The sequence below is a fragment of the Pinus tabuliformis genome, chromosome 3_2 (assembly GCF_031772625.1).
Source record: "Pinus tabuliformis cultivar Carrire ecotype Pingquan chromosome 3_2, CPIR1, whole genome shotgun sequence".
In the NCBI taxonomy this organism is placed as follows: domain Eukaryota; kingdom Viridiplantae; phylum Streptophyta; class Pinopsida; order Pinales; family Pinaceae; genus Pinus; species Pinus tabuliformis.
The window spans coordinates 1000721469-1000793557 of record NC_142302.1 but is presented as its reverse complement, the minus strand read 5'-3'; positions in this window follow the sequence as shown (position 1 = coordinate 1000793557).

The window sequence follows — 72089 nt, the reverse complement described above, 5'->3', positions numbered from 1 at the left end:
ACCTGCTTCAAGTATCTTGTCCAGATACAAGGGGGCCTTTTCCTTGTATTTGGGATTAAGGCAATATGGCCTCTGCTTAACAGGCTTCGCGTCCGGTTTTAGAGTTATTCTCATCACTCCCAAATCTCTTTATGATGCCTTTCATGTCCGAAAATTTCGTAGGGAACAAATCCTGATATTCGTGGAGAAACTCAGCGACTTTATCTACTGTAGCATCATCCCAGTAATCCCCAATATTCGCAAACTTTGGCTCTGCCTCTGTGCCAATGTTTACTTCCTTAGTTTTCAATGGCGCGGTGATGTCTGGATTCTCTATTTGCGTTCCCTCTACCTCACGGTGGAGTTCTGTTTCTGGAATGTTAATATTCCTTAGATCCTCATCATCTCCTTCAACAGTCACATTATAGCATTCCAGCACATGGCGCAACTGGGTGCTCCAATATGGTTGAATCAATTCCAAGGGATCCTATGGGATTCAAAATATCGTTGCTTTAACCTCCTACAACGCCTCATCAATACTTTCGAACCCATCTTCAAAACTAAAGGTCCTCACAAATCCTTCTCTCAAAACATCCCACTCAGTGGTGCTGTGGTAGAGCTCCGTTTCCAAATACTAGTTCATAGAGATTATGTCGAGAATGTGACAAAATAAATGCACCCATTCTGACTGCGGCTCTATTCCATAAACCTTAGTCCATTTCACCAATTGATCACGTGGATCATTCCTTCCATCATACTTCTCTGTTAGCCGAACTTTCGGGTGACCAAACCATAATCTCATCATGCTTCGGTACTCACGCCATTCTTTAAAACTGTCCTTATGCATACCCCACCACCAAGAGGGCATAGTGCACAATGCCTAGTCCAATGTATAAAAGCGGTGATCCTCTAGAACTTCTCTTTCAAAAGCATCCAAAACTTTATTCACATCAGTTAAACCATCATAATAAGGCAAATCTCTTACCTTTGACAATACAAAGTGCAACGATTTGGTCATCATGTTGCAGTGCAGTGTAGATACTTCATGCAACCTGTTCTGCCAATGCTCCAACTCTTCATCTGAATCTGATGTACAAGAACTCCCGTGGTCCCATGTAATTCATCCATCAGCTGTCGGATTAACCCAATCTTGGTCTCGTGCTGTTATTTTATAGATTTGATCCAAATCATCGTCACTTTCCTCATAGTCGCAGACTAGTTCAGTATAGTGTGGTCCTTCTGTAGGGTCTAGTGGGACTACCACACAAAGTGATTTCCTTTCAAATGGCACTGTTCGCTTCTTCAAATTGATTACCCCATTCATTTTGATAGCCCAATCGATTCCCAGGAGCGCTGGATATGGATTGATGTCATAAATAATCTCTATCACTTCAAAATCAACCAGCGTGCTCGCTCCTTCTATATCTAAGGTCACTCCATGTAATCACCCCATAGGGATAATATTCTGTTGATTTTCCATCCTCAATTGAATTGGGGACCACTGCAGTGCAAGTCTCCCCATTCTTTCTCATGTTTGTTTAGGAAAAACATTCACATCCGACCCCAGATCCAAAATAACTTGGTCCATCTCATAGTCTCCTATTTGCGCGGTGAGCCTCATCTCGCGCCCTGTTCTCATCTTGTGTTTTCCTATCTTTCTGACTACGTGGTGTCCTTCAAGAGCACCTTCCTTACTAGCACACTTATTTATCATCTCTTGTAGCTCTTTCAAAGCCTTGCTATCATGCAACAACTTCATATAAGTCTCTAAGAAGGTAGTAAGCATGGAGGGGTCAACCTCTTTAGATAGCTTGTCCTGACTTCCTGAGGTAGAGGCCTCATCGAAGCTTTTCTTTACTTCCATGAACGTTTTCTTCATGGGCTCCAGGTCAAACTCAACTTATTTTTCTGGAGCGTTGCAGGCCCATTCACTCTCTTCAGGTTGTTTCCCGTTATCATCACCAGTCATCATTACACTTCTTAGCATAATATTCACTTTGGGATCCTATTCGCGGGGTTCAGCCCTCATCATTTGTAAATTCTGGGTAAGTCGTTGAGGCTATGTCTTCTTCTCCTACATCTTGGCTATCAATATAGGGCATTCTTCTATCATGTGGTCACACTAAGTACAATACCAGCATGACAGGCTTGTCTAGCTCGTACACTCCAACGCATAGTCTCCTGGCACTCCACAATTATAGAAAATAACTTGTTCCCAACCTTTACAAGGTCCTCCTCCTCCTTGGCCTCTTCCATGCCCCTGATATCCTCCACGCGCTCCCCCAACACCTTGATCCAAAGGCTGAGTTTCTGTTTGCATTCGATACGTGGGTGTCCTTTCCATCATCAATTCATAGCAACGATAGTTATGCTCATCATGGTCCACCGATTTATAGAAATTACAGAATAATTGTTGCGTTGTCTATACAAACTTTTGTAGAAAATGAAAATTATCTATAACATGTTTTCTAGCCACCTGACAAATAGTGCACCATAGCGTGGGCCCTGTACTTGGTCCTGCTAAATCTTCCTCCCTTAGAGGCATTGGCCCCCCTCCTGTAATATATTTCCCGAAGATAGGGTAGTGATCTTTATCATGCCCATGGCTTTTACATTTGAGGCACCAAACTTCTTCGCACACCTCCAACCAAGCTACCTTTTCCTTTTTCAAGCTCTGTAATTCCAAGCAAAGACTCCGCAATTCCACGTGAATCTACTTAACTCCCAAAGCAACGTCCTGAAAAGGCATTTCATGCAATCTCATCGCAATTTCCATGGCTTCCGCCTGGGTCCCTATATTTTTCTGTGATAAAGCAACCCTTAGGTGGGGTAGGAGTGACGCTAAAAAACATTCGCTATGTTGACTATCCATGAGATTCAGCTTCATGGATCTAGCACTTCAATCCTTGATCTAATTCCCAGGGTGTTTTAGCGGGCCTCATCATGATTTCCTTGAATCCAATGACTGATTGCGATTCAGACTTGGGCTTACCAAATTCTTTGTTTAGAGCAGTCTGAGTGTCTGCTAATGATGCAAGTGGGTTATCGACGTAGTACTTAATGTACCATGTCAGCGTGCGATCCTGCAGAGCGATAACCAACTGAGCCTTCTTTATCTGATGATTTGTAATATTTTATGCCATCCATACGGGCTTCGCAAAAAACCAAAGCTGATTTGGGTCCTCACCTCCCAAGCCCTTGAAAATGGGTAACTTCATGATATTCGACATGTTTAACAGTGGCGGAGGTGGTGGTGGTGTGGGTGAAGGTGTATGTTGTGGAGGTGAGGTGGAGGTGGTGTGGGCAGATGAGGTATTCGCAGAAAACGATGCTTTATCAACTATACAGTGCTTCACGATGAGGCTTGTACTGCTCGCTTGTCATCACTCGAAGAAGGTTCTATCAATGGGTCGCATTCAGGACCTTATCTCTCCTAATTTCTAAAGATCCTTCCACTTCGCATAGATCCAAACATCAAGGCAGTGGCATAACTCGCTTTTCACACAAGAGAATTCTAATCCAAGTATTCAAAAATCTCAAATACTTACCTCGTGGTCACTTAAAAAAGCATCTCTCTGCCTCACTGTAGCTGACTGAGGTATCGACCCTGAATTATATCCCAAATCCTCCTATGACTTGATCAAGCTGGTGGTCAACAGTGCATGCAATCTTATCTTCAGAAGCTTCCAACCTTTGCACTAGCTCCGGGGTCCATACTATTCGACCATCAAGCCTCCACCTTCCTTGACCGTCTGCTAATTTAGCGATCCACTCGTACAGTTCGATCGGGAAGGTGCAGAAGAAAATTTCATGTATCTCTATGTACAGATATCTGTCCAACCACTGTTCTTTTTTAGGCATGGATTTCTGTTCTCTTGCGTCATGAATTCGTGGATCTTTCTATCCAACCACTTCTCAATTTCTTTCTTTTTCAGATTCAAGTGATGCGACATCAAACATTTCTTTGTGCAGATCCCGGTCCCGGCAATGAGACCATTTGCTAGTTTAGTGGGTCCTGACCCAAGTTCAGAGTTAGTTGCGCCAAACAAATCCCTACACTACTGACCCTTTCGGCATCAATCCGCGGAGCACGGACTAAAGTCTCTCCCGATGTAGTATGGGGGGATTGTGGAACCATGTTTCCGCACCCAGAGATCAGCGAGATGTCATTTTGTGCCCTAAATATTCCTTTCCGTAGATCGATAAGACTTTATGGCTTATGATGTAACTTCCTTTAGTCAGTCTCTAAACCTCCGTGAAGTTCTACGACTGGCTTTCACAAACCATGAATAGGTAAATTAACTATTTACGCACATTAAAGATTACTCTTAACCCAGTATTTACTCAGATCTGCTTAAGTGTTTGATAACTTTAACATACAACGATATAATCTTCACATAAACCCTTAATGTCAATTGCATTCACATAACAATATAGATCTAGTAGAGTCAGGCATCAATACAACATTTTTTCATAAACCCATCATTCATCACAGCATAAGCACATTCATACATAACATAAGTAAATAGATGAACCACATGAATTTCTGTAACAATCTTCTTTATTGATATTCAGTTAATGCTTACAAACTCAAGACTTCCTCGCACACTCAAATGTAGGGCTCCACGCACTCAGCTGTGGACTCTACTCTAGGCCTCTGTGCACACAGTTGTAGAGCTTTCCTTTTTTCTCTCTGCACAAATTCTCTAGACTCCTTCCATAGACCAAAATCATTACCTACCTTAGACATACCTAAGACACACCTATTTATACAATCCCATGGTCCCTGGACCATGGGTAAATCTTCAAAAGCCGACCTAACTTACATAAATAAGGGTAAAACCCTTTTTGACTCTTTGACTATCTATGCACTCTGCGACCACAATTTGTGGAGACTCTATTTTCCCTTACATAAAAATTTGGGCTTTTTCCCCAAAATTGACCTAGGGGATGCCATCCCAACACCTATATATTTGGGGCCATTTGTTCAAAAGAAATAGTCAATGCAAATTGTGCAACCAAGGAACACATGGAGGAAGGAGAACTAGCTAGGAAGATGTGGCAGTGCACTTTGTTCTCGTGACGTTGTTTCCATGTGGTATATTGATAGTGGATTCTCACACCATATGTTAGGAGATAGGAGAAAATTAAATTTTCTCAACAAAACCAAGGATGGTTGTGTTGTGATTGAAATTAGTGAAACAACTAGAGTGTTGGTAAGTGGGAAAGCCAATCTTGGTGAGAAGAGGACAAATGTCGAAGATGTTTGTCTCATTGAAGGCCTAAAGCATAATACCTTGAGTGTGAGCCAAATGTTTAATGGAGGAAAGGAAGTGATTTTCAACTCCAAAGGTTACACCATCTAGAAATAAGGATCAAAGGGAGTGATTTCAAGAGGAATCAAGACCCCAAATAATGTGTATGTGTTCAAGGGAAGAGTTAAAAGTAAGAAGAGACCAAGAGAATACGCTTCCTCATCATATTCAGAGTAGATGAGATTAATCCCTACTGTAGTCCATTCTTGCATGTTAGATCTAGTTGACTGCAACAATATGCATGAGACTAGCATGGTCTCAAGGGGAGTGTTGGTAGCTTGATTCAGTTCCTTCATGCACTTTCATATCAGATGGATCACTTCATATGAGGTATATCAAGCTCAGGGGGAGATATGTTTTTCAAGGCTTAATTATTTATGTTTATCTCTTTTCACTCATTATTTTTGAATCTAATGTATTTATTGTATATGAGTGGAAAAGACATGTCTATGAGCCTTGTTGCAACATTCATTGATTATCTTTCAGCTATATTGTTGTTAGGACTCCAAATTGACCATTTTTGACCTTGTATTTTTGCTATAATATTACCCTTTTTCAGTTCATAAGTTGAAAGCTTTGATTACATAATGACCTAATCATCCCAAGGTATGAAGTAACTCTCCGCATGACTATGTGTTTAATTATTCATTACATATTCATGTTATCTTTATATTTATCTTTGGAAAAGTTAACCAAGTTGCTAAGTAACCGTTGAACTGTCTAAGGTCTACAGAAATTATAATTCATAGTTGCTGTAACACCAGAAACAACAACTACGCAGTTGCTGCAACACCAGAAACAGCAACTACGCAGTTGCTACAGCACCAGCAACAACAACTATCTAAAGCAAGGAAATGTTATTTTGCAACAACTGGAATACCGGAAATAACAAATGACAACTATCAGAAGATCGCCAGAAGTTCCATGCTGACACAACACGATCAACAACTGTCCAAAAAGGGCAAAACACGGTTACAGTTGCTAAAAACATCAGAAACAGCATGAGTTTACTAAACAAGCAACAATGGGGAAGCGGCAAAGGATAGTGCGAGGATTCCAAGAAGACGGTTGAAGTTCGGTTACCAGCTATGTAACAGTAAGAGACCCAAGAAAGAATACACTGTCACACTGTTGTAACAGCATCCTGTAACAAGGATGGATTTCTTATTTTTGACAGAAAGGTTTAACTGAATGAACTATGACAGTCTATTGTAATAGATGTCTCCTCTATAAAGAGGAGACATCTACATTAGAGAAGGGGGGGGGGAGAAAACAGTTTGTAAGGGAAATTTTGAAAGACAACAGCAAAGTCTGAACTTTTATTGTAACTGGATCTTTTGGTAGATGAATAGAAAATTGTTCTGAGCACCTAATCCAGCATTTGTGTTCTGGGGAATCTTGTGAGAGGGACAGGGCCCACCTTCCTCACAAGATTCACCCATTTATTTTCTGTCAAGTGTGTAAGTGTGTTTGGTAATTTCTTTTTCTTGGTACTCTGTTTGGATTCTTTAGCATTAGCTATGATAATTTCCTTTTTGCTGGTACTCTGTTTTGTTAATCGTTTGAAGCTGTAAAAGAATACTTCACTGGTGAATTAGAATTGCAGTGTGTATTAGCAATCTGGTTACAGGGGCAGATGCTGAATGTCCTTACTTGGAGGATAGGGTCCTGATCCTCTGCTAACAGAGCATCCATCACTTCTCTTTTCAGAATTCTTAGTTAACTGCTTTCCTTTTATCTTTGCAATGCACTGTTATAACATAGAGTGAGGAGTTTTGACATAAACAGAATCGTGTACACTATATCTTTTTAATGCTTTTAGAATTAAGTACATACAGTACACGGTAGCCTTTGAAATAAAAGACTTTCCCAGGTTGACAAATTAATGTGGCACTTGACTGTTTAATCAATAAACAATTCAACTAGCCAACATTTTGGCGTCGTTGCCGGGGAAGGCGACTAGAGATTTCTAAAAGCATTAATGATTTCTTTTTAAGAATAACAGGTGTATGAGAGGATGCAGGAAACCTAATTTCACAGGCGGCAAAGGCGGAGGAGGAAGAAAAACCTTTATTGACGAAATTATCTCAAGGGTCGAGACATCACAGAGGACAAGTTCCTGGAGACCTCAGATTCAGTATTCCTCACAAACAGATCGACAGACGGAGGAAGTACAAGGACCTGAAGGGAAGATGGAAGTACCAGAATACACTGAGGAACTGGTAGAAGAAATTGAAGAGACTGAAGATACAGAAGATAAAGTAAATGATTCAGGAAAAAGACCAATGGATGATAACAGAGCAGAAGGAAGGGGGGAAAACTCACTCTCTACTTTGGAGTTCCCTATTGGGGAGCTCCTGAGAGGAGCGACCCCTATGAAGAACATTCCACTCTCAGCATTACTTTCATGGGTTATCCTCTGAAGACCCAGATGAATTCCTCTTTGAATTCGATATACTATGTAGGAGTTATGATTATCTGAGCCCTAATCAGAAACTAAAGCTGTTTCCAGCAACACTGAAAGGGAATGCGTTAAGGTGGTTTATGAGCTTAGGAGCTCAGGCAATCACTACCCAGGATCAGATGAAAGAAAGCTTTCTGGCCATATATCAAGATTACTACCGGACAAGAGAAAGGAAGGAAGAATTATTTAAAATGGTTCGGAAGGAGGACGAGAATCTGGAAGACTTTGTGGAAAGACTGCAGTATAATCTGCAGCGGTCTGACCACCCTAACATGAGTAAAGATATTCTGAAAACAACATTGCTGAAAGGGGTATGAGATGACTTCTTGGACATGTTGAATATGTTGGGAAAAGGGGACATTTCCAAGGAACCATTTGATGAAATTATCAACCTCTGCATGAGATGTTCAAGAGGAGCAGTAAGCAGATCAAAAAGCAGGGACAATGTATATTCAAGAGTTCAGAAGTCAGCAAGTGGAGGAGCAACAAGGGCTGAAATAGGTAATTTGTTGGAAGACTTTAAAACTGAGATGTTAAGCTCTTTTGCTTCACAAATTGATGTTCTGCAGGTAAAGAAGAAATAGGCAGAAGCAGAAGCTGCCCTAGCTATTTTTTGTTCCAAATGCAAAGAAAAACACCCACTCAGGGAATGCCCACTAGATAAGGTACCAATCTGCACGATCTGCGAAAAGGACCATGAGACCCAACAATGCCCCTCTCTGCCTGGAATTAAAGCAGCATTACAGTCAACTGAAGAAGAGGCTAAAGCAGTGTACCTGATGACACAGAGGAGGCAATGGCCACAAAGACAAGGTATGAATTCTAACACAACGTTTAGTCGTTGGAATAATCATTCTCCTTTTCAAACAAATTACCCACCCATGAACCAAATGCAGTACCCACCCTTTAACACAATGAATTTTCTACCTATGCAGCAACCAAATCTTCCTTTTCCTGATCCTACCATATGGAATCCTTGGGCTCCCCAGCAACCGTATTTCAATCAATGGAATCTGAACTGGGCAGGCCAACAGATGCCATTTCCTCAGCATCAATAGTCTCTTTCCTTACCATTCAATACTCCTCCAAATAACCAAGCAATTAGACCGCAGCTGCCTGTGCAACCCAACCCCAACCCAAATAATAATAAAGCCCTGCAAGTAATTGATATTCAAAATCATCCTGTCTCCCCCATGCAATGTAACGATATCCATCTTCGCTCAGGGAGAATTGTTGAACCCATCATTGATGACACTACTGACTCTGATAAAGAGGAAGTTACAAAAGAAAAACCAGCTAACAATAATGTTGAAACAGTCGAATCAGCATCTAACAACAATGATCAAACAGCAGATCCGCCATTCCCTGAACGTCTGGCTCTCACTAAAACACTTAAGCAACATGCTTTTAACCTTTTAGGCGAACTACAGAATTTATATGTTAAAATCCCATTGTTGCAAGCACTAAGAGATGTTCCCATTTATGCTAGGACTGTTAGAGATATCTGCATAAAAAAACCTGGAAGAAAAGCTAAGGACCCCCTCACAGTTCATGTGATGGGAGAACTGACTGCTTTAATGACAGAAAAAGATCCTCCTATGAAATATGGTGACCCTGGTCACCCTACAGTAACAGTTCAGGTTGGAAAAACCTTTGTCTCTAAAGTTCTAGTAGATTTAGGTGCTGCAATAAATATTATGACACTTGAAACAACACAATTGCTTCAGTTAAAAAACTTTATTAGGGAAACTCCAACCATCCTAGAGTTGGCTGATCTCTCTACAATTAAACCTGAAGGGGTCATTGAAGATCTAATAATTTCTGTAGAATCCTGGAATTACCCAGCTGACTTTGTGGTGTTACAAACTAAAACAAAGTTGGGGGGTCATCCGTTGATTCTAGGAAGACCTTGGCTGGCTACAGCAGATGCTTTCATCAGCTGTAGATCAGGATCAATGACCATCTCTAATGGGCAGGAAACCAAACAGCTTACCCTTTATCCTCATGCTACACCCATGATTAATAATGACAATTCTATATGGGTAGATTATGAGGATGAAGAAACCCAACCTAACTTGACTATCGGAAAAGATTTAACTTTCAAAGACTCTACCGAAGATGAATTAATCAGCAGCTTCATTTCTGAACCTTCTTCGGTCAGCCCAGAAACGTATAATCACCTCACTGCAATCTTGGAATCTGAATCTCAGCAGAACCTGAAAGATAAAAATTTATTTCAGACAACAGTAGGCAGCCCCTCCAAAAGTACAACAATAGAAATTGAGCCTGGCAAAACATTAAATATAAATCCTAACTTAACTGATAATGAAAAACAGCAGTTAATAAAGTTACTCCGGGAAAATAAAGAAGCATTTGCATGGGACTATACAGACATGAAGGGGATCTCTCCTGAGCTATGCACTCACCGTATTTATATTAAAGAAGGATCCCGCCCAGTCTGTCAACCCCAGTGGTGGATGAATCCCAATCTAAGGGAAATTGTGAAGGAGGAACTTCAAAAAATCTTGAATGCAGGATTTATATACCCTATATCTGATAGTGAGTGGGTTTCCCCACTTGTAATTGTACCCAAGAAAAATGGCAAATGGAGAGTATGTGTGGATTACAGAGCTCTGAATAAAGCCACCCAGAAAGACCATTTCCCTTTACCATTCATTTATCAGGTATTAGATAATTTGGCAGGTAAGAAATTCTTTTCATTTTTGGATGGGTTTAGTGGATATAATCAGATTAAGATTTCACCCCAAGACCAGGACAAGACCACGTTTACTAGCCCATGGGGGACCTTTGCTTACAGGGTACTTCCATTTGGGCTATGTAATGCTCCAGCAACATTTCAAAGAGCAGTGATAGGGATTTTTTCTGATATGCTAAATGATTCATTAGAAATATTTATGGATGACTTTACTCTTTATGGAGTGACTTTTGAAGATGCACTGCAGAATCTTGAAAAAGTACTTAAGCGATGTATAGAAGCACACCTTGCCTTAAGCACTGAAAAATGTCATATGATGATGAATCAAGGTATTGTATTGGGTCACTTAATCTCATTCCTAGGAATTCAAGTCGATCCAGCCAAAATACAGGAAATTCAGACCCTCCCTATCCCCAAAACACAAACTGATGTAAGAAGCTTTTTAGGACATGTTGGATACTATAGAAGATTTATTAAGAATTTTTCCAAAATAGCTTCTCCTCTATTTGTGTTATTAACAAAAAATGCCGAATTTAAGTGGACTGATGATTGTGAAAAAGCATTTAGTGAACTTAAACATCAGTTGTCTACAGCTCCCATTCTGAGAGGACCTGATTGGGCACTACCCTTTCATATATCCTTTGATGCCTCAGATACCTGCAATTGGAGCTGTCTTGGGTCAGGAAGAAAATAGTCTTCCCTATGCCATTTATTTTATCAGTAAGAATATGACATCAGCTGAATTGAATTATACAGTCACTGAGAAGGAATTCCTAGCAGTCATTTATGCTATCAATAAATTTCGACATTATATTACTGGCTACACTACTTTTGTGCATACTAATCACTCGGCCATTAAATATTTGATGAATAAATCAGTTACAAATGCCCGAGTCACCAGATGGTTATTATTATTACAAGAATTTGACATCACAATTGTAGATAGGCCAGGAAAAGAAAATGTAGTTGCTGATTTCCTTTCTCGATTAAAAACTGATGAAAATATTCCAGTAGATGATTCTTTTCCTGACGAATATTTATTTGCAGTATCTGCTCACTCACCTTGGTATGCAGACATTGCCAATTATTTAGTTGCAGGAAAATTACCGTCGCACCTATCACACAGGGAAAGAAGAAAGATCATCCAGCAAAGTGCTAGGTACAGCTGGATAAGCGGGTGTCTTTTCCATACAGGAATCGATCAGGAAATACGGAGGTGCATTGGTGAAGATGAAATTTATGATGTACTAAAAGCTTGTCACGATGGCCCTTGTGGAGGACATTTTGCAGATAAAAGAACAACACACAAGGTACTCAGAATGGGTTATTATTGGCCGTCATTCTTCAAAGATGCAAGGAAATATGTGAAGGCCTATGATAACTGTCAAAGAATGGGCCAGCCTAATCACAGGGATGAAATTCCACTCAATCCCCAGGTAATTCTTGAACCTTTTGAGAAATGGGTATTAGATTTTATAGGTCCCATTAATCCCCCATCCAATCAAAGAGTGTACATATTAGTATGCACAGATTATATGACTAAATGGGTAGAAGCTAAGGCACTCCTTAAAGCTAATGAAGAAGCAGTACTAACATTTTTATTTGAAGAAATCTTTGTTAGATTTGGATTGCCCAGAGAATTAGTCATGGATGGAGGACCTCCTTTCAACTCTCATGGCTTCAAAAATACGCTTCAGAAATATCATATTAAGCACAAAATGACTACACCTTATCACCCCCAAGCAAATGGGCAGGTAGAAAGCACCAATAAAGTCATAGAAGCCATCCTAACAAAAACAATAAAGGAGAATAGAAAGGACTGGTTTCAAAGGTTGCCCGAGGCATTATGGGCCTATAGAACTACTTGGAGGAATACTACGAGCTTTTCACCTTATGAATTAGTTTTTGGAAAGAACGCTATCTTCCCTGTAGAGTTTGAAATCAAAACTTTAAGAACTGCTTTAGCTGTTAACCTTGACTTGACTGATGCACAGACAGCCAGGTTGCAGCAACTTCAAGAATTGGACGAGAAAAGACTGGATGCCATCCATCAAACAACCATGATACAGCAACAAAGAAGCAGGTGGCATGACAGAACCATCAAGCAAAATCAGTTCCAGAAAGGTAACTGGGCTCTATTCTATGATTCCCATTTCGAGAATTTCCAAAGTAAGTTAAGAATGAGGTGGTTAGGGCCTTATGAAGTGGATGTTGTTTTTCCAAATGGGACAGTCAGACTTTTAACAATTGATGACAGCAGAACACCTCTACTAGTGAATGGGTATCGACTCCGTTTATATCACCGGCCTGTTTCTAAAGAAGATTTTAAAGCCACTTGCATGGCAATTAAACATTATGCTTTCCTAGGGGAACTTGCTTTCCCTCAAGGCACTTAAATTTCTATTCATTTATGCATTTTTAGATTAGATATTATTTTCAACTAATAATCCATGCCAAGGTTTGCCATATTACATTTCAGTATTTTGCAGATTTTAGCTTTGGAAAATAGCTGAGAACAAAAGCTTCAAAGGAATCACTTTGCGGACTTGGGAGCCCTATTGCTGCAACACCATTTCTCGTTGTTGCAACACCAATTCCTGTTGCTGCAACACAAATTCCTGTTGCTGCAACACCACTTTCCCGTTGCTGCAACACCACTTCCTGTTGCTGCAACATCTTTTCCCGTTGATGTAACATCACTTCCAGTGGCTGCAACACCAATCCCCGTTGCTGCAACACCACTTCCCGATCCCGTAATACCTTTTTCAGCATTTCTCTCATTTATAAAAGCACCAGTCTCTCCACTTCAGCCCCCAAAGAAACGAATTTTTATAAAATAAACCATTTCCTATGATGATTACAATACTCCACTATTACTTCCCGTCATTATTATTAAAAATTGTTGGTATTCTCATACTCTTAGACCCGCTTTAATCATTATGGATCCAGCAAAAGATAAGACAAGACTTTTCGACGCAGCAACCAAAAAGGTAAAACATAAAGGTACGCATGATTATGTATGGACATTAAATAATAGTTAATGTGGAGATGCTGATAGGACTACCGAATAATTGTACTTCCAATCATATCACTTACGCATAGCTTTTGGGGGGGATTACCAAAGCGCTCTCATAATTGCATAGTACGCCAACTGCCGTCACCCTTAACTCTCCCGGTAATATGTAAAAGTCATCCCATCACGGCATGTTACCATTTGCAACGGTTTACTCTGAACTGAACTCGGAAGCTCGGCTCTGAACTGAGAATTTTCACTGAAACAGCAGCTATGGGAGGAAATCTCATCACATACGAACCTGGCACAACAGCACTTCTTGAGCTCTATCCTGAGGTTTATCAAATCTTTCTGCAAGCGGGATGGCTAGATTATTTTAGGAGACTTCCAGACTTTGACGCACAGCAAGTCCTCGAGTTTGCATGCAATTTAACAGATGGATTTTCTGTCGTTCAGGGAGTTCAAATCCCAGTCACGGAGGAAGTCATAGCCCAAGTCACCGGGCTACCAGCTAATGGCACACGGTGGTTCAGTAGGAAGCACTTGATCCTTAATGCGCAGCAGGATTTTCTTCAACCAGGCGAGCAGGTGGAACCCAAGGGCAGAGGCGTAGCACTTCAGTCGTTACCTCAACCGTGGCCGAACGTTACTGAATTCGTGAAGCAATACCTGACGTGCGAAGGCCGGTACTAGGTAATTTACTAGCACGATTTCGTCTTGTTGAATCATTTGAGGAATGGTCAGTTGATAAATATGCCATATTATCTATTGGAATGTCTTAAAAATATGTCACGTTACACTGTCAACGCAAAGCCTCCGCTTCTTTCCTTGAAACACCACCGTCTAGCTCAATTGTTGATAAATAGAGGCCTCGCCTTAAATAACCCCCCACCCCCCATTAATCCCCATCAAGAGGCAGAAATCCCTTAGCCAGAACAGGAAATTCCTCATCAGGAAGAGGAAATTCTTCACCAAGCTGAGGACATACCTCTGCAGGATGAAGAAATCCCTCAGCAAATAGAGGACATTCCAGAGAAAATACCCGAAGAAATTCGTCAGCAAACAGAGGACATTCCAGAGCAAATACCCGAAGAAATCCCTCAGCAAACAGATAATATTCCAGAACAAATGCCCGAAGAAGTCCTCCAGCAAACACCCCCACAAGTTGCTGAAAATGTACAATCAGCAGTAGAAATACCCACGGAAACAACTCCATCCCCCAATAGAACCAATCCATCCATTCCCATACTTGGTATTTCTACCGATGACTCTGATGATAACATCCCTATTACCCTTCTCAAACGAAAAATGCAGCAGAAAAATGAAACCCCACCAAAAAGAAGAAGAACTAGGGCTTCAGCTAAGGCAGCTGCTATTTCTGCCACTGTCCCTATTTTAAAGAAAGCCAGCCTAAAAAGAAAAATTTCTGAATTCCCTGCTTCTCTACCCAAGCAAAGGACTCGGTCGTCTGTAATAGCTGAATCTCCTGGCCGCACCCTCCCCAGCTCACCACCCATCACGTTAAAAACCCGCATTCCCACCAGCCCTGGAAACTCCTCTCCCTCACCCTCGGAAGCTGAGATGCAGAGTGTTCACAGTGTCGCGACATCATCTTTTAAGGCAGCTGTCACACAAGAACCAGCTGCCGACACCCAAGGTAATATTGGCCAAGCAGCTGCAACACAAGAAACAGCCACTACCCCAGGTGACACATAAGAACCACCTGTTGGGGGTATAAGTGATCAAATCAATGATGAAGCACAACCTCTGCCTCCATTGGAACCTGCCACTCCACAAGCTCAGCCTACCATATCTGCCCTGCAGGAAGAAATTGAATTTCTGAAGTCCCAAATTCAGGATTACCAGGAGGAAATAATAAGGGTCAAGGAAGCCTATCAAAATGAATTTAGCCTGCACATTTTAGCACGAGTAGCATCTGCAGCAGAGAAGAGTAAAGAGAGCGAATACATGTGCGCCAACTGTGGTGAGACATACACTCAAGCAGGATACAAGATAGTTGCAGAACCAATGACTGAAGTTTCTGCTGTTGTGGTTGAAACAAAAAAACCTGTTGTTACACAAACTGCAGAAGCAAAAACAGAAACACCACAACCCTCTACTGAAATAGAAGAACTTGCTGTCACACAAGAACCAACAGGCTCTCCAGAAAAGGTGCAGGAGCAGACAAAAGAACCTGCTGTCACACAAGAACCAGCAGGCTCTCTAGAAAAGGTGCAGGAGGAGACAGAAGAACCTGCTGTCACACAAGAACCAGGAGATTCTCTAGAAACTGCACAGGAGCAAACAGAAGAACTTGTTGAAACACAAGAACCAGCAAGTTCTCCAAAAACTATACAGGTGAAAACAGAACAACCTGCTGTAACACAAGAACCAGCAGGATCTCTAAAAAGTGTGAAGAAATAACTAGAAGGATTTGTTGTAACACGGGAATCAGCAGGAAATGAAGAAGATATAAAGTCACCACGGCCTACCCAAAATGTTATGAAAAAAGAAAAAGAAGTATTGGTTGTAACACAGGAATCAGGAGGAAATGGCGAAGAAGACATAAAGTTACCCCGATTTACCCAAGCTGAACAAGAAGAAGAAACATTGACTGGGAATGGAGAAGAAGACATAAATTCACCCCGGCCTACCCAAATGGAACAAGAAGAAGTAGTTACGCAGGAATCATTACAGAATGAAGAAAACGTAAAATCACCCCGGCCTACCCAAACTATTATAGAACAAGAAGAAGAAACAGTAGCTGGAAATGGAAAGGAAGACATCGGATCATCCCGACCTACTCCAATTATCACAGAGCAGAAAATCCTTGTTGATGCCTTTACACAAACAGAACCTCCCTCTGTTAGTGATGCATGCACAGAGACCGCTAGTTTTCAAGAATTAAAAGGAAAATGGTGGAGAGAATATGAGCTGTCACAAGGCAAAGCATTCCAACAGCAAAAGGGGATCTGGTTCAATTATGCATATAAGAACTCGGAAGCACTTGAGCAGTCTAGAGCTCAGTACAAAGAAATTAAGGAACTAAAAGCTAGATTGTCCCAGATGTTTGAGTTGTTCCAAAGAATACTTTCCACAAGGAAACCCTCTTTCAACTATGCAACATTTTTGAGGGAACGACTGACATTCTTACAGATAAAGTCAGTTAGAGAAGGTAGACCTCATCAGGTGCTTACATCAGAACAATTTATTCAAACCTTTGCAGAGGCACCCAAAAATGATCAGAATTTGTTGTGCGAGCTGTATCTCCACAATGAAGCCATGTCCGAAGAGAGAAACATGAATATACTCCCTCTTGTTGGCGACATACAGCTCAGAGCTTTCATTTCCCTTTTAGCCAACCAACTCACGTGGCAAAACGCCTTTATCTCAGCACAACATAATGAACAGAACTGCCTTCTTTGGATCAGGGCTGAACCTCAAAATGCAGCCACTTTCATTGCACAACACCATAGAATGTTAAGTGAGCCTGCAATGAAGGATCACATCAGGCAACTACAAGCAGTGGTCCTGTGAGATTGCCAACACTATGTGAGAACCAAGGCGCCCTTGGCTATTAAGGCTAACAACCTATTTTGGGGAAACTGTCCCAAGGAAAGGCAAGAGTATTATCCTTATAATCCACCCAATTTACAAGCAGCAATTTCAAGGGTACCTTACTATGTTAAATGTATGGAACAATGTGATGAAAAGTGGATTGGCTACAGATTTAAATTTCCACTTCTATGGTTATCTGGTCAACAATACAAGGGTTTGTTTGGATTATCAAAGAAAGAAGAGGCGGCAGCATGGAGGCAAATACAGACTGTCTGTGGGTTCATAGACAAGTTTGATGCCACTTTCTATAGCTACTGTCTCAGTAATTTACACTATTCATCCCAGTACTCCGACTCAGATTCAGAGTAAGCATTGCATGAGGACATACAATCCCTTCAGTTGGGGGGGATGTTAGGACTCCAAATTGACCATTTTTGACCTTGTATTTTTGCTATAATATTACCCTTTTTCAATTCATAAGTTGAAAGCTTTGATTACATAATGACCTAATCATCCCAAGGTATGAAGTAACTCTCCGCATGACTATGTGTTTAATTATTCATTACATATTCATGTTATCTTTATATTTATCTTTGGAAAAGTTAACCAAGTTGCTAAGTAACCATTGAACTGTCTAAAGTCTGCAGAAATTATAATTCATAGTTGCTGTAACACCAGAAACAACAACTACGCAGTTGCTGCAACACCAGAAATAGCAACTACGCAGTTGCTACAGCACCGGCAACAGCAACTATCTAAAGCAGGGAAATGTTAAATTGCAACAACTGGAATACCGTAAATAACAAATGACAACTATCAGAAGATCACCAGAAGTTCCATGCTGACACAACACGATCAGAAACTGTCCAAAAAGGGCAAAACACTGTTACAGTTGCTAAAAACATCAGAAACAACATGAGTTTACTAAACAAGCAACAATGGGGAAGCGACAAAGGATAGTGTGAGGATTCCAAGACGGTTGAAGTTCGGTTACCAGCTATGTAACAGTAAGAGACCCAAGAAAGAATACACTGTCACACTGTTGTAACAGCATCCTGTAACAAGGATGGATTTCTTATGTTTGACAGAAAGGTTTAACTGAATGAACTATGACAGTCTATTGTAATAGATGTCTCCTCTATAAAGAGGAGACATCTACATTAGAGAAGGGGGGGGGGAGAAAACAGTTTGTAAGGGAAATTTTGAAAGACAACAGCAAAGTCTGAACTTTTATTGTAACTGGATCTTTTGGCAGATGAATAGAAAATTGTTCTGACCACCTAATCCAACATTTGTGTTCTGGGGAATCTTGTGAGAGGGACAGGGCCCACCTTCCTCACAAGATTCACCCATTTATTTTTTGTCAAGTGTGTAAGTGTGTTTGGTTATTTCTTTTTGCTATTACTCTGTTTGGATTCTTTAGCATTACCTCTGATAATTTCCTTTTTGCTGGTACTCTGTTTTGTTAATCGTTTGAAGCTGTAAAAGAATACTTCACCGGTGAATTAGAATTGCAGTGTGTATTAGCAATATGGTTACAGGGCAGGTGCTGAACGTCCTTACATGGAGGATAGGGTCCTGATCCTCTCCTAACAGAGCATCCATCACTTCTCTTTTCAGAATTCTTAGTTAACTGTTTTCATTTTATCTTTGCAATGCACTGTTATAACATAGAGTGAGGAGTTTTGACAAAAACAGAATCGTGTATACTACAACTTTTTAATGCTTTTAGAATTAAGTACATACAGTACGCAGTAGCCTTTGAAATAAAAGACTTTCCCAGGTTGACAAATTAATGTGGTACTTGACTATTTAATCAATAAACAATTCAACTAGCCAACAATTGTTACTCACAGTTTTTGGAGCAATTGCATGGTTGTTTATTGTGATGATATTAGAGGTATGACAACCACATGGTTGTCTTATGCACATGGTTTAGGTGTGATGGAGGACCACACATTAAGGGGGATCATATCTACTTCCTAATCGATTTACAGAATGTTAGCATTGTTTTATGTAGGATAAATTTTATTATTGTTGTCACATTTTTCTAGTTGGATCATCTAGAATTTGTGTACCTCATTGATTATGTTTTTTCTTCTAGATGAATCATGTATGTTTCTGATATATTTTAGATGGTTGAATATGACATGTTGGAAATTTGTTTGGTTGAGTCATGTTGATTCATATGGCTGATTCTGTATGGAGAGATTGTTGTTGCTCATCATGAGGATATGTGCTTATTGACTCTCCTATATTGATGAGCCTCATGGATTCTTTCTGATGATAATGATGCATTTGTTGCTACTACTATTGTTATATTGATTCTATTAGTTGATATTGGTTGCTAGTGGTTATCATGATTTTGCTACGAGATCTTTATTGATGGGATGGTGATGGCCAAGGTGTTGAGTGGCCATGCATTACGATATGTTGTGGCTAGTTCTTCTATTGATATCATATACCATTGCTCATTGATGCCATGTAGTCATGTCATCTCATGTTTTGGGCATGTATATATGAGATAAAATGTATGTGCAAATGTAAAAGATATGTATTATCATTGTGTCATCTTTTGGGTGTATTTCTCATGGAGATACCCATGGTGTCTAGTATGTCTTGTCATTAGCTATGTATGGGTCAATGATGTCCAAGTAATGTTATTTTTTTTATATCATTGATGTAGCCCCACAAAATTGGGTGCATGATGAAAACTTGGGTCCACAGTGGCATTGGTTGGGGATAGGATAATTTAGAGAGGAGTCATATGTCAATCTTATGTGTTTGTATTTGCTGCATGAAGCATTGTATATGTAACTCATTGAATATATTTTCCAAAGTCATTTGGAGTCATGCTTCATGAGTAGTAGTCTCTTGCACTTGGAAAGGATGTTTATTGCAGCAAAAAAACGTGTTTCTTCAAAAACAAAGAGAGTGTGTGCAACTCAATTACATGTTTAGGGGAAGCATGTTCAGTTTCAAATTTGGCATGGCATTGGGAGAGACATGATTGGAATCTGGGCTCCTTGATTCACATTCTTATCTTGCAGGAGAGACATATTTGAGTTGCATCTGTTTGGTGTTGTGTATGATAGGGGGAGCACTTGTCCCATCCAACACATTATTGGCATTGTCTTTAGTTTTGGTATGGACCTTTTCCATTGATGTCCAAGGGGGAGATAATTTGGATTGATGGATACCACCTTCAAAATTGTAGCTTCATTTTTGTAGAGTGTATGGAGATCGGCCTCACATGTTATTGAGGTTGACATCAATGTCAAAGGGGGAGTTTATTGGCATTGCAGTCAACATGTTCTTGGTATTTCTCTTCATGTGCATGTGTGATGGATATTTGGCTTGATGGTCTTGTTAGTTGGCATTGATGTCAACATACTTATGACTAGACCTAGTGGAGATGATGTTGTGGATACTGAGTAGAGATGGATTTCACATGTGATGATTGGATTGAGGTTGGCATGTTCTTGTTAGTTGGAGATGTTGCTACTGCAGGTGTTTGGAGTGCTTCTATAGGTGTTTCTTATGTCTCTATATTTCTTGGAGACATTGGGTATGTTGCTACATGTGTTGATATGTGGCTTCTTATGTTGGAGGTGCCTCTATTAGTGTCAGAGAAAGTTGGATGACTTGATACTACTACTGCAGAAGTTGGATATTTTCCTATAGGTGCACGAGGTGTTTAGAGATGGTGTGGTTTTTGTTTGAGGAGATTGAGGTGTTGTTATTGGTGTTGAGGTTGGCAAACTAGACCTTGCATGTCACTAACTTGTTCCAGAGGTTCTTGGCCTATGTAATCAGTTGCAGAATTTTCATAGAGGCTTAGATGAGTGTGACAATGTTGAAGATGGTGTTCCATCTACTGACAGAGGTTTTAGACTAAATTTCCATGGTTTTTATTCATCCTTAACTCCAATCGCATGGAGCCAAGCCTATCGGAGTGGATGAAAAGCTCCAGTCGTTGGTAGACAAGCCTATGGGAGTGACTATGATGTCCCAGTCACATGGAGTTAGTGTCATGCATGCGACCAAGTACTTGCGAGAGTTTTTCTCCATATTTATTGTGCTAGTTAGCTAATTTTTGTGTTGCGACGACATTCTTATTTAGAACCTTTTGGTTTATGGTCGAAAAAATTCATGGGATATCCAGAAGTTACTTAAAGTTGAGGATATAAAAAGGCAAGAGGATTTAGTGGTTTGATAAAGTCAATGAGCTCAACCCAAATCAATTCAAGCATATGAATAGAGTTGTGAAGCCCAGTAATTCTTGGCAATTATTTAGTTGAGCATATTAATTCATCTATATATTGGAGGAAGATCAACACTAGTATGGTTGAGTCTTTTGTGTGTCGAGTGAGTGTGTGTGTGGATGATTGTGTGTAAGCTACATGAAAATTCAAGTGCAGAATTTTCTGAAGTAGTTTGTAGTTGTAGCAGTCGTGAGCTAAAGAATGTTTCACACATTATATTTATGCAGTGAGTAAGGTGCTAAAGTGTGGATGGAAGTAGTAATTTGACATTGTATTTCAATTTTTGGAGCATTTGGAGTTTAGATTTTTTTTTATTCATATTTTGTGAGCTTTGATGATACATTGTAGCAATTCGCATGTTGATAAGTTCTCAGTTCCATTCTAAAGCATTTTTAAATGATAACCACATAGAGGAGAAGAGTTTAGGATGCGGGTGAGATCAACGTATGTGAGCAGTTTCCTCAAATCCAATTGTGGTTGGATAGTTCGGTAGAAACTTTGCGAGGCTTGGTGGTCATGGTAGATTCCAATAGATCGTACTCTATAGAGTTGATTAATAATTCAGGAGTAATTGGGCGAGGATCGTTGAGCGTGGTGGCCTTCAATGAATGGTAGTCCATAGGTTTTCATGAGAAACCATCTCCATTTGATAGTAGCCATATTTGTATCTCTATGTAAATAATTGTTTGATATAAGAACATTTGAGGAGTGCAACAACAATGGGTGGTTTTTTGCCTCATAGAGGATTTTCCACTAGACATACTTGTGTCCATCGTGTTGATTAATCTTATGGTTGCATGTCTATATTTTATGCTATGATATATGCTTGTGTTTCATATTGTGCATGGTTAACGAATAATTAATTGGAGAAAACTTTATAAGTGTCTTCACTACTCATTCATCCCCCTCACTCTCACTAGTGCTCTAGCTTCCAACAATTGGTATTAGAGCAAGGCTCTTGAGTGCAGCTTGATCACTGGAGAGTGGATATTGGAGATTTTGATAAAAATTTTCATTTTTTTTTTCAAAATAAGTTCTGCAAAGAAATTGGTTCTTACTGCAGAAATTTTCAATGTATGGAAAGAAAATGTGAAAATTAAATTATTTCTTTATGGCTCTAACATTTGGAGATTGGTTTGTGAAGGACATGATGGAGATTTTCCAACACCTAAAGTACGGAAGAAAAATTCTCAAGCAAGGTAAATTATTTTCGAAAATATCCATAATGTAGATTTAGACAAAAGTGGAGATTTAAATCTCCCAAGGAAATTTCGCATAGATTGCATATGCCATATGGAGCCATCAACAACAACAATGATGAAGAGATTGAGAAGACGACACAAAGAGAAGAAAGAAGCTCCTCTTGAAACAACTGTGAAAAAGGACAATAAATATGAAGGTAAAAGCCACAATGATATAATGGTAATGAAAATGATTCAGATTTAATTAGTGAAAGGGATGATGATCACAATTATATGCTCCTAAAAGGCTCAATCTGAATCCTCCATGGTTGTGATTGAATAATTTTCCAGTGAAATTGGTAGACTAATAAATGTATGCAAGGATAAGAAGAAGAAATTGTAGGATTGTGATCAAAAGGAGAAAAATATCAAGGAAGACATTAAGAGCTTGAGAAAGCAGCTGGTAGAATCAAAAAGATTAGAAGAGGTCAATTGTAGCAAGAAAAAAGATAGGAAGCATTATGTTGAAGCGCTTGAAGATGTGACTAAAAAATTGAGAAAGGAGCTTGAGGAAAAGAAACAACAGTTGGAGAAAGTGAAGAGCACCATAGCAGTAAGAAAACATGGAAACAATATTAAAAAGTGTGAGACAAACATCCGTGAAAGAAATAATAATTGAAAAGAACCAAAGGATCCTGCAACAAAGAATGTGACCAACAACAAAAATAAGAAGGAAGAGAGAAAACAAATTCACTAGTCGCAGTAAAATAGAAAACCAAGAGATGCCTTCACATTTAGAACACCATTTGCTCCTATGGTTGAAGGTAGTTGTTTTTAGATGAGAATTCAAAACTCATTTTCTCCCTTGATGGATGAGATCGAGTGCTTCTATTTTCACAATTTTGGTCATGTGGCAGTTGATTGTAGGAGGAGAATACACATTTTCATTCATTAGTATGATCAGCGAAAAGGAGGACCTACATTCAGGTATAAAAGTTCTTTCAATGGTCATTGTTTTTCTTGTAACATGTTTGTGCATAAAGCCATTGATTGTAGATCAAGTGTAAGAAGATGGAGGTCCAATATGAGATGCAAGAGATCAGATCCTTTGGCTACATTTATTGGTCATATAGAGTGTTATGTGTGCGATAACTTTGGTCACATGGCCAAGGATCATAAGATGCCTAGACCTTTGGGGGTCATTTGTTCAAAAGCAGTATTCAAGGGAGATTCAGAAACCAAGGAACACAGGGAAGAAGGAGAAGAAACTAGGAAGATGTGGCATTGTACTTTGTTATCGTGATGTGGATAAAGTGTGCTATATAGATAGCGGATTCTCATAACATATTACAAGATATATGATAAAAAATCATTTTCTCAACCAAACCAAGGATGGTTATGTTGTGTTTGAAGGCAGTCAAACAACTAGAGTGTTAGGAAGTGGCAAAGCCAATCTTGGTGAGAAGAGGACAAATGAAGAAGATGTTTGTCTCATTGAAGTCCTAAATCATAATATATTGAGTGTGATCCAAAAAGTTGATGGAGGAAAGGAAGTGATTTTCAACTCTAAAGGTTGCACCATCTAGAAATAAGGATCAAAGGGAGTGATTACAAGAGGAATCCAAATCTCAGATAAGGTGTGTGTGTTGAAGGGAAAAGTGAAAAGTAATAAGACACCAAGAGAGTACTCTTCCTCATCAGATTTAGAGTAGATGAGATCAATCCTTACTGTAGTCCATTCTTGCATGTTAGATCTACTTGACTGCAACAATATGCATGAGACTAGCATGGTCTCAGGGGGAGTGTTGGCAAATTGATTCAATTCCTTCATGAAATTTCATATTAAATGGATCACTTCATATCAAGTATACCAAGCTCAAGGGGAGATATGTTTTTGAAGTCTTGATTATTTATGTTTATCTCTTTTTACTCATTATTTTTTAAGCTAATATATTTGTTGTATATGAGTGGAAAATGCATGTCTATAAGCCTTGTTGCAACATTCATTGATTATCTTTCAGCTATATTGTTAATTATGGTTTTTCGAGCAACTGCATGTTGAGTTCTTGTAATGATATTGGAGGTATGAAGGTCACATGGTTGTCTTATGCACATGGTCTAGGTGTGATGGAGGACCACACATTTAGGGGGAGCATATGTGCTTCCTAATGGATTTGCGGAATGTTGACATTATTTTATGCATGATGACTTTTATTGTTGTTGTCACATTTTGTTAGTTGGATCATCTAGAATTTATGTGCCTCATTGCTTATATTTTTTTGTTCTAGATGAATTATGTATGCTGGTGATATATTTTAGATGGTTGAATATGATGTTGCTTGTGATGTGTTGGACATTGATTTGGTTGTCATGTGGATTCGTATGGTTGATTATGTATGGAGAGATTGTTGCTGCTCATGATGGTGATATCTACTTGTTGATGCTACTATATTGATGAGCCTCATGAATGCTTTCTAATGATGAGGATGCATTTGTTGTTGCTACTATTGCTATATTGTTGCTAGTAGTTGATATTATTTGCTGATGCACATGTGGAGCATGGTAGTTGCTATTAGTTGTCATGATTTTGTTGCATGATCTTTATTGATGGGATGGTGATGGCCAAGGTGTTGAGTGGCCATGCATTAGCATATGTTGTGGCTAGTTCTTCTATTGTTTCTGCTACACATTGAGAGCATATATCATTTCCCATTGTTGCCATGTACTCATGTTACCTCATGCTTTGGGCATGTATAGATGAGAGCACATGTATGTGGAGATGTAAACACCATGAATTATAATTGTGTCATCTATTGGGCGTATTTCTCATGGAGAGACCCATGGTGTCTAATATGTCTTGTCATTAGCTATTAATGGGTAAATGGATGTCCAAATCATGTTCTATTTTTTACATCATTGTTGTAGCCCCACTACATTGGGTGCATGACATAAAATTGGGTCCATAGTGTCTTTGGTTGGTGATAAGACAATTTATAGAGGAATCATTTGTCAATCTTATGTATTTTTCATAGCAATGTATTTTCTCCATGAAGAATTGTATATGTAACTCATTGTATATCTTGTCTAAAGTCAGTTGGAGTCATAGTTCATGAGTAGTAGTCTTTTGCACTTGGCAAGGATGCTTATTGTAGGAGCTAGATGTGTTGCTTCAACAACAAAGAGAGTGTGTGCATCTCCATTACATGATTATGGGAAGCATGTTCAATTTCAGAGATGGCATGGCATTGGCAGAGACATGATTGACAACTGAGCTCCTTGCTTTACATTCTTATCTTGGAGGAGAAACATATTTGAGTTTCCTCTATTTGGTGTTTTGTATGACTGGAGGAGAACTTCACTCATCCAACACATTATTTGCATTTTCTATAGTGTTGGTATGCCCCTTTTCCATTGATATCAAGGGGGAGATAATTTTGATGGATAGAGATCAACTTCAGAGTCACAACTTCAATTTTGGAGAGTGTATGGAGATTAACCTCACATTTTTTTGAGGTTGGCATCAATTCAAAAGGGGGAGTTTGTTGGCATTGTAGTGTTGGAATTGATGTCAACACGGTCATGGTGCTTCTTGTCATGAGAATGTGAGATGGATGTTTGGCTTGATGGTAATATTAGTTGGGATTGATGTCAAAATACTTATGACTAGACCTAGTGGAGACGATGTTGTAGCTTCTGAGTAGAGATGGATTTCACATGTGATGATTGGATTGAGGTTGTAATGTTTTTGTTAGTTGGAGATGTTGTTGTTGTAGGTGGTTGGTGTGTTTCTCTAGGTGCTGCATATGCCTCTATACCTCTTAGAGACATTATATATGATGTTATATGTCTTGAGTTGTGGTTTATTGTGTTTGAGGTGCCTCTATCAATGTTGGAGGTAGTTGGATGACTTGATGCTACTACTACAGGAGTTAGAGATGCTTCTATAAGTGCAGGAGGTGTTTAGAGATGTTGTGTTTGATGTTTGAGGAGTTGGAGGTGTTGGTCTTGGTGTTGAGGTAGGAAGACTAGGCCTTACATGTCATTGACTTGTTACAAAGGTTCTTGGTATATCTCATCAGTTGTAGACTTGTCACAGAGGCTTGGAGGAGTGATCAGATTCTGAAGATGGTGTTCCATCAGCTGATAGAGGTTCTCGACTGAAGTTCCACGGTTTGTCCTCATTGTTAATGCCAATCACATGGAGCCAATCCTATGGGAGCGATTAAAAAGCTCCAATAGCTAGAAAACATGACTATGGGAGTGACTGTCATGTCCTAGTTGTATGCAACCAACGTCATGCATGCGAATGATCATTTGCATGATTTTTTCTCCAAATTTTTCACATTGGTCAGCTAATTTTTGTGTTGCGACGACATTCTTGTTCGCAACTTTTCGGTTTATGTTAGGAAAAGTTAGTTGGATCTCCAAAATATAATTAAAGTTAAAGATATAAAAAGGTAAGTTGATTTATTGGTTTGATACAGTCAATGAGTTGAATCTGGATCAACTCAAGCATATGAAGAGACTTGTGAAGCCTAGTATTTCTTGGTAATTTTGAGTTGAGCATCTTAATTCATATATATATTAGAGGAAGCTCAAGGATAGTATGGTTGGGTTTTTTGTGTGTTGAGTGAATGTGTCTGTGTAGTATTGTGTGCAAGCTACATGTATTTTCATGTCAAAATTTTAGGAAGTAGTTTGTAGTTGTAGCAGCAGTGAGATGAAGCATGTTTCAACCATCATTTTTGTGTAGTGAGTAAGTTGTTGAAGTGTGGATTGAAGTAGTAAGTTGAAGAGATTTTATCGCAATTTGTGGAGAATTTGGAGTTTTATTTTTTGTTCATATTTTGTGTGCTTTTATGATACATTATCACAGTGTTCATGTTCAGCAGTTCTCAGTTCCCATCTGAAACATTTTGAAACAAGAACCACAAAGAGGAGAAGAGTTGGAGGAATCATGGGAAATCAAAGTAAGTGAGAAATTTTCTCAAATCCAATGGTGGTTGGATAATTCAACATAAACTAGGCGAGGCTCGTTGGTCATGGTAGCTTCCAATAAATCGTAGTCTGTAGAGTTTATTGATAGTTCAGGAGTAACCAGGTGAGGATCGTTGATCGTGGTGACCTTCAATGGATGGTAGTCCATAGATTCACCTGAAAAAATCTCGATTTTATAGTATCCATATTTGTATCTCTATGTAAATAATTTTTTGATATAATAGAATTTGAGTAGGGCAATCGAGAGGGTTTTCCACCAAACATACTTTTGTCTATTATGGATTGCTTTTATGGTTTCATGTATAAATTTGATGACCTGATCTATGTTTATGTGTTTCATCTTGTGCACACTTATAAGTTCCTTCACTGCTAACTCCCCCCTACCCTCCCCCCCCCCCCCCCGCCCACCCCCTTCTGCGCAGTGATCTAGTTTCCAACAAAAGCTTCATATCTTTGTAGGAGTGATGGGCCTCCAAATTAGAGAAAATTTAAGGCCCATGTGACCATCCTTCAACACTTTCAAACTCTCTCTTTACATTTGATAACAACTCTTTCAGCGATAATGTATTCATTAGGAGATTTAAGAAATAATTGCATATTATGTCCCTAATATAATTTATTTTTGCAGAATATTGAGTAATTTGTAAATGAGAGAATTTAGGGAATTATTCCCTACCACTAGATGCTAAAGGATGGAGTAATAAATGAATAACATATCATGAAATCATTGACATATTCTGGAGCTCCACTGACTGAGAAAATCTAGGAATGTGTTCCCTATCATTAAATGAAGATCCATACTATTCAGAACTAGATCCACTTTTTGAGTGATTTTGGAGGGGAATGTTGCCTCCTTTCAAGGAGAAGGCTTCACCATCAATTTTTTTAAGTACCAATTCGAATTTTCCTCTAGGGGAATGTTTTTCCTTATCTTCTTGAGAAGACAACTTGTTATTTAGCAGACCTACTTTCATTTTTATTAGGGATGTACTTAGATTGAATCTAATAATAGAGTTTGGTTTCATTTTTAGCTTCTAAAGATTGGTTTCCTTCATAGTAATCTAAATTTACTTGGGCTTGGCCATCTTAGGAGCCTAAAATCCCTATTGTACAATTTATTTTTCTTCTTTTCACTTCTTATTCACATGCATCTCTTATTCTTGTTTTTCCTATTTCTGCATTTAGTATTAATGCTTCATTTGTTGTAGGTTAGATTAGTTGGATGATTGAAATAAGTGGTTTCATAGGTCATTTATATAGTTACAAGTATTATGCATCTTCATATCATATTTTTAAATTCATATTCATCATTGATCTACTTGGATTGGTTTACTAGTTCACAATTTTGGAATTTTTGGAAGTATCCTGTAGCAAAATAATAGTATTTTTATCCTAATTTTTAGCATGTGTTAATGAGATTATTTTGAGTTGATTCCAATTTTATTGAAGCTTGAAAACATTTAAATTAATAAAAAATTTAACCCCACAACATTTTCACTTGATTAGATTACAAATTTGGGTACTTAGATCAACTCGCTAGTTCATTGCTCTGATATTTCTAGTTTTTAGTAGTATTTTTCTGCTGACATTTGGCATGTGTTAATGAACATATTTTGAGATAATTCCTCTCATATTGATTCCAAAATAATTATAATTAATAATAAAAAAAATCTCGTGTCATTTTCACTTGATCAAGTTAGCCATTTGATAGGTTAACTAGCTCACTAACTCTTGAATTTTTAGTTTATAGAGTAGTAATTTTCTACTATTTTTTGATACATGTTAACAAGGGTATTTTTGAGTGATTCCACATGGAATGGAATCTTAGGAAATCCTAATTTAAAAAAAAAAAAAAAAAAAATCCCATCTCATTTGCAGTTAATTTTCTCAAGCATTCGCAAGTTAACTCAAGAAATAGCAATCTTGTAGCAATCCTATAACAATCATGTAGCAATTTGTTTTTGAGATCTTCCTTGCCTAGCTTCACTCCAAATTCATGGTAGAAGTATATTTGTATCCTATGAATTCTCTAAGACCACTTTGGTTTAGTTTAAGCTTGGTTATGTCATCATTTTTCTCTTACACTTCTTGCCTCTTGAATGTTGATTTCTGCAATTAGTCTAGATTTACTTTCCAACAAAAGTAGAATATATTTTCTTATTTTTATTTACCTTTTGCAACTAATTAGAATTAGTGGTTTTCCTAGTTATTTACTCATTTGAAGTTTCTCCATTTCCTTATTTTACCTGCATCAAATGGTGTTAGACCAAGAAAAGGAAAGTGTCTACTGCACATACAGTGTCGACCCCTCTTAAGTTTGTATGAATCTCAGGTTGATGATTCAAATCTATAGCGTGAGGAGTTGCAACATTCTTTTTGAAATATTGGGGCTCATTAAGGATCACAAAGGAGTGAAGGGCATAGTTTCTTGGCAACTAAATGTTTTGATATCACACCTCTTATTTTGAGATATGGTTTGGGGCGAGGGGTGATAATCCCACTAGCAATTTTGACTTACCTCACTTTTATTTACTTATGTTGTGCATGATTACTTAACATGGCTGAAAATTATTGGGATTCATTTACTAGTATACTCCTTAGTTGTGCTTAGAGGGGGTTTTGGGTACATTGAAATCAGTAGTTCAACATGAGCTCATTAGATCCTACACTTTACCCATGATTAGACCCTCTTACATAAATTATTAGAAGAACCTATGGAAAATTTTCATCCAGTAGTAGACATTCCCTATCATTTGGCAAATTTTCTATTTTTAAGTTTTTATAATTTTAAGTCTAGTTTTAGTAGGGGTGCCACCTAGGATAACATGTGGTGTTGACTTGACATTCATCGGATGATGACATGGATAATTCCACTTCATTAATGCACATTTTATCATACATATTCCTCCCTATTTCTAATGATAAATTATTCCCTAACATTTAGTATTTAGCCACCATTTTTATCCCCCTCCCATTATTAGTTGATAACTAATCATATTTTAGGAGTTTAACTAAGTTTAACCAACTTTAATTTTGCATGAGTTAGTTATTAATCAATTATAACTGATTTCTAACTCTACTTACTTCGTATTTACTCCAATTTAGGATATTTTGCTAATTTTTTGTTCCCCAATATAATTTTTCCTTACTTGCTAACTAGGAAAAGTGCCTTTGAGTTAAATTGAGTACATGCTCTTGGAATCCCAACGTAGTTCAAATTATTTGGTCTCATAGATATTTTATATAGTGAGGTTATGAAAATAAATAATATATAATTAATTTATTATCAATTATTTAGTTCATGTGTTTATAGTCATTCAATTTTTTTTCTTTGTTTATTTAGTGAATTTTCCAGCATTTTTGTGTCTCTCATGTCTTTTTTACTAAGTAGTTAGTCTAGTATTTTTTTACATTTATATTTCATTCATGTGATTAAAATACTACAAATCTTGCTTATACAACAATTCAACTTTCATAGAATCACTTATTTCCCTAAATTGCTTCTCCAAAATGAATACCTAGGATTACACATCTTATATTTCTTCATGAGTCATGGATGATAATTTCAGAGGTTTGATTGGTGAAGTCAATTTTAGGTCTTTAGCTGGATCCATGGAAAATAAAAAAAATATATTGAGTCTTAGGGACAAGGTAGTGCTAAGTCCTATAGCTCCCTGATATATATGTGGAGTCCAACAATAGTACTTGGCTGAATATCTCAAGGCACTAACTAAGGAGGCTTAATTGTACGCTTAGTCATACTACTCAACTACTGAAGTACTAGATAGTGGTCTCATCAAATGATACTATTGGAATATTGTAGTAATAACATGGCCAAATAGCTTATCTAAAGTTGGTTTCATGTAAACCTAGGGGAATTTCCATATACCCAAAAGTACATGGAAGTGAAATTCCATATACAAGTATTGTTTGATGTATCACTACTTGAAGAGGTACCAATAAGTGTTACAAGTGTTTCTAAAATGATGAAACCATGTGTAAATCCTAGATTTATTATTTCCCAACCACATTTTCACATGTTAAATGATAGACCCTATGTTATTTAAATACATGAGAAAATATCCCTAAAACATTGAAAAACCTAAACTTCGTAATATAACAATAAACTTTTAAAATCAGTTTAATTTCAACAAGATATATCTCATAAAGTTTTAAGGAGTAAAAATATGAAAAATGTTACCCGTGCCATTCATTATGTCTCGTTACGATTTTTAACATTTCAGAGTCTAAAGCTTCCCTAAAAATGATATATAGTGAAAATTCTGAGAAGGTTCGTTTAGAATTGATTTCAGGATTAGTCACAAAAGAAATATTCCATAGGTTATATATCCAAAATTATAATGAAATAAAATATGAAATTTTTAAACATATATTATGATATGCATCCTTAATATCCACAAAAAAGTTGTTCGAAACCTTGAAAAAAAATATATATATTGAAAATAAAAATATGACAATTTTGAGACTAATTTAAATATTAGTCACAAACCTTGTTTCCATAGGATATATCTTTGAAACTGTAGTGAAACTAAACTTGAAATTTTTAATATGTCTACTTAGATATTTAATAAGTATCATAATTAAAAAAAAATCTATATAAAACTTCACAAAAGGAAGTTATAGAAAGAATTACAAGATAACTCATTTGAAATTGATTTAAAGATCAACCACAAACCCCAAATTATAGACTGTATATATATGAATTTGTACTTGAATTGAATCTAAAAATTTTCCCAATTGTACTTAGAAATATTTTATTAGTCTCCTAGAAATTTGACTCTTCAAATCTTCCTGAAAAAAAATTATTTCACAAATTCTATGATGTCACATTTGGAGTACAAAAACCCTAACATCATAGCTCTAATAACGAATTTTATGGACCATGCCTTTAAAATGATCAAAATTCAGTGAATAATAGTGGAAGTTGAGGGGAAGATCTACTTTTATGATGAATTCAATCCAAGGACAAGCTATGATCCCCTAGGACTAGGCCTCCTTAGTGTGTGTGTGTGTGTGTGTGTGTGTGAGAGAGAGAGAGAGAGAGAGAGAGTAAAATTATAATGAAAGGGTGCAATCAAAGGTTCTAGTTGACCTAATAATATAAAAAATATATTGATAACGAATTCTTATTAGGACCTTACTATTGCAGTGCAAGGTCCATAAGGGTTAATGCAATGGTAGCACCAATGTTTAATTATTGGTGTAATGCTACATAATATGAACCCAAAACTAATTCCAAGGGTTTTAAATACATTAATTATGTTGGGAAAGCCAATGTTCATGCATTGTATCAATAGTTGTTCTATGATTTCCAACCAACATTGTTTCTCTGCATTCTCATTATTGTTAAGATTAAACATTTGAAACCCCACCACATGCCTATTATAAAGAAATTTATTAATATTTTGTGGTCATATGTTCAAGCATGCTATTAGGAAACCATTTTTCTACAATGATATCAATATTATAAGCATTATCCTTGCATTTATTTAATATGTGACTAGGTTGTTTATATCGTCAATTTGCATAAGAGATGCAGATACTTGGAAAGGAAACACCAACATTAAAATGAAATGTCTTACCCAACATGCATTAGACATGAGAATTAGTATCTTGACCATGAAAATTATCATAAAGAGGTGATCACTGAAGCACTTTTATGGATATTTTTAAGGTTGTGTTATATGTCATTGAAGTTTCAACTATTCAACTTTACCTAACAATAGAGATTTAAAACTTGATTTTTGGTTTTGTTCCCCAAATACAACCAAACCAAACCAGGTGAACATGTCACCTTATCAGCTATACATATGTCCATATACATGAAATTGAAAAATATTCAACTCTATAATAATAATAATAATAATAATAATAATAATAAGAATAAGAATAAGAATAAGAATAAGAATAATAATATCACTCTTGCTAGATTTTTGTCATGACTATTAGTTACACATTTACAATCACTATGAAACACATTCTTGGTGAATGTTTCAACAATCTCAATAAAAGTGAAACACATTGAAGTTGCAAACTTTACAATCATTGAACTATAACCAAACCCTCAAGCTAAGGATAGGTGGTGTGTTAAGTTGGTAAAAAAAAATTGCAATGAATAATTTGACCATTTTAGCATGTGTATTAGGCACATCCAGATTTATTCATATGTTTAAAGGAATTATAGCATTTCACAATGAAATAAACCTTGTCATCAACCACCATGTATGTGAATGGGTCGAAATACACTATTATCATCCCATAGTACATGAATGAACCCTATATCGGAAAGCAAAAAATCATATATGAGTTATCATCAGTTCATTTATCATATGAAAATAAGAAGAGTTTGATGTGGGTATGATATAGATATTATATTTATCATTACAACAATGCTATGTCAGTGAACATGATAATAACCAATGTCAACGAAATCAAAGTAATCATGACATCAAAGAAATCAATTGGGTTCAGGCATAGAATTAGTTTGAAAGAGAGATACTTAGAAAAATTGTCATTAGAATGCAAATTCATATACTATCTGATTGTCAAATGATATTAATATTAAAAACATTGATGATAAAGAGATGCCAAAACAAATCACCTAAGGTGAAAATGAATTTAAAATAATTTTATCAAGTCAAAATTTTGAGCCATGAAAAATATCAATTTTTAACAGATTGGTAAAATATGTCCAATTCTTACCAAGTGAGAGCTAGAGTTTCCAAATGTATAGATCATGTACCCATAACAATCTTATTCATACTATTTTTTTGCTTATAAAACAATATTGAGGTAGGTTTAACGCATTGGTTAAATATGTTTAGTTCTTGCGAAGTGAGAGCTAAAGTTTACAAATGTCTTGTTGGACACCTAATCCTCAATGGGTTAGTGTGGAAGCTAAATAGACAAAAGGAGTCCAAGAGACCTTGGGATGTGGAACCCAACGGTCAAAATATGTACTATAAATGTATATCACTTGTTAAATAAAAATGTACTCTCATGTTTTGTCTTTCATATTCATTTATTGCCATGTGTGTGTTTAACATGGTATCAGAGCAGGCGTATTCATGCCCTGCATAATTTCTTTGAGCCATTTGTTTTATGGCCTTTATGTGCAGATGATTTCTTCCATCAAATCTTCATTTCATGAATATTTTATCAGCTAAATTTTAGCTGCAACCTGTCATTTCTCCAGCGCCATTTTTTTACACCTACATATAAATGCACTGCTCCTTCTTTGCTCTGACATATAATAAAGTTGTTGGTATCTGCTCTTCTATGACCATTTTTTATAATCACCTGCATGTAACGCTGTGCTGCCCCTGGCGTTGTTTCATATAATCAGCTGTTCATTAATATTCTTGTTTTGTCCTTTGAGCTGCTCACCTCTGCCATAATTATTGTCTGCGCTCTGTGTTATCCACTGCGTGGCTTCTGTGCATAACCATTGTCTTCTATATTCCATATATTCCGACAAGTCATGGTTCTTAGAGTTCTTTGACTGTCCGACTGCATCTCGTCTCTGGCTATCGCGTACTCATGGTGAAATGCGTACAGTTTCAAAGTAAATGGTTGATGTTGTGGTACAGTGGCTTGCCCTTATCACCATAATCCATAACCAGAACCCTCTTTCGCCCTATAGCGTACAAGAACAAGAGGCCCTTGTATTAATCGGGAAAGGCAGACAGATTCGAACTTGATTTAGATATGCATAGTTGCTCTTAGTCCACCAGTCTTTTACACTGATTCTCGTTTCCTCGGCCGTACCGCTTGTGTTCTTCATCTGGGTCTTTTCATCGTCGGCTAATGAATCTTCAAATAGCTTGTAATCTTCAATAGTGAAAGTTCAAGCTTTGATACGTGCTGCAAATTTGAATGCAGACAAGAGATGCTCCTCCTCTATTATGCGCTTCGCTCGCCGGTAATTCACTATTTCTTCCTTCGTCATCGAATTGTTGAAGTGAAGCATCACGAATTGGAGAATCCCATCCAGCCATTAGAGAACCCATTGGGCACTGGTATTAAATACCTACGTGTTCTTATCCTGGAATTTTGATTCGAGTTGCTGGAATAATACCATTGTTTATGTTTTTGCTGGTTTAATGTATGTGAGCCGATACGGAGCTAGATTTTGCTGCTGGAGTTGGAAAACTCAGCTTCTTTTCAGTGAGTTTGGGTTTGACTGTTGAAATTCTGCGTAGATTCAGCTGGCAATTTAAAGACTTGAAATTTCATCTGAAATCCCAAGTCACACGATATCCAAAGATACATTTTCCATGGAGGCTACAACTTTTCATGGATTTGGTAGCGTTGAAGAACAATAGCTGCGATGCATTTTCTTTATCATGTAATATTTGTTTCTCACAATTTAATGTTCAATGACTTCATAAACAAGAAGGTGATTCATTCATATTGGAATGTTAAGAAACGCGTTGAAGACGAATTCGTGGAGGAATGTTGGCTGCGTTGAAATAATTGTGTGTTGGCTGCATCTAAATGGTATGCTGCAATGACGGTGCGTTGTATGTCTTGAAACTCTGCACTTGTATTATTTTGACTTGATTTGGACCAGATTATGTTGCTGCCCATGTTCGACGTTTCAAAGGCTTGGCAAAATTCATTGGAAGTCATTGAATTGGTGGTCCATTTGTATTGAACTGGTAGTGCGAGATTGGTATATGCGTTGAAGTTTATTTTATGGCATATAAAAGTCATTGAATGGCATTTATTGAATAGAATTTTTAAAGGGTCGTGGGTCAAACCCATGAAAACCATTGGTCGTGCTACATTTTGTGCATTTAAGTAATGACACCTCTGTAATTTGCATGTTGGTCATTAAATTGTGGTTGAACTCTGCCTCTGCACTCAAAATCGTGAATCGTGCTGCATTGAAATGTTTATGGAATAAAAAAAAGGGGGTATATTATTATATTTAGTGCTTTGAATATTGATAACATCTATGGATGAATGTTGGTGGGACTATAATCTTGTTACAAGACTACAAGATCTCTTGGCCTTGCTGTAGAAAAAGAATGAAGTCTTTTGGAGCTCTAAACCTTGTATTTTCTATGAATTTCCAGCTTATTGAAAGGGTTTGAACCCTTACGCCTTCTTGTTATAGCACTATTGAACTCATATTCTTGTGATGAAGGACCAACGAAGAATAGTGTAAAGCCTGGTATGACAATTGGAATTCAGCGCAGCTTAGGATAGATTGGTGAAGGTTTTGTGTATTGATGCCATGAAAAGGCAAGGGTTTCTTAAGAACATAGATGCCACATATATATATTGATGATGTCTAGTTACAGTAATTAAGGAATAATCAGGTTATATTGATACAGTAAGCAAGGTTTCACAGTTGCATTTGAGCATAGCCTTGTCACAGTGTTCTTGTAGCAATACACTATAACTCTGTAGCTAGAACAATCACTTCACCTTTGATACAATGTTTTAGCATTCAAGTGTAGTGATATCAAATACTCATATATTGTACTGATCATTATCAAATACACAATTTCAGTGATATCATCATAGCATCAAATTTAAGGTCTTCAACAGTAACGTAGCTTCATCATCTTATTTTTATATGGATTGTAATTGGTGCTTGCTGGTTGCACACTAATCATTTGCTGCACATTTATAAAGGATATTGCTAGTGGGTATTACTTTTCTGCATTGAGTAGTAGTTGTGATCAGTTTTTAAGATGTAATTTTGACATTGAAGAAAAAAAATGGCCAGAATCAGTGAAGTATTAGAGTTCCTCAAAACTCTCATATTGTCTACTAGTCATGATACATTAAAAGTCAGCAAAGTTTCTCTCACAGATATTTAGGTCTATGTACAAAATGCACAAGAGAAGATAGAATTTTTGCAGCTCAAAACTCAGCTACAGCAAGAAGAATTAAAACAGAGGGATCATCATTCTAAACATGTTTCTATTCAGAACATTGAGACTGCAACCCATCAGAAGCAAGTCAATAATGTTATAGTTGATTCAAATTTAGTACCCAATAAAGTAGTAGTTGTACATGCAGATGCAGAAACTCAATATGCACTTCGCAAGCCCATCATCAGACCTTAGGAACAACTTCTCCACAACAAGCACAGAACTGGTCTTGGATATGACAAGGACTTGTCCTTTCATATTCCAGACTACTCCAAGCCCATTTAGTTTCAGATTGCTGGATTCATTCATGACAATTCACCTGCTCCTCATGACAGTTCACCTTCAGCTGTTCCAAATTCTACTCCTCTTCAACAGCAACAACAATAGATTATGAAATGACAACACTGTGATCGAGTTGGCCATCTGAAAGATCACTGTTTTGATCTTCATCCATGTAAGCACTGTCATAAAACCACCCATTCTTCACACAGATGCTTTAGAAACAAACGTCCTGCAAGAACAAAGATTCATCTTGGATGGATCGCTTCTTGGAAATGGGCATCAACAGCGAAGAAGATATTCCAATAACATGTCAGAACTTGTTCCAGAGTATTGAACAGTCTTGCAGTTGAGTTTTCTCCGTCATCTAACCTTGTATCTGATAGGGGGGAAATGATGGTCATCTACAAGCTTCAAAGCCACATCAAGCGAACCTGAGCCACAACCTGCCATACCAGATTTAGAGTTGTAGCCAGAGACAAAGATGCCCCTGAACATGCCTTCAGTTGGTAATCTGGGACACTTCCTCTAGCAGAAGACTTCAGCTTCTTGCTAGTTTCGGAAGAATTCCAGGAACAAAATTGAGAACACTTCCTCTAGCAGAAGACTTCATCTTCTTTCCAGTTTTGGAAGAGTTCCAGGAATTTCATTAAGCATTCCAGAGTTGTTGGTCATCCTTAAACCATCACAGGTTGAGACTTCCCTTTTCAGGTTGAAGTTCTCCCTTTTATGCGGGGTGATACCTCCCTTTCATGGTTGAAGGTTTCCCTCTTCAAAACAATAGGAGCACTTCCTCTAGATGAACATTTCATCTTCTTGCCAGTTTTGGAAGAGTTCCGGGAACTGCACTAAGCGTTCCAGTGTTGGTGGTCATCCTTAAACCACCGCCCTTTATACCAACATTTCAGAGAACACATTCAGCCTAGTGTTGCCATGCATTTTTGCACATTTTGTATTACAGCTCTCTTCTTGGACTCATACATAACCCTTCGGATTAAGGGGGGGAATGTTGGACACCTAATCCTCAATGGGTTAGTGTGGAAGCCTAATAAACAAAAGGAGTCCAAGAGACCTTGGGATGTGGAACCCAACGGTCACAATATGTACTATAAATGTATATCATTTGTTAAATAAAAATGTACTCTCATGTTTTATATTTCATATTCAATTGCTACCATGTGTGTGTTTAACATGTCTATATCATGTACCCATAACATTCTTAGTCATACTAAGTTTTTCTTCTAAAATGACAATGAAGCCCCTAAAAACCACAATCTAAGATGAAATGTTTACGTTATTAGGAAGACATTGAGTGTGTCTTCTCACTCATTTTGATTAAGAGTGAGTTTAATATTTGAAAATAATCACATTATCACTTAAGAACACATTTTATATATCCAGTCGTATTATTTGATGATTCGTCATATATCAATGAATTCAATCAATGTTGATGCAATGACCTTCCATTAGATAGGATAAGAGTAATACAAGAGAAAACAATCAGATTAAATTCCTTATTAAGTCTATTACATGGGATTATAATTAGATTAAAGTGATTATTTAGTCCATTACATGGCATTAGATAAACATATTATCAATAAAACTATGATTAATTGTTATGGTAGATATGAAAAGCAATTAGTACATATAAATAATAGAAATGCTACACTATTAGATCGAGTGATTATGATTAGATATTAAAGTAAAGCATATATTGCAAAATAAAAGAATGAGAGAACCTTTTATTTATTTAGTTATATATATAACCAAATAAATAAAAAGTTATTTCCTTGTTTTATTTTGCAATATATGCTTCACTTTAATATCTGATCACAAGAAACTAGATTTAATAGTGTAGCATTTCTATTATTTATATATATCAATTGATTTTCATATATAATTTGCTTAAATCCTTATACATTAGAGAAATTTTGAGGTCTAAAATGGTCCTCCTAAGGAATATTATAAATTAATAGTGGAAATAATAAAATAAGATTACATTACATGGGAGAAAAGAAAAAATATTTTTTCAACTTGTATTTTCAACTTATCTCCCTACGATTTTACTCAAATTTCAAGCAGGAGCACTCGTTGGATGGATAATTTAATTGGTCATCCAAGGAGTATCCATGTTGCATACTTTTGATGAACCCTGCTACATGAAAAATGATAAATACATGAAAGACATGATTGTAATCCAGTTTTTTTCATGTATTTCTCATTTTTTATGTGGCAGGGTCCATCAAAAGTATTCAACATGGGTAATGCATGGATGGAAAATTAAATTCTACATCCAATGAGTGCTCTGGCTCTATATTTGAGTAAACCATGGGGAGGTAAGTTAAAAATTCAAGTTGAAAAACTAGTTTTTTTACGTTTTTAATTTTTTTAATATTTTTACTTTTTTACTCCAAAAATGATGAATCATCCTTCATGGTTAACATCATATTCTTGAACCATATTCATTCTTATAAAGCTGATTTTGGTTGTACAATTTAGTTTTAAGGCTCATTTTTTACCTCAAAATTTCTCTAATGCAATAATCAAAATCAAATATTAGGGGATTTCAAAGATCTTGATCACAAAGAAACAAAATGAGTTAAAGGATGAAGACATTTTAGGTTTTTAAGTAGTAGGAGATAATATTAATGGATTGGTGGTTATGGGGTCATAGGTGGACTCATTTTAAGAAAGGCTAGAGTTAAAATTAGGGCAGTGTTGACATGAACCTTGATTATTATGCATATTTGGGTTCTAAAGCTTTAGTTAGAGAGTGGTGTCATTTAGTATCAAACAAAAGTGTAGAGGGGTAAACTCATAGAAATGGAAATGAAATCAAACATCAATGTAAAACCTACTTACCTCTTATGGCCAAGGGAGAGCCAACTAAGACTACAACATTGATTGTCCCTTGCATATAACTAGATGCTCTTCTTGGTCAACAATTGTAGCTCTGTCATAGGAAAACCTACTCGAAAACTATATCTGCTAACCATTAAAATTTACCAACACTCACAATAAAGGATGATATAATGTTCTCAGTATGACTCAAAATATCCCTTCATCATTCTCCAAACCATTTGAATGAAGGGGACACCCTCATATCGAATAGAGATAATCACTCTTTAGATTGAAGTACAATAAACTAGAGGATTAAAACCAGGAGCCCTCAAACGTATTCCTTGAACCACAAGAAATACTAAGATAATAATAAATCTCCCTCTAAGCACTTTAATGGGGGGGAATATTTAAAATATATATATATATATATATTATCCCATCCGGATTGGTTTTACAATACATGGCATGGGCCAATTAATCTCTTTTCTAATTAGATATGAATTTACGCATATTAAATGTAAGTGAAAACTACGGCAATTCTTAAATTTCTCAAATTCTTCAATAATTGTTCAACTAATATGTGGTGTCCAATGCAACTAATGTGGTACCCAATGTAATTTCCATCTAGAGTGGTGATGAGATTCTTTTGTGACTTGTCAGATGGTGTAAAACTCTTAAGATTTCCTCAAAAACATATCCATAATTAGTCTATTAGTTTACCTCAGTTTACTATATAGGAAAATCAATAACCACTCTATATGCATCAAACCTTAGTTCAAATTTGTCTTTTGAGGATCCTATAGAGGAATGCTAAAATTGATAAATTTATGGTAAAGGGTTATGAAAGTGACTCCTTCATGGGAATACTTTTAATGAAAAATGAAGCATAGGTATTTTATAGTTTTTCATATCCAACTGTGAAGTTAATATTATAATAGTATTCATAAGAGGGAGCTAGGAGCATCAAGCTTCCATGTTTAGCCGTCGTTTCATTGACCCCCTAATTCGTTTCTTTTGATGTTTGAGTCATTGAACATGTCCCTTTATTTAGATATACTTATATAAAATAATGGCTAGGGGAGAGCCACAGAGTGAGGTGGACTCAAGCTTCTTTTCATTAGTTTATGTTATTCACCTATTTTCCATTTTTTTTACTTTATAGACAATCATGTGAATCTTTCATTAATTTAGGATTTTTTGTTGATATGTTTCTATATGTCATTCAATGTTGAATATTCGGATGTCAAGAATCATGTGGGATAATTCATTTTTTCTATCAATGGAATGGATATGAAGGAATAATCTAGAAAAATAATATATATATATATATATATATATATATATATATATATATATATATATATATATATATATATATATAGATATATATATGGATGGGATATGAAACAATAGCTCAACAAGCCACCTCGAAACATGGACTACCCATGGAATATGAAACCCTCTGATGAATAAATATTGTCCTATATAGTATGATAGGATAAAACCTATAAACGAAGGGAGCCACAGTGTGTGGCTATTTCTACTTATGTAAACACCAATATAAAAAATCACTCAAAACTAGACACCATCCAACTACACAGAAGATCATGAGAACATTTTTTGGGAGATCTATGTTTAAAGAAGAATATTGAACTCTATTGGGGAAATTGATTGCTTAATAAAAAAAACTAATCACTTATAAATTAATTATCAACCCAAGGAACATGTTTTTATTTCAAGGAAATCAGAAAAATATATGCAAGAAGCTACCAATAACTAATACTAGTTCTAACGACTGTGTTCTAAACCATCAAGGTCATTCAACAAGAAATCAAAAGCAAGTCTTAAATAATAATGTTAAATTTAAAATGTAGAAATTAAATGACAAGAGAAAGAATTATGTTAATCACATGACTTGAATTAAGACTGAGTAACTCATATCATGTTGAATTGGAAATTTAACCTATTGCACCCAAAAAAATTCAAATGTTAATCTAGAACAGTAAATTAATAGAAATATAGAAATTGCAGGAAACAACAAATATGGAAAATGCAACAAACAAATAACACTAGAAAAATAATTCTATACTATACTTTGCCTTAAGTTAAATCAAATTCATGTCTACAACAAAATTAGAACTCGTAAATCTTATCAAAAACAAAAATAGGATTCTCATAACCCGTTTCTCAAACACTCATAACTAATTCATAAATTGTTAGGATATTCTGACACATAGGAAATAGTTAAGTATAACTTGGTCTAGTGTAGAGTTAGGTAAAGTTTGTTTCTTTTCTATGTACTTTTGTAACTTACAATCCGACGATCACGATATGTTCTAGACATGAAGCGATTTGATGATTCATTCTCTCCTCAATATTATCGACACTTGATCCGTGGTTCAACAACCGATTGGTCCATGATATGGAGGTTTATTTTTAAGGTGACCATTCATGAGAGAAGCTTATGTATATTTTATTTCTTTTACATTAATAAATTGCCTAAAGTGGTTGCGTTAGCTCAGACCGTGGGCTGTTTCCCTCTTTGATGGTTTTAACCACGTCAAGAATATTGGCGTATTGATATGTGATCTATTTGTGAGTGGTGTCCTTTGTTGTTCTATCTGAGGAAATTAACCTGTAAATTATTACATGGTATTAGAGCTATTTGAGGGCTGCATCCATTGGTGATCCAAATCCAAAGCCGGTACAACTGCATCCAACTACTATTTCCTAGATATACTATTTCTGACCACTTTCGGGCTGAGAGGACTACTATATTGTGTTAGGATCATCTATTCTAGTGAGGAACACCTTTAATTTCACACAAAAAGGTTTATGGTATCCCTAGCTATGTCATTTTTAAGATCTGGAGGTATATAGTCTGTATTTGTAGTTTTAGTTATTTATTCTCTGTTTATTTCAGTTTATTTATCTCTCTATTTTTTATTACCAGATCCATACCTTTCATTCTATGTATGCTCTTTGATCTATGACTCTGTGTGATCTGGGAAAATTAGAAACAAAAAGGAAGGATTTTTCTAATGCGTATGCTCTTTTCCGTCGCACCATAATGTGATCTCGAAAAATCAGAAACATTGAGGAAAATGTTTAGTTTCTAATGAAATCTAACTTCAAGCCATAAGGTTTGGTTTTTTTGCATGTCTGTTTTGGGTTGTGTGGTTTTTTGTTTTGTAGGAAAAAAGGGTTTTCTCAAGTAAACACGCACTCCAAAGCTTCAGTGACTTGAAAAAAAAAAAAAAAAACCCTTCCTCTTTTCCAAAAATTATTAACCTTTTAAACTAGCTCACTTGGTCCAAATTTACTTTATGAGAATAGAGGTCTTGGGTTCAAGTTTTTTTTTTCAGTTACTTTTTCAAAAACCACATGTATCCTATGTTTTAAAGTTACTTTATGTAAAAGTGTTCTCACCCATTATAAAAATTGAGCCACTTATAATTCTAAAGTCTCGTTCTCTTTTATTTAAGTCACAATTTAGTTGGTAGCTCACAAAGTACCATTGTAAAAGTGACTTTCACTTATTTATAAAAGTGGCTCACATAATTTTTTATAAAGGTGAGTTAATTATATTAAGTTTGGAAAGGGGGGGGGGATTTTTTTTTTAAATATAACATTATCATTCACTTCTACACATTCACATATTTCGTCGACATCTTCAACAACTTTTCTTCAAAAAGTCATGACTTCTTCTTCCGGAAGCTGCCTTCAGAGCCATTTTTTTTTAATCGGCCTAATTTTTCAAGATGTTTCCATTGGAACATTTAGTTTCACCATCTAAAACTTCAGTTTCTTTTAAAATGGAAAGTCCATGCCAAGTTATTCTTGACAACACTAACTACTTCCAATGGGTGTCCTACATGGAGGATTTACTTAGAAGTAAAGGTCTTTATAGAATATCCTCAGGCCAAGAATCTAAACCTAAATATGAAGATAAGCAAGCCAAATGGGAAAATAGTCAAGATCAACCATGTGGGTTGATAGGGATGTCTATTTCTCCAGACCATAGATTCCATATCACATAACTTGATACCCCTGATGAAGCAATGGAACAACTCAATAAAGTTTTTGGAATTAAAAATGAAATTAGAGCCCATCAACTCGAAAATGAGTTTCTCACATTGGACCCCAATAACTTTTCTTCCATTGAAGATTTTTTGTCCAAGTTTAGGACCCTTAGGCTTCTCTTGGAAGCTGTTAAGGTTAAGAAAGAAGATGGCAGCCTTATCTATTCCATTCTTACTAAGTTGGGACCAGCCTACTCTATGTTTGTTTCCACCTTCCATTCTTCAAGAAAAACCTTTATTTCTCAAGTACAAGACTACAAGTCCCCCTCTTTTGATTCCTTTTGTGATTCTTTAATAAGAGAACAAGAAAAACACTTACATATTGGTCTTCTTAATATTGGAAATTCTTATAAAAAATCCTTAGCAGCCCAACAACAGCCAAATTCAAAGAATCCTAAGAAGAAGCATCCCAAAAATAATGGTCCTAAACCAACCAAGGGTCCTAAGTACTTTTAGTCTCAAAATGAAAAGCCAATTCAACAAAATGATAAGGAAAATAAAAACAAAGGGAAGAAGACTGATAGACATTGCAACTTTTGTAATCGAGATGGCCACATAGAATCCAAATTATTTAAGAAGATGGAAGCCTTGGAAGAATCAATGAAGAAGCATAACATCCATTTGGAGCACTCTTAAACTTCAACTTCAACTTCATCTTCAAGAATAACACTTTCTGCATGTGGTTGTCAGGCATCTCGGTCTGGCTATGCACTAAATGTATCTTCTTCTTCTCATTCTCATGAGTGGCTCATTGATTCTGAAGCTTCTTATGACATGGAAAAAAACAAAGCCATGTTTTCTTCTTCAAATGATTGTAACACCAAAAATATATATGTTGGTGATGATAGATCTCTTAGTGTTGTAGCGACTGGAACTATTCATTTAGACAATGGTCAATTTAATGACGTATTATGTGTTCCAATCTTATCCTGCAACCTTCTATTTGTATAACAGATAACTCATTCAGGTGAAGGTAAAACCATTGAATTTTCACCTCACGATGTTGTAATTAAGGACCTAAGACATCCTAGACAGATTTTAGCTACTGGAATTTCTGATGATTCTACAAGGTTGTATAAGTTTAACAACTTTGGGTCATCGACTCTTCCATCAGTATTTGTTGCTCATAATGGTGAAGTGAGCAAAATTTGGCATGGGCAATTTGGTCACTTAAACTATCTCTTCCTTCAAAATCTATGTAAAGAAAATATGGTGACAGATCTTCCTATGGTATCTTGCAGAGATGGTGTTTGTTCCAGATGTGTACTCGAAAAAGATCATCAGATAGTTTTGAAAAATGTGTGTCTTGGCACGCCTCAGCCCTTTTACAACTTGTGCATAGTGTTTTATGTGGTCCACTTCCAATTGTTTCATTCTCTGGCTACAAGTATTTCTTAGCTTTCATTGATGATTTCTCCAGATGCACTTGGGTATATTTCTTAAAGCTCAAGAGTGAAGTCTTTAACATGTTCTTGGCCTTTAAGGCCTTTGTTGAGGAACAATCTGGACATCAAATTCTTAAGTTAAGATCTCATAATGGTGGAGAATATGTTAACAACAAATTCATCAACTTTTGTGTTGAGCATGGAATTCAAATGCAATATACTGTTCCATATACTCCACAACAAAATGGTGTAGTTGAAAGGAAGAATCGCACCTTAAGGAAATGGCTAATTGTATGCTTCAAACTAAAGGACTTAGTCTTAATTTTTTGGCAGAAGCAATTAATTGTGAAAATTACATAGTATATCACACTCCTACTAAGGTTTGAAACAATATCACTCTAGAAGAAGCATGCAGCTGAATTAAACCAGATGTAAGTCACTTTCGTGTTTCTGGAAGTGAAGCATGGACCCATATTCTAGATGAGAAACATAAAGCCTTAGAACATAAGAGTGAAAAATGTATTTTTGTTGGATATTCTGAAGATGTCAAAGGATATAGACTTATTCCACCTAAATCAAAAAATGTTCATTAGAAGAGATGTAAAGTTTGCTGAAAATATATCGGCCTACAAGCCTAGTTCGGTGGATGTGCCACCTCTCTCTATCCCTTCTACTTCTAAAAATATTTCTTCTTCAGATGATGATGGCATGGATTAGAATTCCCCCCCCCCCACCTTCTTGAGATCCTCCTTCATCTCCTCAGCTTCAAAAATGGATCCACGCTACCCAGCATGCAACAGGTGCTCTTGTAGGTGATCCTACATATCAGCGTCACATGCATTCTAAGTTTGATAGAACCTCTTCTATATTGGCTCAAGCTTCAGTGAATTATGATCCTAACACCTTTTCAGAAGCTTCAGGCCATCTAGATTGGGATGCAGCTATGAATGAAGAATATCATTCACTATTGGAAAATGATACATGGGACCTTGTTCCTCTTCCAAAGGGACGAAAACTTGTTAGATGCAAATGGGTTTACTGAACCAAGTTTGGACCAGATGAAAAAGTTGATAAACATAAATCTCGTCTTGTTACTAACGTTTTTTCACAAGTTGAAGGCATTGACTATACTAAAACCTTCTCTCCTATTGTCAAAATGAACTCTATCCGCCTTGTTCTTTCCCTTGCTACCTCTTTAAAATGGGAAGTCCATCAAATGGATGTTAAATCTTCCTTCTTGAATGGTTGATGAAGAAATCTATATGGAAAAAGCTCCCGGCTTTATGAAAATAGACTCCAGCCTTATATGTCAGCTTAAGAAATCCCTTTATGGTCTCAAGCAAGCCCCTCGAGCTTGATATGCCAAAATGGATAACTTTTTTTTAGATACTGGCTTTTCTAGGTGTCATTCTGACAATACTATCTACACCAATAAAGTGGGTAAGTATCTTATCATTCTTTCTATTTATGTTGATGATCTTATCCTTACTGGTATTGATTCCAACCTTATAAGCCATGTGAAGTCTAGCCTTAAAAAGTAGTTTGAAATGACAGACTTAGGACACATGCATTATTTTCTTGGTCTTCAAGTCTTGCAATCCAAGGAAGGTATTTCCCTTTCCCAATCCAAGTATGCATGTGATCTTCTATGCCACTTTCACATGGAAGACTGTAATCTAGCCCCTTCTCCCTTTTAGCATGGAGCCAAAATTTCAATCGCTTGTACTTCCCCTGAAGTTGATGTTACCTTATACCGTCAGCTTGTAGGAAAACTATTGTATCTGACCTATACTCGTCCTCACCTTTCCTTTGTTATTGGCCTTATTTCTCGGTTTATGAAAAACCCACATGAAATTCATTGGAAATAAGCTAAAGGAATACTTCGTTATGTTTGAGGTATAGTTTAGTTTGGGATTCATTACAGTGTAGAAGCATCTCCTCTATTGGTTGGTTTCACTGATTCTGATTGGGTTGGTGACCCTGATGATTGGAAGTCTACTATAGGTTATGTCTTCACTCTTGGTTCTAGACCTATTACACGGGCTTGCAAGAAACAAAGTTCCATTTCTCTTTCGTCAGCAAAAGTAGAGTATCATGGTGTCGTAGAAGCTAGTAAGGAAGCCCTGTGGCTTTGTCAGATCCTATTAGAGTTTGGCTTTCAGCAACACATCTGACTACACTATGGTGTGATAATCAAAGTGCCATTCAACTATGAAAATATCCAATCCAACATCAGCGCAGCAAACACATTGAAATACACATGCACCTCATCAAAAATCTCATTCATGACCATGTTCTTGAAGTGCAATATTGTTCAATTGATGATCAAGTTGCAAACATCTTTACAATGGCTCTCACAAAGGTGAATTTTACCAAACTTTGATTTATGTTTGGAGTTCAGGAAGTTTTCACTAAGGTGGGATAGGCTCTAATGCCTCCTTCCTTCTCCTATTGTGTCATATTTGTACATCCTTCAATCCTATCCCAAGTTGTTCTTAACGGGGGATGTTAGGATATTCTGACACATAGGACATAGTTAAGTATAACTTGGTCTAGTGTATAGTTAGGTAAAGTGTGCTTCTTTACTATGTACTTTTGTAACATACAATTCGATGGTCATGATATGTTCTAGACATGAAGTGATCCGACGATTCATTCTCTCCTTGGTATTATCGACACTTGATCCATGGCTTAACACTCGATTGGTGAATGATCTCTATTTAAATAGCATGGATGGTCGTTTGTACGGTGACCATTCATGAGAGAAGCTTATGTAAATTTTATTTCTTTTACATCAATAAATTGCCTGAAGTGGCCACGTTGGCTCAGGCCATGGACTATTTCCCTCTTTGAGGGTTTTAGTCATGTCAAGAATACTGGTGTATTGATCTATGATCTGTTTGTCAGTGGTGTCCTTTGGTGTTATATCTGAGGAACTTACCTTGTAAATTCCTACATAAATCAACTAGATTACAATTAAGAGGAACAAACTTTACTTTAAGGAACAAAAAATGAAATTCAAATAAATAACAATTAATTAAAAGGCAACAACAGATAATTAAAGTACTTTACATGTTGAAGAGAACACCTCATCCAAGGAAGTGGGTCAGGGGTTAGTTCTACCTTGAAGAATAATTTAGTTCATATTGTGAATAACAAATGTGGAAGTCAATACATAACTTCCTTCTTTAAAACATCTCAGAAAAATAACTACAACCAAAATACAATTCCTAGCCTTGCTTCAAATTCAACAATTTGTCCATCATCCCTCTCTCTGATTTTTGTCTTCATTGAAATACACAAAGAGCAAAGTGAAAATTTTAATTAAACTGAATATAATTATCTATGATCAGATTACAAAATTATTTTCGTTACAATAATAGATCAAACAATAATATCATATTTGAAATGCCTCTCCATCATTAATCAGCTAGAACAAGTCGAATTTGATTTTGCAGTTAGGGAAATTTTAGGAAATGACCACAACAAGAAATATAGGAAAATCATCATTAAATAACCATGCATTTCTTTCAATCCAGGCCAAATTTTGGAAAATTTCACATATAAGAACTAAATTGTTTTATTTTGCAGAAAACCCATGTCAAGGAATTTCTACATTTGTCCTCATTTACATGTAAAATCCAACGCAAAATCATCTCTTCTTATCAAGAATATTTCTTAGTTGGAATATATGACCATGAGTTGGAGCTTAGATTTTCAATCTAGATGAGAACTTGGAGGCTAAAATAATGAGTGTTATTATAGAAATGCTCTTCATGAACCATCTTTACAAAAATCATGCATGATAAATTTAAATATATTAAAAATAAAGGAGAACAAATAGTATTTAATCACAAGAGCATAGATAATTATGAGATGGAATTATATTCCAAAATTATAATAAATGTCATTGTAAAGTAACAATAGAAATGGATGAAATAGATATAAAGAAATTAAAATAATAATGACAAATTAGTGGCCCACCATCTTCCCCAAACTGAATGTATTGCATGTCCTCATGCAATCTGATGCCTCTGTACTAACCAAGTTTTAATACAATAACCAAAACACTTTGCCAAACTCATGATATTGATGGAACAAAAGACTTCTTCCCCAAAGATCTCTTCAAAACAATGGTTATCCTATTCCAGTAATGTTGATGAAGTTGTAACAATTTTCATTGACATTCAAACATATGTATATAAAGTTGTAGCAAAATATTATACAAGTAGCGTCAAGCTTCATTAACCATTTTTTCAAAATCCACAAACTAAATTTTCCTAAAATTTTGCAAGAATATTTCTACTATATTAATGATTTTCCACACCTAAAATCAATGCAATATGATACACAAATTTAGAGATATAAGAAAAATGGATGTATGTAACAATGCTTTATTTATGGAAAAATATAAACTAGATTGTTGAGAAATTTATTGGGTTTATTAATCCTAATCATAACTTATTATTGCCTAAAAATCATGAAAATCTGGTCATTGGTTTAAAATATATGCGTGAGTCAATTTGCATTATATAAAAATGAAATTATATGCCTTAAATGAGGTGGAAAGGAGAAAAAAACCATCATGCATAACAACTCCTCTCCAAAACTGGAGAATTAGCATGCCCTCTTGCTACACTAGAAACAATTTGAGGTTGTTGCTACAATCGTTATTGAAATCTCCGCTTGGTGTATAACAACATGGAATAAGGGAGGTTTTGAGAATGAATAATGATAATGATGCATGATAAATAATATTATGGCATGGTAATTAAAAATACCCTCCCTCAAACTAAAAAATGTTATGTCTTTGAAAAATTGGAAGTTGTAAAGAAGTGGAAATAATGATTTGAAAATATGAGTGAATAATTCTCACTAGTTTTTCATGACATTCTCCTAAAATTTTAATATATAAAAAACTTATGCTATTTTACCTCAAGTTTTACCTCCATGAAAGCTTGGAATAACATAGATGGATTGATATTTTTTGAAGCTGACATAGGATAAATTGATGTTGAAAGTAATGTTGAAGGTTGGAGCCATGCAAGGTGAAAGAAAGTAACCATAAAGTGTAGAAGGGTTTCCTTCCCCCAAACTAATTAGTTTATGTGTCATCATAATTTCTATAACACATCTCATTAGTAGCCCCAATTAGTATTTTATCACAAAAAGAACCTTATTATATATAAAAGTAAAATAAAATCATGTTTTGAATGCCATGGGATAAAAACTGGATAAACAGAGGAAGCAAAAATGATGACAAAAGGATGCCTTTCTTGGACCTATCATCTCTTGTTATTAAGGGAACACAAATGATGACACATAGGATGAATTAGTTATCTCAATCTCTCTCTCAAAGTCTTACCAATTTCCTAGCATTCATAATCATAATTATGGTAACAACACATAAATAATGGTAGAGTATGTGGTATTGGAGTAACAACACATGAATAATGGCACAAAATTAAAAAATATAGTAGAAAACACTTATACATTGCACCCCCAGCCCACAATGAAATTAAAGGTCGTCCTCATCCAATAATCACATCTGTCATAGTTGAATAGGTCAAAAAATCTAATATTTCAAATAATCCAAGGGTATTATTCGTACTTGCAATTTTCCAGCCACATGAGACTGTGAGGGAGTCACCGCCAAACATTTTTTATTGAAACTAGAGATCATTTTTAGAAGGATACAATATTTAGTTTAATAATTAGTCCACTTTATACCCATTTATGGAAATAATGACATGATAATAATTGAAGAGCATATGGATAAATTCAAAAAACGAAGGAACAACATTCAAACAATATACTCCATTTATTAGTATAATAAGCATTTTCAGTTTATTGTAGCAGAATTATAATAAATCCAAATTATATAAGAAAAGTGAAACAACTTCTAAGGGTCGCACATTTCATGATGTCCAAACATATTTAAAATATAACATCAAAGCATTAGTTTTATAGGATATTTCAAGCAATTCCTTAAAAGCCAAAGTATGGAGTTCATTTTTCCTAGCTTTGACTTATAGGAGTAATGATGATTGAATGCAATCAAGACCTTTCCCAAGGTGAGCATTGTTGTCCTATTTAACTTACATCTCCTTTTACCTGGCATAGCCTTTCTACCAGTAGGCCTATTCAGTACCCCAATGATTTTACCTTAGTACCATAGAAGCATAGCCTTGCTACCAGTAGGCTTGTTTAGTAGCCTCGTGGGTTTACTTGTATTTTCAATTCCTTATTAGAGATTTAATAAATTTTTGTGGAAGATGGATGATAAAAAAATTGATTTGCTAAGAACATTATTTTACTTCGTAGGTTAGGTTTTTGAGCACATGTTTCATCATATTCTTTCCTTTGTGGCTATTTTAACGTGAAATAGCATGGAGCATTTTAGGGAATAACACAAAGCTTCCTCATAATCATTAATGCTTATATTGTTATTGTTAATGTTTAATGTAAATACTTCATGGAAGTGGGCCTCCATAGAAAGTTATGACACGTATGTTCATTCTAATAAGGATTAATAGAATTGATCAAAAAGCTAATAGCTAAGATGAAGGGAGTAAAAATCATACAAATAAATAGAAACAACAATAGCACAGTAATTTTCCCCTAACCAGTTGTTGGAATGGTAAATCAAGTGATGAGAGGGATAGGTTAAGCTCTTCAATCAATCATAATTATTTTAAATTGGGATCAAGAGGTCATTACATCCGAAAAATATCACTAATACTCAATGGTGATGCTCTTATTAAATTTTGAGTAAAGGAAAAATGCTTGTAACTAAAGGGTGACTAAAGGTGAGAATAGTTGTGACTCAGGTAACAACAATCATGACTTAAGTAACAACAATTGTGACTTAAGTAATAAAAATTATGATTTGAGACTTATTTAATTTATTCATTCAATAGAACCATTGTTTCATGTTAAAATCTTGAAACTACCCTAACATTTATGAAGTATCGAGCATGACTATGAACCCCTACCCCCCCACCCCAAACTGAGTCAATGGGTTACCTTGGCATGGTGACATGGAGAAGGATTATCTAATTAATAGTCATAGTCACTTTACAAAATAATGAGGAATTAAGAGTGAATCATTTCTGATAAGACTTACCACAAGAGTGTTTGATATTGGATTTGAGATAGTCGTATACTTGAAAAGATTAGGGAACAACATGTGGAGCAACAACATAAAATTCAAGAAATTCTTTGTTTTATTTTGATGAAGAAACAATAACTACAAATTTGAAGAGCACAACACCTGAAATATAAAAACTAAGAGAAATAAAAAAAAAATAAACAACACTTCTTTGAATGGAACCAAAAATAAATAAATAAATAACTTAAGTTACAATAGTTGTGATTTTGGATGCATCAATGTTATTTCCTAAGGGAACAACAATCTTTTCAAATAGTAGCAGTGAATGAGCATGAACAAAAGATCTTTTGGAAGAATTCTTTGGTAGAAATGTCATGCTTAATGGTGTAGTGGTACTAAACAATATGGAAAACAATTCTTCATTTTTCTTACTATGGATTTATCTAATAATGAAAAGGTCATGCCATTGTTTCCTTCTTGTTGGTGGGAACTAGCGGAAACATTTTGTAGCAAACCTTATGATCCAAAGAATTTTAAATCATGACACCTAGAAAAATAAAAGTCATATGATATTATATTTTTTAATAGATCCTTGGACGAATTTTACTTATTTCACGAACATTGCCTTCAAGAATCACTCATTCATAAATTGACCTTCTTATATTCTAATGGAACCTACAAAAAAGTGAGCATCTACTTACAATAAAACATGAAATCATAGAGGAAGAGAGGTGATTGGGGTCTCCTAATCCAATACATATACAAAAAATAAAAGTAGTTACTCTGTAAAAAAAAAAACCAAAAAAGGATAAATAAAGCAAAATGCATTTGTTACCTACAAGAGAGCGATGGCTAACCATACTAACCAGTAGTGCTTTAATCATAACTTCTTTGTTTCCGTATGACTTGAGTTATTCCAAAACCAAATGAGATTTAATTTAGAAGTATATATCCAATAGAAACAAGTTTTAAAAATTCCTGGAGATGATATGTCAAATATGTTGAAAATAACCTGGATAATAGATTTGTTTTCAGTTTTGTAGCTTAAACCAACAATCGAGATTTTAAGAATAACCTCCTTGTTTTATCATGGACTGAACTCATTAAAATTGGATATTAAATTATATTCATGTATATATATCGAGTAGAAACAATTTATGAATACAAGAAGAATTGATGGGTGAAATAGGCTAATGAACAACTAGAAAAATAGAGTTTTAAGTGTGTTGATTTACTATAGGAAGTATGTATATTAGTCATAAATTTCTCATATGTTATCATAATTGAGTAATTAAAATTTCCTTATAAACTAAATTCGTGGAGGAATTTACCATAGAAATATGTTTGAATGATCTATTCATTTAGTCATCCAAAAACTGATTGTCCCAACTCTATCCTTGAGCTTCCTACTAGAGACTTTGTCAATGTTTTGGTGATAACTTTCTCATTTGAGATCTAAATTGAGTGATTCAAATTGGGTTATAAGGTTTAAATCAAGGGATATTCAAGATAAAAATATGTTTTAGAAATATATGCATTTGGTCCCTCAAAACATGACCGTCCCGACTATTTTTTCATAATTTTTGTCAAGCCAATAAGCCATAAAATAAAATAAACTAGCAATTTTTCCCAAATTATGATCCAAACGGATACGATTGTTTGTATTAATATGATTTTAAATATAATACATCTACATACAAAAACAAATTCAAATATATAGCATTGATATTGATTTACACATAGTGGTGCAACAAGCACTACATTATTTATTTATCTACTTATTTATTTTGTTTACTAACCTACTATACTTTGAAAAATAAAATTTATTTAAGTATAATAGTAATTCCAATGGAACCATTTTAGAAGAAAGGCATCAATTATATACATACCCAAATTAGAAAAATGCGCATTAATAAATACCAGGGTATGAAAGACCACGTCCCCTTAAAATTATGGTGCCAAGAATTGCTGAAGTATGGAGTGATGCAACGAGAAGATGATAGAATGAAAGAAAGCTTCAATATAGCCTTTTATTTCTTGATTTACCATAGTTTTCATATCAGGAAGTTCCTCCATGAATTCCAAAATTTTTGGATTTGAAACTTTCCTAGAACTAATATAAGTTTCTTGTAATGGTGCAGGAGAAATAGAATGCATGGGAACGATGGGTAAATTTTGCAGATCAACATTGTAAGCATGATGTACACATTTATTATTGTGAGGGTATTGAATGGATTGTGCGGGAAATTATTGAAGACAAAGAATATTTTGATTATATAGTTGATTGGGTTGTAGGGCCAATCTTGATAGCCAAACAAAATGACATGTTTGTGTTGTAAGAGGTGAAGTAGTCATGTAATCATAAAATGGGCCATGCCAAAATTGTGGGAAAAAATAGTGGGGGTTATACTGACATCTCCATAACTTCCATGGTGCAGGAGTATATGATATATTATGCAAGTAATAAAATGTAAGGATGGAGTTTTAGACCTTTTGACAAGGTTAATCCTCTATGCGGACAGAGACAATCCCTCTATCCCAATGAGTGGGTTTAGAAACTAAAGGGACAATCAACTAGACATCTTCCTAGATTGTAATTGAAAAATAGAACAAGAGAGAAAGCCTACCTTGCCCTGATGCTAATCCGATTTCCTTTGTTGAGATCCTAGAACCGCCTGTGTCACGACCTTGTTCCTGCTTATTTCAATGCTTATGTACCTGCACAAATGACCAAGAGACAATAAAGCATGCCAAAACCAATAGAAAATCCAATAATAACCTATTTATCTTATTAAGGAATGTCAAACCAATACATACATGAACATATATATTTTGGGAAGATGAACTAGTAGTTGTATTATTATTTAAAGAGTAAAGGGGAAGCTTACAACCATAGCCTTGATATTGAAAGGCTCTCCTTGAATGGTAATCCATGTCCAAGCCATGAAATTCTCCAAAACTCCTTCTCCAAGTCTAATGAATAACCTCTAAGCACAAGCTCAACATAGGGGTGCAAATGGACATAGATCAACCATTTGGGAATGGTAGAGGGGGAATTTATAGGCTGGGAGAGGGAGTTAGACCTCCTCCAAAGATAGGATTAGGCCCACATATTAAGGAGGTAGCTCATAGGGATGATACCAAGAGGTAAAATTAGGAGGATTCGACCTCATCTATGCGAAACCACCTCCAGCTCGCCACTCTCGAAGCTTCTAGATCACGAAGCTTGTCATCCTCTTTGGGAAAACTTCCTTTTTGAGACCATCATGAGTATGAGAGAACATAGTGCTTTCATCACTGTCTTAACAAGGTGCAACAAGCGATCATCATGGTTTTGAGATTCATAAGGGCAATGACTCGAATTTTAAGGTTTTAAGAGCCATTTCTTTAGGGAAAGCTCGAGGGATTTTCCAAGCAAAGTTAAAGGAGGGATCTGATCTATATACATTGATGAGTATACTGTATAATGATCATGTTTCAGGAAATTCAAGGTATTTCACAGGGAAGTGTAGGAGGCGTGACAAAATATTGTGTAAAAGATGCCCCTTAAAGCATGAAGGCAGAAGGAGGAGTGATGGCTGAGATCCTTTACGAGCTTTTGGCAAGGACGAGGACACACACTGTCAGGAGACCTATAAATCAAGGACGCATATACATATACATATTTGAGATGAAGACATGAATCCATGACATGGACACAGCCATCCGGACGATGAAGACTAAATAAAAGATCCATGGTATGGGTGCAGCCATCCAAATAACAAGGATCATCATGAATATAAAGTATCACAGTATGGTCACAGCCATCTGTATAATAGAAACATGTGTACAATTATGAATAACATAAAACTCCATGCAGCCTGAGCCATAACAGACAAGACTCAGGGTCTTGCGCTCCATCCCGACCCGATCAATGCACGAATCCTAACATGCAAATAAACGTGTTGAAGTCGAGCATGCTAGAAAACCACCTGATTACCGGCCAATGATGTGGACTATTAATAGGTACGAGAGGAACCACCAATAATGACAATGGCCCTCAAGGTACAACAATACAATCTGTGAATGTAAAAAATGAAGTTGATGTCGAACAATCATGGAATCACCTAATCGAAGGCCAATAGTGAAAACCTATCGTCGGATGCGAAGAACTTGCCATTAAGGCATGCAAGATCTAAGGTACTAAAAGGGAGTTCCTAAGTCATCTTCCTAGATAGTGAGCTGAAGTCGATAGGAAGTGACCCATTGAAGGAGGGAAATGATGAATCCCTCATCATCGACACGAACCAAGGAATAAAGTGGAATGATATTCAAGTTGAAATGTGGCAACAAGAATATTCCAATTTAATTTGTCCATGAATTAAATTGTGAATTAAAATCGAATTTAGTCTTAACAACTACCTGGCAATAGTTAATTAAGTTATTATGAATTAATTAGTTGGAGAAATTCAAGTTAGAAGTCTTTCTGAAGTCACGCAAGAGTTATCCCTTAAATTAAGGAGATAAGCCTTAATTAGGGAGATAAGATTGAGTTATATTTGAGTTGTAATTAGTTAGCTCAGTTTACTAAGTTAAGTCCAATTAAATTAGTTCCAAACTGTTTGAGGAACTAATGCTGAGTTAAAAGTTAGTTGATGCATGCATGCACTCAACTAGTGTACTCCAGTTAACTGAAGATTCCCTCATCAGAAACTCATGCATGTCTATTTTGAGAAAGACCCAGTTGTGATTAAAGTCAAGGATAGTGTACTATCAGTTGCATGTGTTTTCTTATAAGTAAAACTCATGCATGTAGAAGGAATCATTCCTTGAGGATTACATAGTTTTGAAAGTGTGTGAGATCCAGTGATCATCCACTGGGTGACTGCGTTTTCCACTTCGCTGAAGGAGAATCATCCCAGAGGAACAACGCAAGAAAATAGGAGTTTGGAGGGTAGAGGGGAAGGCTTGAGAGAAGCCAGGATTGCCTGTGAGCATCTGTGAGGATTGTACTGAGAGCTGACTAGCTGTGAGAGCTAAGGCTTTATATAATTCCTATGTATTTCCACCTTGTATGATAATACAGATAGTGGGGTTTTTAGCTGAGGCTTTCCCCAAAGTATTTTCATGTGTATTGTGTTGATTGATTCTTCTTCTTCTGGTTATATTGTTCAACTCGATCTTTAAGCTTCCCCAAATTGATAGTAGAAGTAGGTTATGGTATTCTTCTTTGATTTATATTGCATTATCCGGTTAACCTACATAGCATATTTTCTACATGGTATCAGAGCTGGATTTGTAGAAGTTTTCTACATGGTATCGGAGCTGTGAATAGTATACTGAGAAGAGAATTCGAAGTTTGAAGTTCGAGGTTGCAGGTGCAAATCGAATTCATATCATACTTCAATTGAGATGGGACATTATGCAACTAAATGCCCATCGAAGAAGTCCAAGAAGGGATCCTCGGAAGGATCAGAAGGTGAGGCATTAGCCTCTCAGTTTTACAAGGATGGTGTCATCGATGATGGGTTGTGTCTCATATATTGATAGAGGAGCCTCATTCCACATGACCGGTGATAAAAGTTTATTCATTGCATTGGAGGAGAAAGGCCTCAACATGTGCATAGAGATGGGTGACGACGGAAGGTATAGAGTTTCAGGAGTGGGCACGGTTGCTTTTCAGAGGGAGCGTGGATCTCATCTCACCTTGAAAAATGTGATGTATGTGCCTATACTGAAGAAGAACTTGGTATTGGTTGCGATGTTGGAGGATAAAGGCTACAATGTTGTCTTCAGTAAAGGAAAGGCGTTCCTAAGACACATAGCCACAAGCCAAACCAAGAGGATAGTGATTCGGGTGAAGAATCTCTATAAGCTAGAGGTGTATGATTATGAAGCATTGAGTACGAAAGTAGAATTGGTGCAAAGCCAAGACATTGGCAAGTTGTGGCATAGGCAGTTGGGCCATTTGCATCATGGGGCTTTGAAGATAATGCAGCAGATATCTATAGGACTTCCCAAAGTTAAACTTGAGCAAGTTGACACATGAAAAGGTTGTACCTTGGGAGAGTACACCAAGTATTCCTTTCATGATCAAGACAGTTGAGCAAAGGCTATCTTAGAACGAGTTCATACTGATGTGTGTGGACCATTCTTGACGACATCCACAACAAAGCAAAGGTATTATGTGATTTTCATTGATAATTTTTCTAGTAAATGCTGGATTTATTTCATGCAGAAGAAGGACCAAACCTTCACAAAGTTTTGTGAGTTCAAAGCTTTGGTCGTGAAAGAGTTAGGGAAGAAGATCAAGGCCTTGAGAAGCGAAAACAGTGGAGAATATGTCTCTCAAGAGTTTAAGGACTTCTGTGCAGCAGAGGGAATTAAACGTGAGCTAACGGCACCTCATAACCCACAACAGAATGGGGTGGCCGAGAGGAAGAACATAACTATTCTGGGGGCAGCATGGGAAATGCTAGATGGGCAAGGCCTACCACTTCATTTGTGGGTTGAGGCATGCAACACAACGGTCTATTTGTAGAATAGAAGCCCACATCACATACTTGGGATACACCAGAGGAAGCTTTCTCCAGTAAGAGACTAGATGTGGGTCTCTTCAGGATGTTTAGCTCATCGGTATATTGTTGTGGGACAAAGGATGCACGGAAGAATTTTGAGCCGACAATAGAGTTGGGGATATTTGTGGGGTACACTGATACACCTCACAACTATCGGGTGTACTTGCCTACCAGTTGGAGGACAGTGGTTCGCAGATATCTCAAGTTTGATGAGCAGAAGGCCATGCGAGTTTCCCTTGAGAGGGAGCTCCAACTACAGGTTGTGGAGGAACTATTGGTTACTAAGGAGGAGGAGCCTCAGACTGATGCAGAGCAGCCTCATGCAGAAGTTCCAGGAGTGGAGACATCCACTCAAGAAGAGTCTTCCAGAGATAGACAGAAGCGCACAAGAGAAGCTGACAAATTGTTGAAGGGTGCGAGAGAGAATGTGGGAGCACCATCTTCTTAGAACATACAGAGGAGGTCACCTGAGAGGTACACTGGATACATGGCCCTTGCTGGGGAATGTGTTGAGACCGAGCCATCTTCCTTTGAGGAATAAATGCAGCAGCTGATTTGGGTTGATGCTATAGTGGAGGAGTATGACTCCATAGTTCGTAGCAGTGTTTGGGATGTGGTTCCGAGACTAGAGAACAAGTCAGTTGTGAGTTCCCGTTGGCTTTACAAGGTAAAGTAAGGTATTGATGGTAGTGTGGAGAAGCATAAGGCAAGATTTGTTGCCTGTGGTTTTTCACAGGTCAAGGGGATTGACTATGATGAGACTTTTGCTCCTGTCACAAGGTACTCATCTATCATATCGATGTTGGCACTATCAACATAGATGGGTTGGAAGATCCATCAGATGGATGTGAAGACTTCATTCCTCAATGGCAAGATTGAGGAAGAGGTGTACATAGAGCAGCCGAAAGTTTTTGAGACCTTTGATCATGAGTTGCATGTGTTCCGACTCAAGAGAGCATTGTACGGGCTGAAGCAAGCACCTCGTGCTTGGTACACCAAGATAGACAACTAATTCACGAGGTTGGGCTTCACAAAGATTGAAGCGGATGTGAACCTGCACAACATCATGGTGAAAGGTAAGTTGTTGATCATCGTACTTTATGTTGATGATCTCATATTGACTAGTGATGATCAGTTGATCATGTCTTGCAAGGAGGACCTTGAAAGCAAATTCGAGATGAAAGATAAGGGTCTCATGGATTACTTTCTTGGCATGGAAGTGTGGCAGAAGGATGGGGTGTTGTTTGTGTCTCAGGGCAAGTATTCCAACGAGATACACAGAAGATTCCACATGGAGAAGTGCAATCTCATGCAGACTCCTCTAGATGCTAACTGGAGGCAAGAGGATGCTACTTCAAGAGAGGTAGTAGAAGCTGCTGTGTACAGGCATCTTGTGGGTTCACTGATGTACTTAGTGAACACATGACAAAATTTGTGCTATGTGGTTAACCAGCTGAGTCAAGCGATGGTGCAGCCTACCAAGATGTTTTGGAAGGCAACAAAGAATGTATTAAGATACCTCAGAGGCACATCTCAGTATGGATTATGGTACAGATGAAAAACGGGAGTGAAGCTACAAGGCTTCATTGATGCAGATTGGAAAGGGAGTCCATCAGATCGGAAGAGAAAATCAGGAGGGATTTTCAACCTTGGGTCAGTGGCAGTTTCTTGGTACAGCAGGAAACAAAGGTTGGTTACACTCAGCTCAGCAGAGGCAGAATACATGGCTACAAGTCAAGCATCATGTGAGGCCATCTGGATGCAAAAAATTGTAGTTGGTTTGTTTGATTAGGATGGATCCAACTGTGATCTATTGCGATAACCAAAGTTGTATCAAACTCTCTAAGAATCCAGTATTTCATGATAGGTCCAAGCACATCGGCATCCGGTATCATCATCTTAGAGACTCTATAGCTAGGAGGATCATGTTGTTGGAGTATATTTCGATGGAGGAGCAAGATGCTGACATTTTGACAAAGGCATTGTGAAAGTGTAAATTCGAGTTCCATAGAGACAGGATCGGGGTGGCAGATAATCCCTTTCTTGTTGAGAGGGAGTGTTGAAATATGGCAACAAGAATATTCCAATTTAATTTGTCCTTGAATTAAATTTGTGAATTAAAATCAAATTTAGTCTTAACAGCTACTTGGAAATAATTAATTAAGTTATTTTGACTTAATTAGTTGGAGAAATTCAAGTTGGAAGTCTTTCTGAGTCATGCAAGAGTTATCCCTTAAATTAAGGAGATAAGCCTTAAATTAAGGAGATAAGATTGAGTTATATTTGTGTTGTAATTAGTTAACTCATTTTACTGAGTTAAGTCCAATTAAATTAGTTCCAAACTATTTGAGAAACTAATGGTGAGTTAACAGTCAGTTCATGCATGCATGCACTCAACTAGTGTACTCCAGTTAACTGAAGATTCCCTCATCAGAAACTCATGCATGTCAATTCTGAGAAAGACCCAGTTGAGATTAAAGTCATGGACAGTGTACTATCAGTTGCATGTGTTTTCTTATAAAGAAAACTCATCCATGCAGAAGGAATAATTCCTTGAGGATTGCGCAGTTCTGACAATGTGTGAGATCAGGTGATCATCCATTGGGTGAATGATTTTTCCACATGGTTGAAGGAGAATCATCCCAGAGGAACATCACAAGGAAATAGGAGCTTGGGGGGCAGAAAGGAAGGCTTGAGAGAAGCCAGGATTGCATGTGAGCATCTGTGAGGATTGTACTGAGAGTTGGCTAGCTGTGAGAGCTAAGGCTTTGTATAATTCCTATGTATTTCCACCTTGTATGGTGATACAGATAGTGGGGTTTTTAGCTGAGGTTTTCCCAAAATTATTTTCATGTGTATTGTGTTGATTTAATCTTCTTCTTCTGGTTATATTGTTCAGCTCAATCTTTAAGCTTCCGCAAATTGATAGTAGAAGTAGGTTATAGTATTCTGCTTTGATTTATATCGCATTATCGAGTTAACCTACATAGCAGATTTTCTACAATTCAAGACTGTAGCAATGAATCAAACAATGTATAGGTAAATAACTACAGATTGGACTTCTCTTGAAAATATTTTTGACACGACTCCAGAGTGTGGCAGCATCTAGATCAACATGGGACTAAAGGTCATGATGACAAGTGGAATAGTTAAATGAGAGGCAAGATGGATCACCCAAACCCGGGAGGACAAGTGACTAAGTGAGGATATCCCAAACTCGAAACAAGATTAGAAGAGTTTCATGTTCAAGAGTGACATGCTCCCTATACAAAGGATGTCTCATCTTAATTTTCCCCCATTGTTTCTAGCGAGTACCCCAATTATTTTTATCACAAGCTTGAATGGGATAGCATATTCTTGTTATGTAAGTTCATTATTCGAATGAATCCATCCTAGTAAGTTTTAAAAGCCCTAGGAAGGATAATCTCAGTGTCATCATGGTGATGAGTCCTTCATCGCAAATTTCTAATGAGCCCCACATAAGAGAAACTCAGTATCTTTTTCATGTTTAGAGAGTTTGAAAACGAAACTGAAAAGAAAACTCCATCATGTCCCTTTTCATAATTTGTCCCTCGAATCCGAAAAGGTAGAAAACAATATCTGATGGAACCTCTTGACCATTTCAATTAAGGTGTACCTTTTTCGTAAATAATCAGTCTCAACCCAAAAAAGGGGTAAACATATACTGAGGTGACGTCGATTCATTTACTTTAAGTTTGAAACAGCAAGTACTCGGCAATCTTTTCAATTTTCAAGAGTCAAAAAAGAGTTGAGAGATGAGTCCAAGGGGGTTCCTTTTTCGTTTATTTAATGATTCTAAAAAAGAGATAAAATAAAACTCCCAGAATTGGTTAATAATGATCAATGTTCACATTGAAGGTACCTGTAACTGCACAAGAAACACACCCATCACTGATATCGAGAAAACATTAAAATATTACAAAAATATTTGACAAAATGAATTTCAAAACTTATAAATACGTAAAAGTAATTTCATTTTTACCATTTTACCAAACTGAGCTCTAAAAGTGCTTTTGTACCCTAATTTCCTTAATTTTCAAATAGCTACTGCAGGAGATCCAGGGTACCATTTTACAAACCGTTTGCAACGGGTAAGAGCCTCATCCTTGCTCTTTCATTTCATTAATTGTTTATGCAACTTTAACGGTAAATTTTAGGTTATAAAAGGGGATTCCAAAATTTTAAGTCGTCGGCGACCATCACAGGTATAGTCATTGGACCCGCGATGATCACGATTGAGACCAAAGGCTCATGCAATTCCATCACACTATTTTGAAAAACAGGCGCAACGACACCAAGAGCAATTTTTTAAAGTTAAAAACAATATTTTAAGCAAGATTTGATGATTTTTATGCATGTAAAAAGCATTAATAAGTGTTCAAATGTTGTTTGCAAGAGAAATATGGTCTTGGAGTGGAAAGAAAGAGGTCATGAGGCCGAGGATTTCCAAGCATCTTAGGATCTGGCATGTATAAATGCTCTAAGGGTTTGTGGCCCACTGAAATTCTTCTAGACCATAGGATTGAAGGCTCAGATGGATGTAGATCGAGGGATCTTCATCATCAAAGGGAAAGAACTGGAACTGGAGGAGATGGTCATTTATTTCATCACGTGATTATCTCGTCGAAGAGAAGCAGTTCAAATCTTCGGATCTCGCCAAGGAGGTGAGAGTACCAGGATTCTAGTTCATAGATATTGTTCTGGTGCTAAGATAACCAACGGAGGTAAGGTGAATATTGCAACAATAACCAATAACCTCATTCTGAGAACAATTTTGTTCACTGTGGAACGTGTATCAGGTATGCAAGCTTTGCATGAGGCTTCCAAGTCTCAGTTTCAGTACGCTATCTCATGTTTGACCCCCAGCATCTTCAACTCATGTGGAGGCCTTTTGGCGAATATGAAGCACCAACTGACCAAGGGTAAGCACAGACACCTGAAGAAATTCGGGTTTGGTTCTATACTAGTGACCTTCTTCTTGGAGTGAATACTACTCTTCTGATATTAGTGGGTAGAAGTACCACATTCTCCCCCCCCAAGATCCAATGCACGTGAGATGGAGCCAGCTCATGCCTCCAAGATGCACAGGTCAGCATATGCATTATCCACCACAGTTCTTCGCTTGGCTTGAACATCAGCTGCTTATGGTAGATAACTACACTTATGCTGGCACAGATTTCAAAGGGGATCCATATCTACCTCTGCCACCAGGTGAACAGTGGACCGACGTACGTAAAAACTTGTTTTTTGATTATTTTTTTTCAGGTTTTTCTGATTTTTATAAAAGTGTGAACGAAGACTCAACTTATGATAAATGTGTAGACTTGGGACCAGAGAGACCACCAGGCATGTCTCCAATAGCATGATGAGTTGCCCATCCGATAGTGAGAGCGGACTACGAGGAAGGGGTTGACCCCTTAGCAGAGATGGAGCACAATCTGGAGGCAATCACTCGAGGGGCTCCAAATTATGCCACTATGGATGATGTTCCATTGCATTGGAAGAGACAAACTATGGGAGTCTTTGCGTGACTGCATCGACTTTTTAGCTGAGTGATTAAGGCGGTCTTGTGCTATCATGAGCACCATGCAGTTTAGTCTTTTACACATTTTGTAGGCTTTGAAAGCCAAGTGTCCCAAAACACTATTTTTTGACAACTTGATGTAAACACTCTGGCAGACGCGATATATATGTGTGTGTGTGTGTGTGTGTGTGTGTATGCATGTTTTGTTTCTACATATGTGTTCATAACATGATTCAGTTTTACAAATGATGCAAATGTCTATCAAGAACAAAATTTTCTAATGCATCAGTCAATGTATTTAAATGACGTGGAATATGTTGATATGTAACGTAATCAAAATTTATTTCCAACAATCTAACACGTAGATACATACGCAATATTTGTGGATTCCTTATTGAATAAAGATTTTAAGTATGGGGGTTTTACGCAGTGCATTATATTAGATATCATTTTGGGATTCAACTGCGTTAAGTAAGTCATTCATGTATGACCATTTCCATGAGAGGTAGTCGTAACTGACTAATTTCTCATGATTTTTGAATAGTTCACTTAGCACTCATTGCGTCGGGTGATGCTCACAGGGGTGAAGAAGTGGGATTGAAACTAGTGAAATGAATCACATAGCATCAATCATCACTTCCGGGGCTTGCACCTGGTAACCAGGACTTCCCAGGAGGTCACCCATCCCAGAACTCCTCTGGCTCAAGCGCGCTTAACTGTGGAGTTTTCCCCACAATCAAGCCCACTTAGCTTGCTACCCCATTTGCAAAACCTTAGCAAGTATTGTGCCTCATGAACCATTCAAGTAGAGATCCCTTGACTCTTTTTGAATTTAAGTATGGGGGTTTGCGCAGTGCATTATATTACATATCATTTTGGGATTCAATTGCGTTAAGTAAGTCATTCATGTATGACCATTTCCATGAGAGGTAGTCGTAACTGACTAATTTCTCATGATTTTTGAATAGTTCACTTAGCACTCATTGCGTCGGGTGATGCTCACAGGGGTGAAGAAGTGGGATTGAAACTAGTGAAATGAATCACATAGCATCAATCATCACTTCCAGGGCTTGCACCCGGTAACAAGGACTTCCCAGGAGGTCACCCATCCCAGAAATCCTCTGGCTCAAGCGCGCTTAACTGTGGAGTTTTCCCCACAATCAAGCCCACTTAGCTTGCTACCCCATTTGCAAAACCTTAGCAAGTATTGTGCCTCATGAACCATTCAAGTAGAGATCCCTTGACTCTTTTTGAATTTAAGTATGGGGGTTTGCGCAGTGCATTATATTAGATATCATTTTGGGATTCAACTGCGTTAAGTAAGTGATTCATGTATGACCATTTCCATGAGAGGTAGTCATAACTGACTAATTTCTCATGATTTTTGAATAGTTCACTTAGCACTCATTGCGTCGGTTGATGCTCACAGGGGTGAAGAAGTGGGATTGAAACTAGTGAAATGAATCACATAGCATCAATCATCACTTCCGGGGCTTGCACCCGGTAACCAGGACTTCCCAGGAGGTCACCCATCCCAGAACTCCTATGGCTCAAGCGCGCTTAACTGTGGAGTTTTCCCCACAATCAAGCCTACTTAGCTTGCTACCCCATTTGCAAAACCTTAGCAAGTATTGTACCTCATGAACCATTCAAGTAGAGATCCCTTGACTCTTTTTGAATTTAAGTATAGGGGTTTACGCAGTGCATTATATTAGATATCATTTTGGGATTCAACTGCGTTAAGTAAGTCATTCATGTATGACCATTTCCATGAGAGGTAGTCGTAACTGACTAATTTCTCATGATTTTTGAATAGTTCACTTAGCACTCATTGCGTCGGGTAATGCTCACAGGGGTGAAGAAGTGGGATTGAAACTAGTGAAATGAATCACATAGCATCAATCATCACTTCCGGGGCTTGCACCCGGTAACCAGGACTTCCCAGGAGGTCACCCATCCCAGAACTCCTCTGGCTCAAGCGCGCTTAACTGTGGAGTTTTCCCCACAATCAAGCCCACTTAGATTGCTACCCCATTTGCAAAACCTTAGCAAGTATTGTGCCTCATGAACCATTCAAGTAGAGATCCCTTGACTCTTTTTGAATTTAAGTATGGGGGTTTACGCAGTGCATTATATTAGATATCATTTTGGGATTCAACTGCGTTAAGTAAGTCATTCATGTATGACCATTTCCATGAGGTAGTACTAATTTCTCATGATTTTTGAATAGTTCACTTAGCACTCATTGCGTCGGGTGATGCTCACAGGGGTGAAGAAGTGGGATTGAAACTAGTGAAATGAATCACATAGCATCAATCATCACTTCCGGGGCTTGCACCCGGTAACCAGGACTTCCCAGAAGGTCACCCATCCCAGAACTCCTCTGGCTCAAGCGCGCTTAACTGTGGAGTTTTCCCCACAATCAAGCCCACTTAGCTTGCTACCCCATTTGCAAAACCTTAGCAAGTATTGTGCCTCATGAACCATTCAAGTAGAGATCTCTTGACTCTTTTTGAATTTAAGTATGGGGGTTTACACAGTGCATTATATTAGATATCATTTTGGGATTCAACTGCGTTAAGTAAGTCATTCATGTATGACCATTTCCATGAGAGGTAGTCATTCATTCATGTAACGACTACCTCTCATGGAAATGGTCATACATGAATGACTTACTTAACGCAGTTGAATCCCAAAATGATATCTAATATAATGCACTGCGTAAACCCCCATACTTAAATTCAAAAAGAGTCAAGGGAGCTCTACTTGAATGGTTCATGAGGCACAATACTTGCTAAGGTTTTGCAAATGGGGTAGCAAGCTAAGTGGGCTTGATTGTGGGGAAAACTCCACAGTTAAGCACGCTTGAGCCAGAGGAGTTCTGGGATGGGTGACCTCCTGGGAAGTCCTGGTTACCGGGTGCAAGCCCCGGAAGTGATGATTGATGCTATGTGATTCATTTCACTAGTTTCAATCCCACTTCTTCACCCCTATGAGCATCACCTGACGCAATGAGTGCTAAGTGAACTATTCAAAAATCATGAGAAATTAGTCAGTTAGGACTACCTCTCATGGAAATGGTCATACATGAATGACTTACTTAACGCAGTTGAATCCCAAAATGATATCTAATATAATGCACTACGTAAACCCCCATACTTAAATTCAAAAAGAGTCAAGGGATCTCTACTTGAATGGTTCATGAGGCACAATACTTGCTAAGGTTTTGCAAATGGGGTAGCAAGCTAAGTGGGCTTGATTGTGGGGAAAACTCCACAGTTAAGCGCGCTTGAGCCAGACGAGTTCTGGGATGGGTGACCTCCTGGGAAGTCCTAGTTACCGGGTACAAGCCCCGGAAATGATGATTGATGCTATGTGATTCATTTCACTAGTTTCAATCCCACTTCTTCACCCCTGTGAGCATCACCCGACGCAATGAGTGCTAAGTGAACTATTCAAAAATCATGAGAAATTAGTTAGTGATGACTACCTCTCATGGAAATGGTCATACATGAATGACTTACTTAACGCAGTTGAATCCCAAAATGATATCTAATATAATGCACCGCGTAAACCCCCATACTTAAATTCAAAAAGAGTCAAGGGATCTCTACTTGAATGGTTCATGAGGCATAATACTTGCTAAGGTTTTGCAAATGGGGTAGCAAGCTAAGTGGGCTTGATTGTGGGGAAAACTCCACAGTTAAGCGCGTTTGAGCGGAGTTCTGGGATGGGTGACCTCCTGGGAAGTCCTGTTTACCGGGTGCAAGCCCCGGAAGTGATGATTGATGCTATGTAATTCATTTCACTAGTTTCAATCCCACTTCTTCACCCCTGTGAGCATCACCCGACGCAATGAGTGCTAAGTGAACTATTCAAAAATCATGAGAAATTAGTCAGTTACGACTACCTCTCATGGAAATGGTCATACATGAATGACTTACTTAACGCAGTTGAATCCCAAAATGATATCTAATATAATGCACTGCGTAAACCCCCATACTTAAATTCAAAAAGAGTCAAGGGATCTCTACTTGAATGGTTCATGAGGCACAATACTTGCTAAGGTTTTGCAAATGGGGTAGCAAGCTAAGTGGGCTTGATTGTGGGGAAAACTCCACAGTTAAGCACGCTTGAGCCAGAGGAGTTCTGGGATGGGTGACCTCCTAGGAAGTCCTGGTTACCGGGTGCAAGCCTCGGAAGTGATGATTGATGCTATGTGATTCATTTCACTAGTTTCAATCCCACTTCTTCACCCCTGTGAGCATCACCCGACGCAATGAGTGCTAAGTGAACTATTCAAAAATCATGAGAAATTAGTCAGTTACGACTACCTCTCATGGAAATAGTCATACATGAATGACTTACTTAACGCAGTTGAATCCCAAAATGATATCTAATATAATGCACTGCGTAAACCCCCATACTTAAATTCAAAAAGAGTCAAGGGATCTCTACTTGAATGGTTCATGAGGCACAATACTTGCTAAGGTTTTGCAAATGGGGTAGCAAGCTAAGTGGGCTTGATTGTGGGGAAAACTCCACAGTTAAGCGCGCTTGAGCCAGAGGAGTTCTGGGATGGGTGACCTCCTGGGAAGTCCTGGTTACCGGTTGCAAGCCCCGGAAGTGATGATTGATGCTATGTGATTCATTTCACTAGTTTCAATCCCACTTCTTCACCCCTGTGAGCATCACCCGACGCAATGAGTGCTAAGTGAACTATTCAAAAATCATGAGAAATTAGTCAGTTACGACTACCTCTCATGGAAATGGTCATACATGAATGACTTACTTAACGCAGTTGAATCCCAAAATGATATCTAATATAATGCACTGCGTAAACCCCCATACTTAAATTCAAAAAGAGTCAAGGGATCTCTACTTGAATGGTTCATGAGGCACAATACTTGCTAAGGTTTTGCGAATGGGGTAGCAAGCTAAGTGGGCTTGATTGTGGGGAAAACTCCACAGTTAAGCGCGCTTGAGCCAGAGGAGTTCTGGGATGGGTGACCTCCTGGGAAGTTTTGGTTACCGGGTGCAAGCCCCGGAAGTGATGATTGATGCTATGTGATTCATTTCACTAGTTTCAATCCCACTTTTTCACCCCTGTGAGCATCACCCGACGCAATGAGTGCTAAGTGAACTATTCAAAAATCATGAGAAATTAGTCAGTTACGACTACCTCTCATGGAAATGGTCATACATGAATGACTTACTTAACGCAGTTGAATCCCAAAATGATATCTGAATAAAGATTGTTTAATTGTAACACAACGAGTTGTGAATCCAATTTGACAACTAAACCCCTAATGCCAAGAGAAACTACTTCTGATGAGAGCTCAATAGCTGCACTATATTCAGTAATATTATTGGTTGTTCGACCAAGGCAGATACCTTGTAAGTTAATCAACTCACCATTAGGGTTATAGGGTAGCCATGCTGTGGAAGATAGGTTTTGTGTGCTACGAAAAACACCGTCAGAAAAACCAACGTAATGATCTGATGACATATCCCAACCGAGTGGAACACAGGGTAAGCAGAAAAACATATGTCTGCAAAGCAAACAAACACACCAAAAATCAAAACGCACACTAATGAATTAACACACTAATCTAGAAAAGTTATTACATGAATCTCATGCATAATAATTTTTGAGATACAACCCATTACGGGGCTATGACAATGCATTTCCCTCATAATCACATAGCTCATAGGCACCTTTCTGTAAGACATGCTTGACAATGTAGGGCCCATGCCACATGGGTTCGAACTTACCTACCCCCCATTTATCATTGGCTTGATCGCAAAGAAGAACAAATTTGCCTTCAGCGAAAGTGCGATGAGAAACGGTTTGGTCTAAATGATCTTTGACCCATTTCTTTTGAGCTTTGATGACCATCACAGTGATGTGATGAGTCTCTTCAAGTCTCTCAAGATACAGTAGACACTACTATTCAGGAAAGGTATTCAGAAGAATTTCGATAGCTAGCTTAAGCAAAGGGATATCGCATTCGATTGGAAAAGTTTCCCCTAAACCATAGACCAGCTGGAATGGAATGAATCCAGTGGCCATCATAGAAGAAGTTCGGTAAGCCCAAAGAGCCGAGAATACCATTAAATGCCAATCTTTTCTGTGCTTCCAAACAGTATGCTGAAGCATAGTGATCAAAACCTTATTGAATTCTTCAACTTGCCCATTGGCCCGTGGATAATATGGAGTTTAGCTATCATTCCAAAGCCCATCTCAGCAGTTAGCTCTGCCATCATGTGCTGACGAAAATGTGATCCATGGTTAATCACGATAGCTTGATGGACACTAAAATGTTCTATAACATGGTTAAAAGGAACTGCGTGACAGCAATAACGTCAGCATTGTATGTGGGCATCGCCTCGACCCATTTTGTAAAATAGTCGATGGTGAAAATGATATAACCATGCCCCCCGGCCGAGCGAGGGTTACAGGCCATTAAATCAATGCCCCATTTGGTGAAAGGGCCAATAGTAATTACTGGGTGTAAGGGTGCTGGTGGGGCGCACTGCTTGCAGTTGAAAATCTGGGATTCATGGCATTTTTGGAGAGCTAGAATGCAATCTTTGAAGATAGAAGGCCAGAAATAACCAAGCGAAGGATCTTCTGAGTAGTGGCATACCCAAACATATGACCACCACAGGAACTAGAGTGGCAATCATTTAGACCCACTCAGCCTCTTCAAGGGTGAGACATCTGTGAAGGACAAAGTCCACACCGACCCAATACAATGTATCACTGGTGATCTGATAGGGTTGGGATTGATGCCAGATGTAGCGCTGGTCAGATCAGGACAACCCAAATCAGAAGATCTGGGTTTGGAGATAAAAAGTAATGTCTCCATACCATGGGTCAAGAGTTCTG